Genomic DNA, 72,089 nt, shown 5'->3' on the forward strand with positions numbered 1-72,089 from the left:
AAGAATATTTTTCATAGTCTAGTTCCATTTATTAAGTGCTGAAATCCACAGCACCCCCTGCAATACCCTCAAATATTAAAGTTAAATATCATTGCAGTTATGCAAGATTTGCAAGTAATAGATGTCATCTTTCTACTTAATACTATGCTAATCTGAATCAGATAAGTTTGGAATTTCCCCAGAATACAGGAAATATTACAAGAATTGAGACGAACTCTTTAACCTTAACTTTAGTGGTAAGAAAAAGTACTTAAATGTTCAAATGTGTAAAAATGCCCCAAAATAACCTTTTATGTTCCTACTCTCTGCAGAAATATTTCCTAAAGCTTAGTAGAGCTAGGTAGAAATGGGCTCTGGATTAATTTTGACCTTCTGTGGCAATGCATTTTCAAGACCAAAAATTTATGTGTGCAGAATATTAAATGTCAAATGCAAATATGAAAATGGAGCTACACAGTTGCAGATAGTCTCTAATTGATATTGAGCAGACTATTCCCTTTAAATGTTAATGAAACTGTTGTAATTACTAAATGACCAAAACAGCTCAGAAGCCAGGGTTCACAGCTGTAAACCATTACTTGTAAATTACTGGCACAGGCTGGAATTAGCAGATGGCTCAGTCCATGGAAGAAAACTTCCTGAAGATGCTTTTCTTCCAGGCCTGGACTTGGGAGCAAATTACATGAGCATATTAGAGAGGGCCAGAGTGCCTGTTTGGACATGTCGCTGGAGATAAGCACCTCCTTTGATCTTCTTATTTTTTTCATTACATTATTTGCAGAAAGTGCTGAATATCACAGAACACAAAGAAAAGGGAAGGGAAAACTGACAGAGCTTATAAATGTTGCAGAGGGTTCAGATATGCACATTTCTGCTGGCCTTTTAAGGAGCACTGTTGTTTGCCACATCCTGAGGCAGATGGACATGTTGGCATGGAGGTAAATACTAAAAGGGACAAGGGGAGTGTGTGTGTGTGTGTGTGTGTGTGTGTGTGTGTGAGAGAGAGAGAGAGAGAGAGAGAGAAAGAGAAAGATGGTGATACCTGCTAACAAGTCAGTGGCAGAAAAGCAATTAGAAGAAAAATAGGACATTTGAATGGCTTAGTACCCTGAAGACAAAGAACCTCTATAAAGCTGTGTAAGCAAATCTATGCAGTAGAAACAAGCAATGTCTTTATTAGAGAAGGCCTGTGGCTCTTCACAGCTTTGTTCTGTAAATTCCATACCGGCTTTGCAAATTCTCTGAGGTTATTAACTTTAGTGAACACTTTTAAAAGAGTTGAGTGCAGACTAGCCATTTGTTAGTATGAATGCAAGATTTAATTAAGACATCTACCAAGAACCAGAAGAAGGAGTTTGCCCTGTGATGTGCACTACAATCTATCCTAAGAGTGAAACAATGGAGTTTTCCTCCCTATAAACTACCGTGTAGAAAAGATGTTTATAATCAAATCAGAGAGCACTAGTGATTCCCAACTTCTGAACAGTTTGAGTCCCAAGGTGATAGAAAGAATAGTTGCTAGGATTTTAAAATGTTTCTTCACAGAAAAATAACACTGTAGCTGTTTCGAGGATTAGGGGAAATATCAAACCAATTTAAATTATCTGGCTTTATATTAGCAGGAGGGGAAAAGGACAGAGAGATGGGCTATGAATTAGCATGTGGGTCAGACTTGCAATTTAACAATCAGATCGAAGAACCTGAGATATAAGAGAATTAGTTCAGAGAGAGAGAGAATTTTATTTGGATAATGCCTAACACTGAACTTTCTAGGATATTTATGCTTTATGGCTAAAATCTGTAACACCAGAATAATCAAAGCTAGAATTGATCCATAAAATCCAGAATGAATATTAATGTACTGGTAGAATGTATTGTGTCTGGATCCTGGGATTACCAGGTGCTACAATGTAAGAGGACAAAGCAAGGTGAAGAGACTTGACTTCTTCCTGAATCCTGAACCTATTTGAGACACTGTTTTAAGGTATCTGACAGTGGCCTTCAAATTTGAAACCATCCATTTTGGTGCTTTCTTCTGCTTGATGCTAACGATCTTCCACCCATGGTGGCTAAACATAACCATATATTCTTCCATCTTTAAGGTTTTGTAATTCTCATCGTAAAGATCTTTGACATCCTTGGTTAAGTTTATTCCAAGGTATTTGATTGCTTTTATAGCTATTGTGAATGGGATTGATCTTAGAAGTTCTTTCTCAGTTGTGCCATTGTCTGTGTATACAAAGGCTGTTGTTTTGTTGTTGTTGAATTTCTTGAGATATTTATATATTCTAGTTATTAACCTTTTATCAGTAATATAGATTGCAAATATTTTCTCCCATTCTGTTGGTTGCCTCTTTACTGAGTTGTTTCTTTTGCAGTACAAAAGCTTCTGCAGTCCCATTCGTCAATTTTTTTTTTGTTAATTTTTTTTCTTTATTTATTTGACAGGTAAAATTACAGACAGTGAGAGAGAGAGACAAAGGTCTTCCTTCCATTGGTTCACTCCCCAAATGGCTGCCACAGACAGCGCTGCGCCGATCTGAAGCCAGGAGCCAGGTGCCTCCTCCCAGTCTCCCATGCGGATGCAAGGGCCCAAGCACCCGGGCCATCCTCCACTGCCCTTCCGGGCCCCAGCAGAGAGCTGGACTGGAAGAGGAGCAACCGGGACTAGATCCTGGCACCCATATGGGATGACGGTGCTGCAGGCAGAGGATTAACCAAGTGAGCCATGGCAACAGCCCCGTTTTTGTTCTTTTTATATCTATCTATCTGCTTGAAAGAGAGAGAGAGAGAGAGAGAGAGAGAGAGAGAGAGAGATCTTCCATCCTCTGGTTCACTCTTAGAATAGCTGCAAAAGCTAGGGCTGGGCCAGGCTGAAGCCAGGAGCCAAGACCCCCATCCTGGTCTCCAGCACAAGTGCTCGGGCTACTGCCTTCCTAGGTGCATTAAAAGGGAGCTGGATTGGAAGCTGAGCAGCCAGCACTCTGATACGAGAACCAGCGTCGCACGCAGCAGCTTGACCTGCTGGGCTTAATGAAGGAAAGTGTTCTCTGTATGCTGTCAATTAGTTGACCAGTATTCTGAGTATTTCCTGGGTAATTTCCAAGAAGTCTTTGCCTATGCCAATATCTTACAAGGTTTCCCCAATGTTACCTAATGATTTGATGGTATTGGGTCACAGATTTAGGTCTTTGATCAATTTTGAGTGGATTTTTGTATAAGGTTTAAGGGAAGGGATTAGTTTCACACTTCTGCATCAGGAGATCCAATTTCCACAGCACAATTTGTTAAAAAGACTGTATGATTTTAGCACCTTTGTCAAAGGTAAGTTGGTTATAGATGCATGAGTTCATTTCTGGAGTTTTTATTCTTTTTCATAGGACTGAAAATCTGTTTTTGTGACAGTACCAGGCTGTTTTGATTATAATTTCCCTGTAGTATGGTCTTGAAATCAGGAATTGCTATGCTTCCAGCTTTGCTTTTGTTGTATAAGATCACTTTAGCTATTCAGGATCTTTTGTGTTTCCATATGAATTTTAATACCATTTTTCTAGATCTGCAAAGAATGTTGTTGCTATTTTGATTGGGATCACATTGAATATGTAAAGTGCATTTCAAGAATAGACTTTTTGATAAGATTGATTCTTCCAATCCAAAAACATGGAAGATTTTTCCACTTTTTAAAATCTTCTTCTATTTCTTTCTTTAGTGTTTTGTAATTTTCGTTGTAGAAATCTTGGACATCCTTGGTTAAATTTATTCAAATCTTTTGATTCTTTTTGGAGCTATTATGAATGTGACTGTCTGAAATGTTCTTTCTCAGTCATGACATTGTATGCTTATGCAAGCCTATTGATTTTTCCATGTTGATTTTATATCCTGCCACTTTACCAACTCTTCTATGAGATCCAATATTCTCTTAGTGTGGAGTCTTTGGGATCACCTCCATAGGGGATCATGTCATCTGCAAATAGGGATACTTTGGATTCCTCCTTCCCAATTTATATACATTTGATGTTGTTTTCTTGCCTAATGACTCTGGCTAAAACTTCCAGGACTATATTAAATAGCAGTTGTGAGAGTGAGCATCCTTGTCTAGTTCTGGATCTTAGAAGGAATGTTTCCAGCTTTTCCCCATTCAATAGGATTCTGGCTGTTGGTTTGTCATAAATTGCTTTGATTATGTTGAGGAATGTTCCTTCTATAAATGATTTGCTTAAGGTTTTCATCATGAAAGGATGTTGTACTTTATTAAATGTTTCTCTGCATCTATTGAGATAAACATATAGTTTTTGTTCTTCAGTTTGTTAATGTGATGTATCACATTTATTGATTTGCGCATGTTGAACCATCCCTGCATATCAGGGATGAATCCTACTTGGTCCAGGTGAATTATCTTCCTGATGTGTTGGATTCGATTAGCTAATATTTTGTTCAGGATTTTTGCCTCTATGTTCATCAGGGATGTTGATCTATAGTTGTCTTTCTCTGTTGCATGTTTTTCTGGCTTAGGAATTAAGGTGATGCAGGCTTCACAGAAGGAGTTTGGGAGGATTCCCTCCTTTTCAATTGTCTTCAATAGCTTGAGAAGAATTCAGATTAGTTATTTAAATGTCTAGTAGAATTCAGCAGTGATGCAATCTGGCCTTGGCTTTTTCTCTATTGGGAGAGTCTTTATTACTGATTCAATTTCCATCTTGCTTATTGTTCTGTTTAGGTGTTCTATGTCTTCATGAATCAGTTTTGGTAGATTGTATGTGTCTAGCAATGTATCCATTTCTTCTACGTTTCCTGATTTGTTAGCATACATCTCTGCAGTAATTTCTGATGTTTTTTTTTTTTTTTTATTTCTGCGGTATCTGTTGTTACATTTCCTTTTTCATCTCTAATTTTATTGATTTGGTTCATCTTGTTCTTTTTTTCTTTCTTTTTTTTTTTTGGTTAGTAGCAACAGTGGTATATTAATTTTGCTTTTTTTTCAAAAAATAAGCACTCATTTCACTTTCTGTATTTTTTGTTTCAATTTTGTTTATTCCTCCTCTAATTTTAATTATTTCTTTCCTCCCACTATGTTGGGGTTTGGTTTGCTGTTGTTTTTCTAAGTCTTTGAGAAGCACTGATAGCTCATCTATTTGGTGACTTTCAAATTATTTGATGTAGACATCTATCACTATAAAATTCCCTCTTAACAATGCTTTTACTATATCCCGTGTGTTTTCATATGATGTACTGTCATCATCATTTGTTTCCAGAAATTTTTGATTTCTCTTTTGATTTCATCTATGAACCACTGTTCAATGAGGACCATATTTTTCATTTTCCATATGTTTGCATATGGTCTAGAGATCCTTACGTTGTTGAATTCTAGCTTTTTTCAATTGTGGTCAGAGAAGATTCATGATGATTTTGAGTTTTTGAATTTGCTGAGACTTGCTTTGTGGCCTACGTCTATTGTAACAAAAGGTCTATCCTAGAGAAAGTTCCATGCACTGATGAGAACAACATGTATTCTGCCACAGTGAAGTGAAAAGTTCTGTGGCTATCTATTAGGCCCATTTGGTATATACTGTTGATTAACTCTGTTGTTTCCTTGCTGATTTTCTGCCTGGTTCATTTGTACATTGTTGAAAGTGGGGTATTGAAGTTTCCCCATTACTATTGTATTCAATTCTGTATCTCTCCTTTGATATATCAACATTTCTTTTAAGTAGCCAGGTTCCCTGTAATTGGGTGCATATACATTTATTATAATCATATATTCTTATTAAATTGATCCCTTAATCATTATATAGGGCCCTTCATCTTTTTTTTAAACAGTTTTTAGGTTAAAGTCTATTTTGTCTGATATTAAGATATCAACACCAGCTTGTTTTTGATTTCTGATAGCATGGACTATCTTTTTCCATACTTTTACTTTTAGTCTGCTTATATCTTTTCTGGTGAAATGCATTTCTTGTAGGCAGCAAATAGATTGGTCTTTTTTTTTTTTTCTATTCTTCTAGTCTGTGTATTTTAACTGGAGGGTTGAGGTCATTTACATTCAAAGTGCCTATTAATAAGTAATAACTTGGCCCTGCCATTTTCCATAAATATTCCTATTGTTTACTTTGAATTTCTTTTCTACTTTTACTGGGAGATTTTCTGCCTCCACATTCTTTCATAATCATGGCTATCTTTCTTTGTTTCTGTGTGCAGCACATCCTTAAGCATCTTTTGTAAGGTTGGATGAGTGGTAACAGTTTCTGTTATGTAATGTCTTTAATAAATGAGAGTTTTGCAGGTTGCAGTATTCTGAGTTGACATTTTTTCTACTACAGCTGTAGTCTAATTGGAGACCCTCTTAAGTAATCTGGCATTTCTCTCGTGTACATTTTAGAATCTTTTATTTATGCTTTACTATGGAACGTTTGACTACATATATCATTGAAGATCTTTTCTGGTTATGTCTGATAGGAGTTCTATGTGCTTCCTCTTCCTGGATGTCCCTTACTTTCTCCAAACTGGGGAAGTTTTTTGTAATAATTTCACTAAATAGGCCTTCTCATCCATTCTGTCTTTCCATACCTTCAGGAAGGAACTCCTAAAACCTAGATGGTCAGTTTTTGATAGTATCCCATAAATCTCCCATACTGTTTTTAAGGTTTCTGTTTTCTTTCTTTCTTTCTTTCTTTTGTCTGACTGTAAGATTTCCAAAGATTTGTCTTCTAGTATGTGGATTTACTTCTGTTTGCAATCTTATGATGAATTTTTGAATTTCATTTCTGGCATTTCCTCAACCTCTTAATCTTTGTGTTCTAATATTGAAATGTTATGTGTTCTTTTGCGTTTTTTTTTTTTTTCGGGGGGGGGGGGTCATGGTATCTTCCTTATTCTTTTTTCTTGAATTTCTGATTTTGTTTCAGGCATTTTTTGAGTTCATTTTTATTTTTTCCCTCTGATGGCTTTTATCTTTGAGCTAGGTCTCTGAGGTTTACTGGAATGTCTGCACTTTCGGTGAATACCAAGAGGCATGTTGTGGGTGTGGCCTGGGAGCTCTGGTCAGTGCTCGTGGGTGGGTTGAGTATCCAGACTAACACCCAAGTTGTGCTTGGTAGATCTCAGTAGCCAGCTACACTCTGCACCCTTTCATGTAACTGCTGAGTCCCCACAATCTTAGCACACAAAGCTTCCAGTTGCTGAGTCCAGAGGTTTCTTTCTGCCCTGCCAGCCTGTCCAGTCAACAGAAAGGCAGCTCCACCTAGGCATATTGATCTGGGGAGGCTGTTGGCACCTCACCATCCTATATGGTTGCCCAGCCACCTCCCAGCCAGCCTCAAAGTCACTGGGGACTTAGGATTGTTCCCTCCAGTACAATCTCTGGATCACATGTGCATACAAGAGCCATTAGGCAAATATTGCTCCCTGCCCTCCTCTGCCACCAGTACTGCTGAGACAGTGTCCTGTCTCAGCCAGTTGCTGTGTGGATGCACAAAGGCTTCTGCAGATGCTGCCAAAACCCAAAATGGCACCCCCCTTTCTCAGCTGAGCAGCTATTACTATTGTGGGGAAGTTGGGGTGAGATAAATGCACCCCCTCTGCATCCACTTGGTCCGTGGGCAACCATGTATAACTGCTAGTCCCTTGGCTCCAGTCCAGACTCACACCAGGCACTCCTCTGGCTGTATCACCACAGATCGCTGCAGTCCAGTCTCACCTCTGGGTCCAAGCTGCCTTCCACTCCAGCTCTTGGCTGCTGCAGTTGTGCTTGTGATTGTGTTTGAGCTGCACATCTTCGATTTCCACACAGGCCCCTGGCGTACCTCTTCCTCTTGTAGGATTTCAGTTCTTTTTTTTTTAAATTTATTTATTTGACAGATAGAGTTAGACAGTGAGGGAGAGAGACAGAGAGAAAGGTCTTCCTTCCGTTGGTTCACCCTCCAAATGGCTGCTACAGCCGGAGCTATGCTGATCTGGAGCTAGGAGCCAGGTTCTCTTCCTGGTTTCTCACACTGGTGCAGGTGCCCAAGTACCTGGGCCATCCTCCACTGCCTCCCTGGGCCACAGCAGAGAGCTGGACTGGAGGAGGAGGAGCAACTGGGACTAGAACCCAGAGCCCATATGGGATGCCGGTGCCGCAGGCAGAGGATTAACCAACTGAGCCAAGGTGCCGGCTCCTTTGTAGGATTTCCAGTGCAGTTTTCTCTGCAATTCTCCCCTGAAAGTACACTTCCTATACTTTTTTTTTCTTTTATACTTAACCTAACACAGTATGTCATTCCCTAATCTGCCAACTTGGAATCATCTTGGAATCATTTTTTTTTTTATAAGTAACTTTTCCAGATATACTACTCAAGATTTTCCAAAGGCAGAAAAACAGTAGATAGATGGGATATAGAGATAGAGAGAGAGAGAGAGAGAGAGAGAGAGAGAGATAGTAAAAAGTAAATGTATTAAGTGAATTGTTTTATGCAATTATGGAGTCTTAGAAGCCTCTCAGAATTCCATCACCTGTCTAGAGACCCACAGTGCTAATTGGCTCAATTCAAGTCTAAAAGCTTAAGGACCTTGGGGGCCACTGCTGTAATTCTCAGAGTACAAAGGCTAGAGAGCATGAATTTATAATGTTATGGGGGAAAGTAGTATGTCCCAGATCCAATAGAGAGAATTCTTTTTTTTTTTTTTTAAGATTATTTATTTTAGTCCACAAACTCTAACAGTATTTAGACAGGGACATAAGCAAAGTGGAAGTTCTCTCCTCCCTTCAGAGAAAGGTAGATCCTTCTTTGATGGCCTCTTCATTCCACTGGGGTCTCACAGAGATCCTTCATGTGAACTCCAAAGGATTCCATAGGCTTGACAGCTCATGTCAAGAGCATTGGGTGATCACTGATGTCATAAATAAGAGTGTCAATCATTAAATCGACAATAGGAGTGCACTTAATCCCCATGTAGGCCTCTGTCCTTAATGAGTTATACTATGAGAATTAACTGTAAAACTTGTTTTCATTAAGTAAGGATTTCAACAGTTTGCTCCCACACAGAAACATAAAGTGAAAAATAATAGATGATTTTTTTTAAATGATGATGAAATCAGATCAGACCTATTGTCATGTTTAATTACTTAATGTATACTAAGCTGATCTTCTGTATATTAAGATAATCGAAAATGAATCTTGATGTGAATGGAAGGGGAGAGGGAGTGTGAAAGGGGAGGGTAGTGGGTGGGAGGGATGGTATGGGGGGGAAAGCCATTGTAATCCATAAATCGTACTTTGGAAATTTATATTCATTAAATAAAAGTTAAAAAAAACATATTTCCCTCCCTCAAAAAAAAAAAAAAAACTTGTTTTCAAACAATATTTTATACTTTGTATGTGTGGGTGAGTGCAAATTGTGGGAATCTTTACTCAGTATAGAGTTGGTCTTCTGTATATAAAGTTAATTAAAAACAAATTTTAATAAAGAATGGGATGGGAGAGGGAGTTGGAGGTAGGGTGGGAATGGGGTGGGAGGGCAAGTATGAGGGGGTAGAACCACTATATTCCTAAAGCTGTACTGATGAAATTTGTATACATTAAATAAAAGCTTTCTTAAAAAGAAGATTAATTGAAAGGTAGAATTGTAGAGAGAGATTGAGGGAGAAAGAGAGAGAACCATTCATCAGCTAGTTCACTCCCCAAATTGCCACAACAGTCAGGGCTGTTCCTATCCAAGCCAGGAACTTTTTCTGTATCTCCCAATTGAATGGTTACCATCCACTTTGAGAAGGTTTTCTCGCTCAGCCCTGGGACTCACATGCCAATCTCTTTCAGCGACATCCTCATAGATAACCAGAAAGAATGTTTTATAAATTTTCTAGGTATCCCTTAATCCAATCAAATTCCACCAAAATCAAAATTGTTTCCCAAAATGCAGTGACTTAAAGTTTTGCTTTGGGACTCTGTAATAAAAAAATCTGTACTTTACTTCCATACTGAAGAGAATCATTTAAATCACTTGCTCTCATAAAATGACTTTCCTGGGTCATGGACAAAGCTTCATTAGGAATTGCCGGCATAGATTCTTATGACATCGCAGGCCAGTATAGAAGGTAGTAAAGCATTTTGACATGTTGAATGTCTTTCTTCAAAAAATCATCCAAAACAAATGTGTTGGCAAGCACAACAGGTGCTTCACCTGTGCACAGAACATCAAGATTTGACTCCTAATAGAAGCTTTCTCTGGTAAATAAACTTTTCACCATTTTAAAGACATTCACATACTTCCAGGTTACAAAGTGGGCTCATAATGCACAAATTCTTCTTAAATGGTTACAGTGTGCACATAAGAAGTGCAACATAAGAACTGGTTTCACTAAGGATATCTATATTTTGTCCACTTGTATTCAAAATGCAAATGATTGAACAGCCAACTGTTTCAAGAATTGCTTTAAAATAGTGGAAAGCATCAGGAATTGGAATGAATGAACTTTTTTGACAAAGATAATTTTCTTTGAAAGCTTTGTTTGGAAACTAAAAACAAGATATGAAACAGATAAAATTGATGCTACCAGAGTCTCTCCAACATTTTAGGTTACTTTTTATAAATGAAATATGCAAATTTATGTGGAACTCTATGATTTTTTTTCATTGGGGAGACTGAGGTTCTGTAAAATGCAACATTTATAGGTCCCTAATTCACTCCTACTCAGCTGGAAGAGGCCAGAACTATCATCGTTCTAACCCCTGACAATAGCCAAGGTTTCCATAAGCAGAGGAGCCTGGGACAAGAAGGAGGCTAGACTAACTCCATCCCACTGCTCATCACCAGCATGTACACAGTAAATGAAACAGGAGCTTTTTTTCTCTGTGGCAACCTGGTGTACATCAGTCTTCTCCCTACCTGGACAGGAACTTGTACTCTTGCTTTCCTATTTCCTTCTCTGTATTTAACTCTAGACCAACTGCTATTTTCCATCCCTATAACCCACCAAGTCAAGAGGGATTTTGGACTCACTCCCTTGCTAATATCTTCAGCAAAGATTTTGAAGACTTAATTTCAATCCACTCTATAATCACAGGTTTAATTCACCACTAACAATTTTGACAAATAAAAAGTAGGCAGACTTCAGTTCCACAGTAGTATAAACAAGGGGTAAAAACAATAATCATATCGGAACTCATAGAAGAGTTTGGCAAAGTAGCAGGATATAAAGTCAATGCACAAAAATCAACAGCCTTTGTATACACAGGCAATGCCACAGCTGAGAAAGAACTGCTAAGATCAATCCCATTCACAATAGCCTCAAAAACAATCAAATACCTTAGAATAAACTTAACCAAGGATGTTAAATAACTCAACAATGAGAATTACAAAATCTTAAAGAAAGAAATAGAAGAGGATACCAAAAAATGGAAAAATCTTCCATACTCATGGATTGGAAGAATCAATATCATCAAAATGTCCATTTTCCCAAAAAGCAATTTATAGATTCAATACGATACCAATCAAAATACCAAAGACATTCTTCTCAGATCTGGAAAAAATGATGCTGAAATTCATATGGAGACACAGGAGAGCTTGAATAGCTAAAATCTATCTATTGCTATACAATCTACAAACTAAGGAGACATCACAGTACCAGATTTCAGGACATACTACAGGGCAGTTGTAATCAAAACAGCATGGTACTGGTACAGAAACAGATGGATAGACCAATGGGACAGAATAGAAACACCAGAAATCAATCCAAACATCTACAGCCAACTTATATTTGATCTAGAATCTAAAACCAATTCCTATAAATTACTTTGTAGGCCACATGAACTACCACATATCAGAAAAAAGTATGGTATTTGTCTTTTGGGAATGGCATATTTCACTAAGCAAAATGAATGTTTTGGAGCATGAGATGAGTTTTTCTGAATGAAGTTGGTTAGTCTGGAGTGACAGAACTATTAGAGAATTTGCTCTAATTATGGAAATGAATAGCTATTTGGGAGTTGGAAGGCCATGTAATACTCTTTCTAGCAAAATGTGGCAGGATTGTTAGACGGTGTTGAGTGAGTATTGAGGTTGACAAAAGCTCTCTTTCTGTCCAGCTGGTCGATGATAGAAGATGTCAAAGGCTTCAGCTTTGCCGGATATTCCCCAGTTAGGGAAGGAATAGCAATGGGGACATTAAAGCATTAAGGCACAGAGAAAGAGGTTGAGGGTCAGCAGAATGAAGGTCTTAAGCATGCTTGAAGAAATTCTGTGAGGGATACTTGAGAAAATTAAGGAAAAGAAACAACCACCCATCCAACTAAGAGTTATTAAGACCAATATCATGTCAGATAAACATTTAGGTGCTCCAGAAATCACACTGCAGAGGAAACAAAAAGAGGAAGGAGAAGGAAGAGGAAAAGGAGGAGGAGGAAGAGAAGGAGAAGAAGAAAACCCACTGCCCAAAGAATTTACATACTAGTGAGAAAAGACAAGCAATAAATAACAGAACTAAAGGGTGGGTGTTGTGACACTGCAGGTTAAGTCGTCACTTGGAGCACCTGCATCCCATGCTGGCACGCTGATTGGAGCCATGGCTGCTCTGCTTCTGATCCAGCTACCTGTTAATGTATCCTAGGAGGGAGGGGGTGATGACTCATATGCTTGTGCCACTGCCACCTGTGTGAGAGGCCAGTATGGGTTTCCTGGCTCCCGTCTTTAGCTTGGCTCAGTCTAGCTATTGGAGGCATTTGGGGAGGCATTTTGGAACCAATAGAAGGCAAATCTCTCTTTCTCTGTGTTTCTTTGTCTGTGTGTGGATACTCTAAGGGGCCTCCCAAAAATTCTTGTTTTTCAAAAATACTTTATTATAATCTAGTGTAGTTAAAATCACAAGCTATGGAGTTAGAATGCCTGAGCCTATAGTCTTGCCCCAAAGTAGAGATTTATTGTATTGGGCAGGATACTTAACAGAGATAATCTCTTTTCTATATATAAAACAAGGTCTGTATCATAGACTAATTGTATGCATGCAATGAGAATCCAGATAAATCACATAGAATAACGTCTGGTTTACACTAATGGATCAATGCCTGTGGTTTTGTTTTTCTTTGTTTTGTTAATTTGCTATGGTTGTTGGCATTATTGTTGCTGGCCTAAGCACCCACTGTGGGTGGATCACTAACCTAATTCAGGTAGTCTCTCTGCCAAGAAAAGATTCATGGCTGATCAATCAGATCTAGAAACTATTTCTGTGTCCCTTTAGGATGACATATTCTTCCTCTGCCATTATTTTTTGTACTTATCACTCTTTTGTGAGGACTAAAGATTCATGCTGGAAGAGACTATGCCTTATTTCTTCTTTACACTGCTGCCACACAGCAGGCATCACAGCTAACAAGGACTTAATACATTTAGAATGAACACCTGTGAATAGAATTTGAATTCAGGATGAGACCATTTCATGGTATGTGCTACCGATTGTTAAGGAACAGAGATTTCACTCATTTTACTTCATATTAAGCATTATTGCACTGTATCATTTGACTGCTTTCAACCTCTGAGGTTGTTTCTTGTTTGTTTTTGACTTGGTTTTGCTCGATCTTGCTTTGTTTTCTAGGCCTGTGAGATAGATTTGTTCTAAGCCTGGGCTGGCACTATGGTCCATCTCAGTATTAACATGCTAGCCTATACCAGCCACCACTTATTTATATTTTCCTATGAGGGCCTACTGCTGTGCAACATCTTAATTTATTCTCTCAATCTTTCCTACAAGGAGCACTTGGACATCTGAGCCCAAATTGTTTTGCTATCAGCATTTGCCTTCCTGTGCAGTCCCTGCCAAAAAAAGCAGCTCAACAATAGTTTTCCAACTCTGCTCCTTTTGGCTTAGGAATTCTCAGAGCTATGTGTCAGAGGTTATCATCAGGAGAAACCAACCACTATTATGTACATGTAAAAGACGTTTTTTGAAGAAGAACCAAAGGAATATTTTTAAATCATTACTTAATATCATTGTCAATGCCAACTAATAGGTACTTGAACTTTCAAGATGTTAATTAATATCTAAAACCATGTTATTAAAACTCAGTTAACATATCTTATCTTTCATCTTTACTGTTCCGTAAAGTCACAGTATTCCCAAATAATGGCATTAACAATTTTAATAATTAAAAATATCATTTTGAGAATGTTTAATAAGATATTTTTTAAATTTTATTTGGAGGCAGAAGTTTAGCAGCAATTAAATTGCTGGTTAGGATGTTCAAGTCCCAAATAAGGGTACCAATATTTGACACCCAACTCCAGGTCCTGATTCCAGCTTTATGCCACTGCAGACCTTAGGAGATAGTGTTGATGGCTCCATTTTCTAGGTTCTTGCTACTCATTAGAGATACGTGATTGAGTTTCCAGATATCAACTTTGGCCCAACCAAGGCATCTGAGGAGTAATCCTGCAAATATGAGCTATCTCTCTGACTTGCTCTCTCTCTCTCTCTCTTTGACTTTTGCCTCTCAAATAAGCAAAAATAAAATTAAATAAAATTTTGTCACTTCAATTTAAAAATAAATTTCCATAAGAAAGTACATATATATGTATACATATATCTAAAAAGTATATTTGCAAATACATTTTACATATATTCTGAAAACACAACAGACCTACTATCTTACTGAAAATGTATTTAATAGGGAGATTATAAGCATGGAAGTTAAATAGAATTAGAAGTGTTTTCATTGTTTTTTTATATTTTTGATAGACATAACACATGAAACATTTCTGAGAAATATAGCTCTAGATGTTAATTTAAAGTTTTTATTAAAGCTAATTTGAGATCTCAGAAATTAAATTATATAGAAAACTTTAGCATATTGAATTTTAAATCAAATTGAGATATCATAAATCAAGACAATTTATGGCTCAAGATATAATCATAATTCCCTTCCTGTATGACATTCTGGCATCTAAGTGGTATGATGAATTCATAAAATGACTGTTTTAGATGATGGTAAATGGCTCCTGTCTTATTTAACTACTCTGAAGTTTGCAATGTGTATGGCCCTTCCTTCCCTCTTGAGACTTTCTCCCCTCTTTATATCTTTCTTATTCTCTCCCCAAATTTTCCTTCTACTTCTCTAGTCATTTATATTGCTTATTTTTCATGCTTTTTATGTATCCATTAAATGCTAAAGTGTAATCTACTATTGTATATTTTCAGAGTTAATAAATATATTAGTATATTTCAAATCTAGTCATCTATATGTCATTCCTACTTGCCTGTTTCCCGAGAAACTTGTTCAATAAATCCTTTTGCTTTTGGTACTTGTAATCTAGCTAGACTAATTTTCCCAATGTCCTCAACATAAGATATGACTGTTTAATAAATTTCTCATCAATGGAATGTGTGTTGATGTGATACATGACTCTGACCTGCCCCTAAGAACATCTTACATACACCCTCTCACTCTTTAAACATCCTAACTACTTTCATGCTCTTTCTTCTCCACCTGTTCCATGGAAAACATTTCAATGATCTGGAGAACAGCAGAGATACAGGCTAAAAGAGGCATTGGCATTTAAGTGACTGCTTTGAGTATAGATTCTAGACAGATACCCAGCACTATATTGTGATATTAGTGAAATAGAACTTTTATTGTATTAAGCAACTGCAATATGTACCTATTATAGTAGTTGGCCTACCCTAATAAAAATCTCCGCTCAATATGTCTGATGTTGAGCTTTCAGCCTAATCTTTGTAACTTGCTCCTCTTCCTATTTTTCTTTTAGTTAGATTTCTCTTTTTTAAAGATATTTAAAACTTTTTAAAGTTTTAATTTTATTTGAAAATAGAGATAGAGACAGAACAACTATGGAGAGAGATCTTCCACTTGCTGAGTCACTGCCTAAATACCCTCAACATCCAGGGCTGGATCAGGCAGCCAGAAATTCAGTCCAGATCTACCACATGGGTGGCAGAGACTCAAGTACTCAAGTCATCATCTGCTGTCTCCCATGGTTTGCCAGACCAGGAAGCTGGATCAAAACCAGGGTAGCTGAGACTCCAACTAGATACTCCTATATGGGAAGCAGGTATCTTAAGCACTGAATTAACCCACTGCACCAAACACCTATCCTATTTATTCAGACTGTTAAGTATAACATAAAGATATAGTGTGCCCACCTGAGTCTTCAACTGTAAGCTTTTTTTAAAAAAATATTTTATTTATTTATTTATTTGAGAGGCAGAGTTACAGACAGAGGGAGGGAAAGACAAAGAGAAAGATTTTTCCATCCTCTGGTTCACTTCCAAAATGGCTGAAATGGCTGGAGCTGGGCCAACCCAGAGCCAGGAGCTTCTTCTGGGTCTCTCATGTGGGTGCATGGGCTCAAGCACTTGGGCCATCTCCCACTGCTTTCCCAGGTCATTAAGCAGAGAGCTGGATCTGAAGAGGGGCATTTAGGATGCTAGTGTAGTAGGCGGAGGCTTAGCCTACTCCACCACAGTGCCAGCCCCAATCTTCACTGTTCTTTATTAGTCTCCTATCCCACCCCATCTTATCACTTAGTTTTCAGGGTTTTTCACTGAGTTCTATGACCTCTCAGAGCCCTGTGCCCTACTTATACAAAATGACTCTGATACCAGTAATGTCTACACTCCAACAAGCCTGGCTAAGTGCCTTCTCAACATCAAGATTTGATTCACAAATCATTGCCTGATTGTATGTTATATACCTCTTCTCTGATACTAAATATCCTGTGTTTATTTCCATTACATAAATTATCATGTGTATATGTATTTATATATATTTCTTTGTTTTTATCTTAGGCTGAATTATTTTAACATGAACAAAGCATCACAGCGTAACTCCTAAATGTGCAGAATTTTTAAGTGTCAATTTTTATAATAAAAAATTTCAAAAGCTATCTTTGAGAATATATTTTATCTTTGTATAGTTATCAATAAACAAATGCCTGACCCATAAAAGATCAAATAAACATATGAAAAGACAATAGATGACACCATGAAGTCTGCAACACAGACATGTTAATCTGGTTTAACAAACGTGTTGGCTGAATACACAGTACTAGGTACTTTAAATGCTAAAATGGATATTATGTACCTTGACCCACAATTTAAATTTAATAGCCTAAAATAGTAAAAAATGTATATCTAAGAAACTAAATTTTAATTATATTTCTGTTTAAAGGTTAGAAGTTGTACCTGTAGAGTGATGTACTTTTAAAGGCACTGGCTCTTGTGTTTAATAAGAACAATGAATTTCCCCATTATAAATAAGTTTGGCCATTGTCTTACTGACTCTAAATTTAAAATCATTTATACCCAACCCATTTTCACCATTCACTGCCATTGCTATTGTTAATATTATCTTCATTTGTCATTTGAATTGCTTCTCCATATCTTAAAGAGTACGTCTCCTTAGTATATGATCACACTGATTTATCATCTGAACATCTGCACCTCAGTTCTTCACCTGTACCAAAAGTATAACATGGCTTCAAACTCATCATTTTCCCTTACTTCGTTCCATAAATATGCTCTTTTATATAAATTCCCAATTTTGGTAAATATCATCAATTACTACCAATCTCCCCTGTCAAAAACATAGAAATCTTTGTCAGGCTGCCCACTAAATGGTTCTGAAGTCTGTTTCCTGTTGCCAATTTTCTCTTTCACTATCTGAACTTATCTGTTGCTTTGACTGCTACAACAGTTCAAGCAGTTACAGAATTCACTTCCCTGAACTAAAATACCATAAGTACTTTCTAACACTGATCTTTTAAATATAGTCATGCACCACATAATGACATTTTGATTAATGATGGACTGCATATACATTATGATCTTACCCCATAAGATCATCATGATGCTGAGCCATTAAATTCACCAAGTGAGGTAGGTCATTGGCATCATAACAGCGCATGTGACATATCATGTAACTCATGTGTTTGTCTTGATGCTTGTTTAAACAAACCTACTGTGCTTCTGTAGAAATGACTTCTGTATAACTGCACAACAAATGCAGTTACACTGTGTGATTCTTGATAACTGCCACAAATACCTGTTACTGGTTAGTGTATTTATTGTACTTCATTTTTATCATTATTTTGGTATAATCTTTCCACTTGGGCAAAAAGTTAATGCTGAAACACATTCACCATAGATTCTTTTTTTTAAAGATTTATTTCTTTGAAAGTCAGAGTTTACACAGAGAGAGGAGAAGCAGAGAGAGAGAGGTCTTCCATCCGATGGTTCACTCCCCAGATGGCTGCAATGGCTGGAGCTGCGCCGATCCGAAGCCAGGAGCCAGGAGCTTCCTTCGGGTCTCCCACGTGAGTGCAGGGGCCCAAGGACTTAGGCCATCTTCTACTGCTTTCCCAGGCCACACCAGAGAGCCAGATTGGAAGTGGAGCAACCGGGTCTCGAACTGGCACCCATATGGGATGCTGGCGCTTCATTCCAGGGTGTTAACTCACTGAGCCACAGCGCCGGCCCCCATAGATTCTTTAATTTATCTTTAGTGTTCAAGTTATATACAGTATTCAGTATAGCAAAAAATTATTGTGCAAGTTTGTAGCCTAGAAGAATTAAGACATATCACGTAAGTTAGGTGTGATATAGGCTACCACGTAGGTTTTGTAAAACACTGTTATATTGTATGACAAAATCACCTAAAGATGTATTTATCAGAATGCATTGCCCCTGTTAAGCAATACCCGATGATATTCAAATCTGACTGTACTTTGCCAGCATTGATTCTTTTCCTAGTGAGTAAAGCCTTGATTCCTTAGTTCAGCAGCATCTAGATCTCTAGTGTCTCATCCTGATATTCTCTCAGATTTCTGTGTATTCTCACTGCATCAGTGGTATGTAGCAACCTGAATACTCTTGTGCTTGTACAGTCTCTTTGATTGTAGTCCCTTCTTCTTTCCTAATCTTAATTTGCCCATCCAAAATCATAAAGTATTGGCAATCCAAAATATGACACCAAGTAACATGTGTCCTTTAACTTGAAGTATTTTAATAAGTACTAGAAGAGAAAACTACTTAAGCAAACCACCTAACCACCTTTGGTTTCACTGATAGGCAAAAGTTAAACTCTTAGTGTATAGTAACAGTGATTATAATTACTAGTAATTTATTAAGATTTACTAAGAAACTATGGTATGAATCTAGAATTCAGTTTCTAAACATTTAGCTGAGATTAACTATAATCAGTGAGCAGGGAAATTGATATTCAGTGGCACAAAGGTAACATAAACTAACAAGATAGATAATATATGTCTCTCTGTGTGTGTGTGTGTGTGTCTGTGTGTTTGTAAACAAATCCTGCATTTCTATCAGCCTGGATAGATATAAGTAAAATGAAATTGCCAATGACAACAGACCCTATTGAAAGTTACAGAAAGAGATTTGTTCTGGGGCATAGAAGAGATAAGATGAATAAGAGAAAATAACTTAATAAATAATCACCAGTAGAATGAAGTGATTAGATTCCTTCAATTATCTCAAGAACTTATACACATTCATATAGGTTATATACACATAATCTTTAATAGAGTAACATATATGGGTTGTGTGTGTTTGTGCGTGTGGTTATGAATCAGTACTTCAACAACCATATTTTGCCTGCCAGCAAGATAAAAATGTGTAAAATATCAAGACAGAGTATAAGTTCATCACCAAAATACATTACATAGCTTTAAGAATGATGTCATTATATTCTGCTTAGAGTATCTGGATGAACTGGTAGAGACATATTTATTCCCCATAGATGGGAGATAAGGCAGATCTCTTGCCTATGCAAAGAAAAGAATGGAGTAAAATGTATATTGAATATATCACATAACTTTATAATCAAAGTATTTTATGTTTGTATTTTATTCTTAATATATGTGCTTTGATTTGCTTGCTATTTATTCCAGTGCATTCCTTTTCCTTTGCATGCTATAATATTATGAGTCAAGATATGCAATGACTATATTCCTGTGCAAACAAAGTCCAAATCAAAATACATTTTATGTAGACTTACACTATAACATTAATGATGCTGTGTTCAGTCTGTTGCAGGCATTTACAGTATAATAGCACACACTAGGTAATTTATAATGAGAGATATATTTTTTCATAATGGAGAATAGGAGTTCCAAGATCAAGGGACCATATAAGATGAGGACTTTCTTGTTGCATCAGAACAGGGCATGATGTGGTGAGAGAGTGAGAGATTGAACTTACAGGTTCAACCCCTTCTGTAGCTATTGTTAATCCACTCATGAAGGTGGACCCCTCATGACCTAAACACTTCCCAATAGATCCTGCCACCCAAATTTTCATTTAGAATTAAGTTTCCAACACTCACTTTCTGAAGATGCATTCAAATCACAAATGGTTCTTTTTTTGTTTGTTTGATTTTTAAATTTTTTCCTAAAAACATTTTATTTAAAGAAGACAAATTTCATGCTTCTCGTAAATATAACTTTAGTAATACAGTGATTCTTCCAACACCCTCTACCTCTTCCATCTCCTATTCCCATTTTAACTTTTTACTAAGATCTAACTTTAATTAACTTTATATACTTATTATTATACTAATTAAGAGTTCAAAAAATGTATCAAAAAAAAACTGTTCCTCAACAGTTGCGACAAGTGCTGTTCAAAGTCAGTCATTCTCAAATTATTAATTTCACTTCTAGAGATTACCATTTATGTGCTCAATTACTTATCACAGATCATGCAAAATATATGGTATTTGTCCTTTTGGTATTAGCTTATTTCAATAAGTATCATGTTTTCCAGTTTCATCTATTTTGCTGCAAATGACAGGATTTCATATTTTACCACTGTGTAGTATTGCATGGTTTATATATCCCATAATTTCTTTATCCAGTCTTCAGTTGATGGGCATTTGGGTTGATATCATATCTTAACTATTGTGAATTGAGCTTCAATAAACATGGGGGTATAGGTAACTCTTTCATATGCTGATTTCATTTCCCTTGAGTAAATTCCCAGGAGTGGGATGGCTGGGTCATATGTTAGGTCTATATTCAGATTTCTGAGGAATCCTTATCCTGTCTTCCACAGTGGCTGCACCAGTTTACATTCCCACCAACAGTGAACTAGGGTACTTTTACCCCACATCCTCTACAGCATTTGTCATTTGTTGATTTCCAGATGGAATCCCTTTTTAATGGGGTGAGGTGAAACCTCATTAGAGTTTTGACTTGCATTTCCCTGATGGCTAGTGATCCTCAGCATTTTTTCATATATCTGTTCGCGTTTTGGAGTTCCTCTTTTGAAAAATGCCTGTTTAGGACATTTGACCATATCTTTACTGGATTGTTTGCTTTGTTGTTTTTGAGTTTCTTGTTCTCTTTGTATATTTTGGTTATTAATCTTCTATAAGTTGCACAGTTCACAAATAACTTCTCCCATTCTGTCAGTTGCCTCTTCACTTTGGTGAATGTATCTTTTGCAGTGCAGAAGCTTCTCAATTTGGTATAATCACATTTGTCAATTTTGGCTTTGATTGCCTGTACCTCTGGGGTCTTTTCTAAGAAATCTTTGCTTATGGCAATGTCTTTCAGGGTTTCCCCAATGTTCTATAGTAATTTGATGATATCAAGTCATAGATTTAGGTTTTTAATCGATTTTAAGTGGCTTTTTGTATAAGGTGTAAATTAGGAGTCTTGCTTCATGCTTCTGCATGTGGAGATCCAGTTTTCCCAGCACATTTCTTGAGAAGCCTTGTCCTTACTCCAGGGATTTATTTTAGCCCCTGTATCAAAGATAAGTTGGTTGTAGATGCATGAGTTGATGTTGCCATTTCTATTCTGTTCCATTAGTCTATACATCTGTTTTCTGTACCAGTACCAGGCTGTTTTGGTTGTAGTATGTCTTGAAATCTGGGATGGTGATGCATCCAGCTTAGTTTTTGTTGTATAAGATTTTTTAGCTATTCAGCTTCTCCTGTATTTACATATGAATTTCAACATCATTTTTCCTATATCTGAGAAGAATGTCCTTGATATTTAGATTGGCATCACATTGAATCTGTAAATTGCTTTTTGTAGAACAGATATTTTGATGATACTGATTCTTTTAATCCATGAACATGGAAGATGTTTCCATTTTTTAATGTCCTTTTTTAGTTTTCTCTTTAGTGTTTTCCAATTTTCAGTGTAAAGGTTTTTCACATCCTTGGTTAAGTTTATTCCAAGGTATTTTATTTTTTGGTAACTACTATAAATAAGAATCATCTTAGAAGTTCTTTCTCCACCATGAAATTATCTGTGTATACAAAGGTTTTGATTTTTGTGCATTGATTTTATATCCTGCCTCTTTATCAAACTTTTCTGAGTTCCAATGGACTCTTATTGGAGTCTTTTTGATCCCCTATATATAGAATCACATCATCTGCAAATAGTGATAGTTTGCCTTCCTCCTTCCCAATTTGTATCCCTTCAACTTTTTTTCTTGCCTAATGGCTCTGGCTAAAACTTTCAGTACTATACTGAATAGCAATGTTGAGAGTGTCTCGTTCTGGATCTCAGGGAGAATAATTCCAACTTTTTCCTATTCAGTGGGATGCTAGCCATGGGTTTGTCATATATTGTCTTAAGTGTGTTTAAAAATGTTTCTAATATACTCAATTTACTTAAAGTTTTCATCATTTGTATTTGTATGTGTTTGTATCTTATCAAATGCTTTGTCTGCATCTATTGAGATACTCATATGTTTTTTTCTCTTCAGTTTGTTAATGCAAGACCTTCCATAACAAACAGAAATTAAAATAATTTGTCACCACCTGTCCAACCTTAAGGATGATTAAGGATGGGCTACACACAGAAGCACAGAAATATGGTCATCACTATGAAAGAAAGTTAAGGCTGAAAAATCTCTCAATAAAGGTACAAAGGCAATTCAAAGTGTAAACAGTAGGAATATTTATGGAAAAATGGAAAGGCCAAGTCATTAGTTATCAATAGTCACCTTGAATGTAAATGGTCTCAACTCTCTAGTTAAAATATATAGGCTGGCTGAATGGAGCAAAAAACCAAAATCCATCTATTTTCTGCCTACAAGAAACATCTCACCAGCAAAAATACACACAGAATGAAAGTGAAAGGATGGAAAAAGAAAGTCCATGCTAACAGAAACCAAATATGAGCTGATTTAGCCATCCAAATATCAGACAAAATAGGCTTTAATACAAAAACTGCTGAAAGAAACAAAGAAGGGCACAATGTAATGATTAAGAATTCAAGTCAACAGGAATATGTGACTATTATAAATGTATATGTGCCTAATTACAGGGCAACTGGCTATTTAAAAGAAATGTTAAGGGATCAAAAGGGAGACATAGGCTACAATACAATAGTATTGGGAGACTTCAATACTCCACTTTCAGCAATGGACAGATAAATCAGACAGAAAATTGGCAAGGAAACAAAAGAGTTAATTAATAGTATTGACCAAATGGACCTAATGGATATCTACAGAACATTTCATCCTATAGATAAAGAACACACATTTTTTCACCAGTTCATGGAACTTTCTATAGGATTGAACACATGCTAGGCTACAAAGCAAGTCACAGCAAATTCAAAAAAAATGAAATCATACAATACATCTTCTCTGACTACAATAGAATGAATCTGGAAATCAAAAACTCAACAATCTCTAAAACATATCTAAACACATGGAAACTGAACAACATGCTTCTGAATGAACAGTGGGTCACTGAAGAAGTTAAAAGAGAAATAAATTTCCGGAAATGAATGAAGACAACAATACAAAATATCAAAACTTATGGGATACAGCAAAAGCAGCGTTAAGAGGAAAATTTATAGCAATTGGTGCCTACATCAAGAAATTGGAAAGGCACCAGATAAATGAGCTATCAGTGCATCTCAAGGACCTAGAAGAAAACAGCAAACTAAATCCAAAGCCAGTAGGAGAAAAAAATAATTCAAATTAGATAAGAAATCAACAAAATTAAAACAAAAAATGCAAAAAACAGAGAAATGAAAAACTGTTTTTTGAAAAAATAAACAAATTTGACACACCATTGGCACAACTAACCAACAATAGAGGCATAAGACTCAATTCAGTAAAATTAGAGATGAAAAAGGAAATGTAGCAACAGACACCAGAGAAATAAAAAGAATCATCAGAAATTACTGCAAAGAGCTGTATGCCAACAAATTGGGAAACCTAGAAAAAACTGATAGATTCCTGGTCACATAGAAACTGCCTAAATTGAGTCATGAACATCGAAAAACTAAACAGACCAATAATCAAGACAGAAATTGAATCAGTAATAAAGACCATCCCCTAACTTAGATAAGCCCAAGACCAGATGGCGTCACTGTTGAATTCTACCAGATATTTAATAACTAACTCCAATTTTTCTCAAGCTATTTGAAACAGCTGAAAGGGAGGGAATCTTCCCAAAATTCTTCTATGAAGCCAGCATCACCTTAATTCCTAAACCTGAAAAGATATAACAGAGGAAGTACTATAGACCAATTTCCCTAATGAACGCAGACATGATCATCCTGAACAAAATACTAGCCAATCGAATTCAACAATATATTCAGAAAATCATTCAACCTGAAAAAGTTGGATTTCTTCATTATATACAGGGTTGGTTCAACATTCACAAGACAATCCATGTGATACTTCAAAAATGATTCTTAATTGTGTTTTTGATAACTTTTAGTTTGAAGTGGCTCCTTACAGACCACCTCTGATTCCCTATCAACATCTAGCTATGACTTTTATTGCTGTTGCAAAAAATAAATTGTTTGTTGCTATCATTTTAATTACAAATAATAATTGGTAGTATCTTCAGTACATTAATCAATGTCAAAGAATGAGATAACTTTCTATATAGGAGACTGTATTTTCTCTACTTTGTAAAATTGTCAATAAGGCATCTTTAAATTACTTTTGTTTATTTTTAAAAAAATAAATATAAATTTCAAAATTACAGCATTTGGATTATAGCAGCTTTTCCCCTCATAACCTTCCTCCCACCCACAACCATCCCACTTCCCATGTTGTATCATGCTCTCCTTATTAATTCTATCAGTTTGTATAGGCAGACACTAGTCTTGTTTATGTGATCCCTTGACACTTAATCCTATCATTATGATCAATTATGAACTGAAACTGATCAAGCAAATTGGTCTGTAATTCTTTTTTTTTTTTTTTTTTTTTGACAGGCAGAGTAGACAGTGAGAGAGAGAGAGAGACAGAGAGAAAGGTCTTCCTTTGCCGTTAGTTCACCCCCCAGTGGCTGTTGTGGCCGGTGCGCTGCAGCCGGTGCACCGTGCTGATCCGAAGCCAGGAGCCAGGTGCTTCCTAATGGACTCCCATGCGAATGCAGGGCCCAAGGACCTGGGCCATCCTCCACTGCACTCCCGGGCCACAACAGAGACCTGGACTGGAAGAGGAGCAACTGGGACAGAATCCAGCGCCCCTACCGGGACTAGAACCTGGTGTGCCAGCGCCACAGGCAGAGGATTAGCCTAGTGAGCCATGGCACGGGGCAGTAATTCTCTTTATCTGCTGCATCTTTTTAAGGTTTAGGAATTAAGGTGATGCAGGCTTCATAGGAAGAATTTGGGAGGATTCCCTCTCTTTCAATTGTTTTGAATAGATTGAGAAGAATTGGAGTTAGCTCTTCTTTAAATGTCTAGTAGAATTGAGCAGTGGATCCATCGAGGCCTGGGCTTTTCTTTGTTGGGAGGGCCTTTATTACTGATTCAATTTCTGTCTCAGTTATGGGTCTGTTTAAGTTTTCTATGTCTTCATCCATTCTTTGTCTTCTATCCATTTCTGATAGATTTCCCTGTTTGCTGGCATACAACTCTTTGTAGTAATTTCTGATGACTCTTTTTGTTTCTGTGGTGTTTGTTGTAACATTATCTTTTTCATCTCTGATTTTATTGATTTGGGTCTTTTCTCTTCTTTTTTTTAGTTAGTTGGGCCAATGTGGTGTCAATTTTTTTTTTTTTTCAAAAAACCAGCTCTTCATTTTGATGATATTTTGTAATTTTTTTATTCAATCCTGTTGATTTCTTCTCTGATTTTAATAATTTCTCTTCACTTACTAGCTTGGGGTTTGGTTTGCAGTAGTTTTTCTAGATCCTTGAGATGCACTGATAGCTCATTTATCTGGTGACTTTCCACTTTCTTGATGTAAGCACCTATTGTTATAAACATTCCTCTTAACACTGCTTTTGCTGCATCCCATAAGTTTTGGTATGTTGTGTTGTTATCCTCGTTTGCTTCCATAAAGTTTTTGATTTCTCTTTTGATTTCTTCTATGACCCAGTGTTCATTCAGAATCATGTTGTTTAGTCTCTATGTGTTTGCATATGCTCTTGGGATTCCTGAGTTGCTAATTTCCACCTTTATTCCATTGTGGTCTGAGAAGATGCATGGTATGATTTCAATTCTTTTGAATTTGTTGAGACTTGCTTTATGGCCTAGTATGTGGTCAATCCTAGAGAAAGTTCTGTGTACTGCTGAGAAGAATGTGTATTCTTTAAGTGTAGGATGAAAAGTTCTGTAGATATCTGTTAGATCCATTTGGGCTATAGCGTCGATTAAATCTGCTGGTTCCTTGTTGATTTTCTGTCCGGTTGATATATCCATTGCTGAAAGTTGAGTATTGAAGTCCCCTAATACTATTGTATTGGAGTCTAAGTCTCCCTTTAAGTCCCTTATCATGTCTTTTAAATAGCCTGGTGCCCTGTAATTAGGTGCATTTATGTTTATAATAGTTACATCTTCCTGTTGAATTGATCCCTTAATCATTATATAGTGCCCCTCTTTGTCTCTCTTAACAGTTTTTGTGTTAAAGTTCATTTTGTATGATATTAAGATGGCTATGCCAGCTATTTTTTGGTTTCTGTTGGCATGGAATATCTTTTTCCAACCTTTCACTTTCAATCTGCATGCTTCTTTGTTGGAAAAATGTGTTTCTTGTAAGCAGCAAATAGATGGGTTTTGTTCCTTAATCCATTCAGCCATTCTGTGTCTTTTAACTGGACAGTTCAGGCCATTTACATTCAGTGTGACTATTGATAAGTAGTGACTTTGCCTTACCATTTTCCTAAAGATATTTCTAATATATCCTTTGAACTTCCTGTGATCTTTTATCAAGAGATTTTCTTCCTTTACCTTCTTTCGTATTGATGACGGTGTTTCTGTCTTTCTGTGTGTAACACATCTTTAAGCATCGTTTGCAGGGCTGGGCAAGTGGTGATAAATTCTTTCAATTTATGTTTGCTATGAAAGGTCTTTATTTCACCTTCATTCACAAATGGGAGCTTTGCAGGATATAATATTCTGTGCTGGAAGTTTTTTTCTCTTAGTACTTGGGCTATATCTCGCTATTCCGTAGGGTTTCCGATAAGAAGTTGCTGTGAGTCTAACTGGAATTCCTCTTAGAGTAATCTTGGCATTTCTCTCTTGCACATTTTAGAGCCTTTTCTTTATGTTTCCCTGTGGTGATTTGGTTACAATGTGTCATGGCAAGATTCTCTTCTGTCATGTTTATTGGGAGTTCTCTGCGCTTCCTATATTTGGATGTCTCTTTCTCCAAACCCTGGAAGTTTTCTGTTAGTATCTCACTAAAAAGGCCTTCTAATCCTTTCTCTCTCTCTCTCGCCTTCAGGAACTCCTAGAACCTGAATGTTGAGTTTTATAATAGTATCCTGTAGATTCTCTACAATATTTTTTAGATTTCTAATTTCCTCTTCTTTGGTTTGACTGTATACTTTCCTATGCTCTGTCTTCTAAGTCTGATATTGCCTTTCTGCCTCACTGATTCTGGTTTTAAGGCTCTCAACCGTGTTTTTTATTTGTTCTATTTAATTCTTCATTTCATTTTGATTTCTCTTCAATATGTCAATTTCATGTCCTATTAAATTCTTTATTTTGATTCCTCCTTAAGATTTCATTTTCATGAGAGAGATTGTCTCTCATGTCCTGCATGGATTTCAGTAGTTTATGCATATGTTTTTGATTATTTATAAATATTCTTCTCATAAATTTTTGAGTTCCATTGCTTGCATTTCTTCTATCTCGTTGACTTCATAACTTTGTATTGAAGTGTCATGGTCTTTTTGGAGCATGATGTTGTCTTCCTTGTTCTTGTTTCCTCAGTCATTGCATTTGTTGTTTGGCATTTGTGGATATACTTGCTGGTTTCTTCTTTCTTTCTTTTTTTTTCCTGCTGTGGTGGCTTTTCTTCTTGTACTATGACTTTGTAGATAAGTGGACTGTCTGCTTTCAGTGACTCTCTAGAGGCTTGTGGTGGGTGTGGCCAAATAGCTCTGTTCAGTTCTTCAGGGTTAATAGTATGCCTAATGTAACACACCCAGGTTTGGCGTGATAAATCTTCTCTCTCTCTCTCTCTCTCTCTCTCTCTCTCTCTCTCTTTATTCAGAATGGAAGTAATTCCGCTCATCTGAGGTCTTCTCCTTGATGGTGATCAGTGCCTGAGCACTATCCCTAGTGGGTATAATATTCATCTGCTTTGTCCCAAGGACCACACAAATGATCTGTGTAGTCCAAGTGTAAGCTCAGATTCTGCAATGTCTCTCACCAGGTAGCCAGTGCCACCTGAGGTTGTGGCATCTCCCACCAAGGTTACTCACTTCTCAGCCACACCATGAGTTCTCCCACACACCCTTGTTTTTTTTTTTTTGTTTTGTTTTTTTGTTTGTTTTTTTTTTTTTTCCCTACAGCCCCAGTTTATAAGCTCCACAGATTCACTAGGTCTCAGTCTCCTGTTATTACTCCCCACCAGAGTCAGGTTTTTGTGCTCTGCTGATTGCCGAGTTCAGCCCTGAGCTGGTGCAACTATTACGTATGTCCAAAATGGCACCTGCTCTGTTGGCTCGTATGCCTTTGTAAGATGCTTGGAGAGAGAGAATTGTGTCCATACCTTCCCTTTTATTTTTTCTTTCCTCTAGTTATGCTGGTGTACTTTCTGCCATGGGCCTTCAAGCCTTGTTCCCTCCGGGCTCTTCTTGCCACTTTTCTGCCTGTGTCTTGGGCTACTGCAGTTTCATCTCACCTCTCTTTCCAGTGCTGGTGCGGAGACTCTCAGCAGTTGTGGTCCCAAGCCATGGGTGCTCGTCCCCTCCACGTAGATTCACCATGCACCTCTAATTATGGAAGAGTTTCCTCTGCCGGTTTTTCCCTAACTCTTCCCTGAGACTACACTATCTCCACTTTTATGAAACTGTCAGTAAGCTCCTTCCCTGTTCTGCCATCTTGGAACCCTTTCTTGCTTTATTTTTTTCTCTTCTGGTTAGTTTGTATCCTAAGCCCCACCTAGATAAACACTTTACCATAAAGTGAAGTTTCCATTGATATAACAAGTTTAACTTGAGATACCATCTAGTTTGCTTGTTCAATATATTTAAGTCATAATTCCTACATCATTGTGAATTTTCAACTACCCCAAATCCATGTAATAACCTTCTGCTTGTACAGTTTCCTACAGAAGCAAGCTGAAAGTTATTTTTCTGCTTCTACTAATCTCCTGTACTGGATAAGTTGGAAAAGTTAATGTTCAATGTCAAATAAAATAAATTTCCTTTTCTGCTCTCTCTTTTGGCACAATGGATAACTCCAGAGAAAATTCTGCCAAGAAAGTCACAGTGTTCCTAGAATTGGAAGTGCCTCATTCTCCAAGCAGAGTATAAAGCCTATATATATTCGTACACTGCCATGCCTACAGAATCTTGTTCCATCATGAGTGGTTGCAAGTGACCAAAATCTGTTTGATTAGGGTGCTCTACCCTCTTGGCTTTTTCCTAGTTTGTAGGCAGATGTAGAAAACCAAAGAAAAGATGTTCCTTCTTTTTCTTATGTCAAGAGTGTGTGGTAAACTGTCATGTGTGGCCAACTAATTTCTGAGTTTTATCACAAGGACCTTTCCAAGGACACTGGAGCTGATTTAGAGAAGAAGCAGTCACAACAATGTAGTTTATATCTCTTCCTTTTCCATTACAGAGCAATAGGAATGCCATTTTGTTTTCTTCCAGTCAATGATATGACACATATTTCTCGAATAACTGCAATATTGAGTAAACATGGGCTCTGGGGGTAAAACAGTGGAGATTAACACCCTGCCCTCATACATCTAACAGTCTCCAAAAAAGGGAAGGAACAAATCAGCTTCTTTAACTTTCTTACCCACAGCACAGTGATCTCATGCCTTCTAAGATCATTTTTGGTCAAGGAAACCAAAGGTAGTGGTAGGACATACATGTGCTTTCAAGTAACTATGGTGATTTACTCTGTGGGCATGTTTCCTACAACAGAACACTTGTGTAGACACCTCTAAAATAATCCCCAAACCACTTCCTTTTTCTGTGACTATGCAAATCGTACTGAAATATCAGGTCGTGATCTGACTTCTCTACTTGAATTCACTCCTGTCAGTGAGAAGGTTTTGTAAAACAGATGAAAATATATACAGTGACACAAAAAATACAAAGTTGAGTATCTGCAAAAGATAAATGCAAATTAACTTAACCAATGTATTATTTTCCTAGCAGGAGATCCTAGCTAATATGAAATTTTATGAGGCATCACAGTACCCATAAAATACAGAAAATAAATAAGAGGATTCCTGAACAAAGTGATATAAATTTGATGTTACCTTTAAATATGAAAAAGGAGTCTGTGATATATACCCATTAGGATTTCAGATTTGTTTAACTGGTTATCACTAATGTCCCATTGAAATGCAATTGAAAATTAATATATCTGACAGTAAAATATATGGTCATTAAAGAAGGTTCATGCATGGAAATTTTTATAGAGTTGCCAAGTCTCTTGAATTCAGAATGTGGGATCGTCACATGTGAATTGTTCTCATTCACTAATGTTTTCTGCCGCATCACTGACTCCTGATCTTCAGATGACTTCAACCCCAATGAAAAATTCCAATTGTTTCACAAAAGTAAAGTATTTTATTACATTTTGACAGAAAATTACCAAAATTCCATATCCCTAAAATAGGTCAAAGATTCATTAAATTCCTAGGCACTTCACTGACAAATTTAGAGTTTATATGTAAGAGTGGAAATGACTTTGCTGAGAGTACCATGCACTCAAATCCTTATTCTTACACTAAATCTCTTTTCCATTTATTCATTTATTCAAATTCATATTCAATGAACTTTCTAATTTATTTATTTATTCAATTATTCCTTTTCTCATAACTCTAGGTATATTAGTTTGTTTGGGCTGCTATAACAAAATATGATAGACTGAGTGGCTTTAACAGCAAAACTGTATTTTCTCACAGTGGTAGAGAAAATTGAAATGCTGACATATTTGGCTTGCAGAAAGCCACCCTACTGATGTGTCCTCATACAGCAGGAAAAGGATGTACTCTGGTGTCTCACACTGTTCTTATAGGATAGCAGTTCTAACAGGTTTGAGACTTATATATGACTTCACAACATTTATTACCTCATTGTTCCTATCTTCCTAGCCACACAGAGAGTTAGCATTTCAACATATAAATTTTTGGGGGCACAATTGAGTCCAGAACACAAAATAAAGTGAAAATTATTCGGACATTTCATGATAGGATATAATCTCTTCTATTCCTTTCATTACCCAAAATAAGTAAATGATAGTGTATCTGCTGCATGGAAAAGAAGTGTTTTTCCTGAATTGGAATAATTTTGAATATCAACATCAAAGTTTATAAATACTTCTTATGTAAGTTTCAAAGCAAAGTAGTCAGTAGTGTGAGCAAAAGGATATGGTTTTCCATGTGCCCTTTAGAAATCAAACTATTCTTTATTATTCTTAAATTTAGGTGGTGATCACACTGGGACCTTCATACCTGGCACCAGCAACCTTCAGATATCCCATGACAAGCATAAGTCTTATGAAAATGATAGTAATTAAGACAATTATTTATAAGGACTGCATTGGTTAAATACCAATAATCTATTGCTCTTGATCACACCTGACTGGAAGAGGGCTGCATTTTCATCTAAGAACAACTGGACTATGGGTTGGTAATATGATTTGGAAGTCAAAGAACATAGCTATAACCATTGCAGTAATAAACTAGACTAATTCATTTTTAACATAATATTTTATTTATTAGTTTTCAGATAACATATTTTAATTTATATTATGCTCAAGGACTTAATGCTCCACTAAACAAAGGGTTCAACAAATAGAAATTTCTGTTCAGCAGGAATATAGATAAGGACTGTGACAATAATCAGATGAAAAGATATTCAACCTCATATAAAATAGTCACACATCATTAAAATTAAAGTAATATAAATTACAGTAATAAATAATTCTTTTTATTTTATTAATATAAAGAGAACAGATTTCAGTTCTTCTATCTGTACAAGTCTAAGAAGATAACAATAGTTCCCTCCCTCCTACTCTCCTTCCCCAATCTCCCTTCTTTCCCTCTATTTTTTCTTTATATTGATTTTTGCAGACATAATTTTAATCTACTCTATAATCACAGGTTTAATTCACCACCACCTACAATATTCAACAAGTAAAAGTAGGAAGACCAAAGTTCCACAGGAGTATAACACTTTGTCTGATAAGATTTAAAGCAGTTTGAAAAACACTAGGTTTGTATCAAAAACTGTTTTTGTTTTTGATTCTTTCTTTAAATTAGAAGTGTAGTTCATAAACAAATTTGTCAGTCTGTAGGCACACCAAAATTCAAAGACAGGAGCAGAGACATTAAATGCCTATATAGACGGTTGGAGGGAAGGGACACAGCACAGCTCTACCAAAGCAGAGCCCAGAGGCAGGATGTTAGAATTTTCTTATAGAGGTGTGAGATAAATGATTCAGTCTTGCACTTCCTTAAGTCTGGTTTTTACCCTTAGCTCCATAACATAATCTATAATCCCTTGGATGTCCTGCCTCATAAAAGTGTGTTTCTTTACCTGGGTGCCTTGGGTCTAACAATGTTAGATAGCTGATATAAACTTGACTTCTTGAGTAGTTGGGGACTAAGGGTAGTCACATGATCTGTCAACCATGTCTACATGATGGAACCTCAGTAAAAACTCTAGGTTACAGAAACTTCTTTGATTCACCACATCCAACATTCATTGTTACACATGCAATGAAGAACTTATGCTGTCCAAGACTCCTCAAATAGAACACGTCTGTAAGACCCACATTTGGAACTTTCCTGGACCTTTCTTATCCTTACACTCTTAAGGAAAACAGAAACATAACTCTTTGAATAATAGCTTTTTTTTTTCCTTTTTTAACTTTTATCTAATAAATACAAATTTCCGAAGTACAGCTTATGGATTACAATGGAATTTCCACCCCATAACTTCCCTCCCACCCACAGCCCTCCCATTACCCACTCCCTCTCCCATTCCATTCTCATCAAGATTCATTTTCAATTCTCTTTATATACAGAAGATAAATTTAGTATATACTAAGTAACGATTTCAACAGTTTGACCCACAAGAAACACAAAGTGTAAATATGTTTGAGTTCTAGTTATAGCATTAATTCACATTGAACAACACATTAAGGACACAGATCCTACATTAGGAGTAAGTGCACAGTGACTCCTGTTGTTGACTTAACAAATTGACTCTCTTGTTTATGGCATCAGTAATCACCCTAGGCTCTTGTCATGAGTTGCCAAGGCTATGGAAGCCTTTTGAGTTCACTGACTCCAGTCTTATCTAGACAAGGTCATAGTCAAAGTGGAAGTTCTCTCCTCCCTTCAGAGAAAGGTACCTCCTTCTTTGATGGCCCATTTTTTGACTGGGATCTCACTTGCAGAGATCTTTCATTTAGGTCCCCATTTTTTTTCCAGAGTGCCTTGGCTTTCCATGATTAAAATACTCTCATGGGCTCTTCAGCCAGATCCAAATGCCTTAAGGGCTGATTCTGTGGCCAGAGTGCTGTTTAGGACATCTGCCATTCTGAGTCTGCTGTGTATCGCACTTCCCATGTTGGATCGTTCTCTCCCTTTTTTATTCTATCATTTAGTATTAGCAGACACTAGTCTTGTTTATGTGATCTCTTTGACTCTTAGACCTATCAGTATGATCAATTGCGAACTAAAATTGTTCACTTGGACTAGTGAAATGGCATTGGTACATACAGCCTTAAGGGGATTGTATTGGAATTCCCTGGCACATTTCTAACTCTACCATTTGGGGCAAGTCAGCTTGAGCATGTCCCAAATTGTACATTTCCTCCCTCTCTAATTCCCACTCATATTTAACAGAGATCACTTTTCAGTTAAATTTAAACACCTAAGAATGATTGTGTGTTAATTACAGAGTTCAACCAATAGTATTAAGTGGAACAAAAAATACTAAAAGAGATAAAGTATTAAGTTGTACATAAACAGTCAGGACAAGGGCTGATCAAGTCCCTGTTTCTCATAGTGTCCATTTCACTTCAACAGGTTTACTTTTTAGTGTCCGGTTAGTTCTCACCAATCGGGGAGAACATATGATATTTGTCCCTTTGGGACTGGCTTATTTCACATAGCATGATATTTTCCAGATTCCTCCATTATGTTGCAAATGACTGGATTTCATTGTTTTTTTTTTTCCTGCTGTATAGTATTCAATAGAGTACATATTCCATAATTTCTTTATCCAGTCTTCTGTTGATGGGCATTTAGGTTGATTCCATGTTTTAGTTATTGTGAATTGAGCTGCAATAAACATTGAGGCGCAGACAGCTCTTTTATTTGCCAATATAATTTCCTTTGGGTAAATTCCAAGGAGTGGGATGGCTGGACCATGTGGTAGGGCCATATTCAGGTTTCTGAGGAATCTCCAAACTGACTTCCATAGTGGCTTGACCAGTTTGAATTCCCATCAACAGTGGGTTAGTGTCCCTTTTTCCCCACATCCTCCTCAGCATCTGTTGTTGGTAGATTTCTGAATGTGAGCCATTCTAACTGGGCTCATTGTGTTTTTGATTTGCATTTCCCTGATTGCTATTGATCCTGAACATTTTTTTCATGTGTCTTTTGGCCATTTGAATTTCCTCCTTGAAAAATGTCTATTGAGGTCCTGGCCCATCTCATAAGTGGGCTGTTTGTTTTGTGGCTGTGGAGTTTCTTGATCGCTTTGTAGATTCTATTTATTAATCCTTTATCAGTTGCATAGTTTGCAAATATTTTTCCCATTCTTTCAGTTGCCTCTTCACTATCCTGACTGTTCTTTTGTAGTACAGAAACTTCTCAATTTGATGAAATCCTAATTGTTAATTTTGGCTTTGACTGCCTGTGTCTCTGGAGTCTTTTCCAAGAAGTCTTTGCCTGTGCCTATATCTTGCAGGGTTTCTCCAATGTTCTCTAATAATTTGATGGTGTCGGGTCATAGAGTTAGGTCTTTAATCCATGCTGAGTGGATTTTTGTGTAAGGTGTAAGGTAGGGGTCTTGCTTCATGCTTCTGCACGTGGAAATCCAGTTTTCCCAGCACCATTTATTGATTAAACTGTCCTTACTCCAGGTATTGGTTTAAGATCATTGATCAAATATAAGTTGGCTGTGGATGTTTGGATTGATTTCTGGTGTTTGTATTCTGTTCCATTGGTCTATCCATCTGTTTCTGTACCAGTACCATGCTGTTTTGATTACAACTGCCCTGTAGTATGTCCTGAAATCTGGTATTGTGATGTCTCCAGCTATGCTTTTGTTGTACAAGATTGTACAATAGATAGATTTTAGTATTCGAGGTCTCCTGTGTCTCCATATGAATTTCAGCATCATTTTTTCCAGATCTGAGAAGAATGTCTTTGGTATTTTGATTGGTATCGTATTGAATCTATAAATTGCTTTTTGGGAAAATGGACATTTTGATGATATTGATTCTTCCAATCCATGAGTATGGAAGATTTTTCCATTTTTTGGTATCCTCTTCTATTTCTTTCTTTAAGATTTTGTAATTCTCATTGTTGAGTTATTTAACATCCTTGGTTAAGTTTATTCTAAGGTATTTGATTGTTTTTGAGGCTATTGTGAATGGGATTGATCTTAGCAGTTCTTTCTCAGCTGTGGCATTGCCTGTGTATACAAAGGCTGTTGATTTTTGTGCATCAATTTTATATCCTGCTACTTTGCCTAACTCTTCTATAAGTTCCAGTAGGCTGTTAGTAGAGTTCTTTGGATCCCCTAAGTAAAGAATCATATCATCTGCAAGGAGGGATAGTTTGAGTTCTTCCTTCCCAATTTGTTTCCTTTCAATTTCTATTTCTTGCCTAATGGCTCTGGCTAAAACTTCCAGAACAATATTGAATAGCAGTGGTGAGAGTGGGCATCCCTGTTTGGTACGAGATTTCAGTGAAAATGCTTCCATTTTTTCCCTATTCAATAGGATGCTGGCCATGGGTTTTTCATAAATTGCTTTGATTATGTTGTATTCTAAACCCAGTTTGCTTAGAGTTTTCATCATGAAAGGGTGTTGTATTTTATCGAGTGTTTATCTGCATCTGTTGAGATAATCATATGGTTTTTCTTCTGCAGTTTGTTAATTTATTGTATCACATTGATTGATTTGTAAATATTGAACTATTCTGCATACCAGGGATAAACCTTACTTGGTCTTGGTGGATGAAATCTGATGTGCTGTCGCATTTTATTGGCCAGATTTTTACTGAGGATTTTTCTGTCTATGTTCATCAGGGATATTGGTCTGTAATTTTCTTTCAATGCTGCATCTTCTTCAGGCTTGGGGATTAAGGTGATGCTGGCTTCATATAAAGAATTTGGGAGGATTTCCTCTTTTTCGATTGTTCTGAATAGTTTTAGAAGAATTGGAGTCAGTTCTTCTTTAAATGTCTGGTAGAAATCAGCAGTGAATCCATCCAGTCCTGGGCTTTTCTTTGTTGGGAGGGACTTTATTACTGATTGAATTTCTGTCTCAGTTATGGGTCTATTTAAGTATTCCATGTCTTCCTGGTTCAATTTAGATAGGTTGCATGTGTCCAGGAATCTATCCATTTATAATAGATTTCCCTGTTTGCTGGCATACAAGTCTTTGTAGTAATTTCTAATGATTCTTTTTATTTCTGTGGTGTCTGTTGTTATGTTTCCTTTTTCATCTCTGATTTTATTGATTTGGGTCTTTTCTCTTCTTTTTTTTAGTTAGTTGGGCCAATGGGGTGTCAATTTTTTTTTCAAAAAACCAGTTCTTCATTTGCCTGATTTTTTATAATTTTTGGGGGGGTTCAATCCTGTTGATTTCTCCTCTGATTTTAATAATTTCTCTTCTCCTACTAGATTTGGGTCTGGTTTGCTGCAGTTTTTCTAGATCATTGAGATGCATTGAAAGCTCATTTATTTGGTGCCTTTCCAATTTCTTGATGTAGGCACCTATTGCTATAAACTTTCCTCTTAACACTGCTTTTGCTGTATCCCGTAAGTTTTGGTATATTGTGTTGTTATCCTCATTTACTTCCAGAAAGCTTTTCATTTCTCTTTTGATTTCTTCTATGACCCAGTGTTCATTCAGGAGCATGTTTTTCAATCTCCATGTGTTTGCATATGCTCTAGGGATTCCTGAGTTGCTAATTTCCACCTTCATTCCACTGTGGTCTGAGAAGCTGCATGATATGATTCCAGTTCTTTTGAAATTCTGAGACTTGCTTTATGGCCTATTATGTGTTCAATCCTAGAGTATCTCCACTTTTATTAAACTGTCTTTTCCCGGACTATCGGTGTGCTCCCTCCCTATTATGCCATCTTGCCAGTCTCCTCCAATATAGATTTTAGTGAGTTCTTGGAGTCCTTCTGGTGCATTATGAAAACTAAGATGGTCTTAGAGATCCCCAAGATACAATTCCTATTGAAAGTGCGGGGGCTGGTGCTGTGGTATAGCAGGTAATCTCAGCCTGCAGTGCTAACATCCCATATGGGCACTGGTTAGAGTCCTGGCTGCTCCACTTCTGATCCAGCTCTCTGCTATGGCCTGGGAAAGCAGTAGAAGATGGCCCAAGTGCTTGGGTCCCTGCACCTGCATGGGAGACCTGGAAGAAGTTCCTGGCTCTTGGCTTCAGGTTGGCATAGCTCCAGCTGTTGTGGCCATTTGGGGAGTGAACCAGCGATGGAAGGCCTCTCTCATTCTCTCTCTCTCTCTCTCTCTTTTCTACCCCTCCCACTCTCTCTCATTCTATCTGCCTCTGCCTTTCAAGTAAATAAAAAAATCTTAAAAAAAAAGAAAGAAAGAAAGTGAGGATGGTGTGTGGGATGTTCCCTCACATTAAAGGAGAGGAACTGAAAATAACCTGTTTTGACAGAAATGCCATGCCAGACATCCCAAACAAGACCTTGCTCCCCATGTTTTTAGTTCTTCACATGAAGTCAGGTTGCCTACATTTTCCCACTTCCTTTAAGGCCCAGGAACATGCATATCTGATTGTCTTGTTTCTGTAGATATCCCTATAGTTAACTCTTCCACTTGAAAAAAAGCTGAAGGAATAAGAGAACATCATAATGAACCCACCAGTACAGGTGGGGAAGTAGTTTCCAACTGTTTCTTTATTTCACATTTTGTGCATATTCTTACAAAATCCCATTATCTGTAGCTGATATCTGTTACACTCTGAATTGGAAAAGAAATATTAGACAAGGACAAGAAAACCAACGTAAACAGCTATCAAAAAGAACACTACAAAAATGTTGATTTTTGGGTTTAGAAGGCAGTTTTTGTATGATAGCTGATGAGTTGTATGAGATGAGAAATGGTTCTTCAGGTAATGGTTATCTGCCCTGCTGTAACTGTAATGCCTCTTCATGCATGTAAAATGATATTTTGTTTTGAATGACTCTTCTCTCCAAAAAATACCACATTATGATTTATTTTCCTTGGAATCATATTTACTTTTTCCTAATGAAATTGACTGTTAATATGGTGAATTTATGCCAGTAGAGTTATTTGGTTGTGTTGGATTAACATGAAGCACTAAACAAATTATATTTTCATTGGGTATTTTGTAATGTGCATCCACAAGAAAAAAATTAATGAGGGTACATCAAAAAGTCTGTGGGCTGGCACCTCAGCTCAATAGGCTAATCCTCCGCCTATGGCATTGGCACACCAGGTTCTAGTCCCAGTAGGGGTACCGGATTCTGTCCCAGTTGCTCCTCTTCCAGTCCAGCTCTCTGCTGTGGCCTGGGAATGCAGTGGAGGATGGCCCAAGTGCTTGGGCCCTGCACCTGCATGGGAGACCAGGAGGAAGCACCTGGCTCCTGGCTCAGATCAGTGTGGTGCGTCTGTCGAAGAGGCCATTGGGGGGTGAACCAATGGCAAAGGAAGACCTTTCTCTCTGTCTCTCTCTCTCTCTCTCTCTCACTGTCCACTCTGCCTGTCGAAAAAAAAGTCTGTGGAAAAATTGAATAAAAAATAAATTCATTTTGATGCAAAAACACTTTGAGATCCTTGCATAGTTTTTCCATAGTGCACATTTTTCATGAACTTTTTGAAGACACCTCAAGTCTCTAATGGTAAGTTCCTGAAAAATAATAGTGGGTCTTATTTGGAGAAAGCCCTAGGAGATCTGAGTTTATTTTGTCACTAGTGAACTATGAGGCTGCAAACAAAGGATTTAATCCTTTCTATATTCTCATCTAATTCCACATTGCTATACACAGAGAGATCCTGCCCATGGCTAATAGCATTTTTTCTATGTGGGGTGATCATTTATCCCAGCATGACTTGGACAGCGACAATTTACTCCCCATTTTAGCAAAATTGTTAATTAATTAATTATTAATAGGAGTGCCCACTTCATACTCAAAATTGTTCCAGTTTGATATCCAAACAGACTTTATTTCAAGTTCCCAGTTGGCAGGAAACTCTTTCCTTATTCTTGTCCTGATAAGCCCACGGTGCCAAGCATAAGTAAAACTACTGGTACAAGAAACTGTAGATAAACTTCCCCCAATTAAGCTAAAGACTCCAGTGCTGATTTAGGCAATAACCTTTTTTATGTTTTTTAACTTTTATTTACTAAATATAAATTTCAAAAGTACAGCTTTTGGATTACAGTGGTTCCCCCCACAACCTCCCTCCCACTGCAACCCTCCCATCTCCTGCTCCCTCTCCCATTCCATTCACATCAAGATTCATTTTCAATCTTCTTTATATACAGAAGATCAACGTAGTATATACTAAGTAAAGATTTCAACAGTTTGCACCCACACAGAAACACAAAGTATTAAGTACTGTTTGAGTACTAGTTATATCAATAATTCACATAGTACAACACATTAAGGACAGAGATCCTACATGGGGAGTAAGTGCACAATGACTCCTGTTGTTGCTTTAACAATTGACACTCTGATTTATGATGCCAGTAATCACCCGAGTCTCTTGTCATGAGCTGCCAAGACTGTGGAAGCCTCTTGAGTTCACAAACTCCAAACTTTTTTAGACAGGGCCATAACTGAAGTGGAAGTTCTTTCCTCCATTCAGAGAAAAGTACCTCCTTCTTTGATGGCCCTTTCTTTCCACCGGGATCTCACTCACAGAGATCTTTCATTTAGGTCATTGTTTGCCACAGTGTCTTGGCTTTCCATGCCTGAAATACTCTCAAGGGCTTTTTAGGCAGATCCAAAAGCTTTAAGGGCTGATTCTGAGGCCAGAGTGCTGTTTAGAGCATTTGTCATTCTATGAGTCTGCTGTGTATCCTGCATCCCATGTTGGACCATTCTCTCCTTTTTAATTCTATCAATTATTATCAGCAGACACTGGTCTTATTTATGTGATCCCTTCAACACTTACACCTATCTTTATGATCAGTTACTGTGTGCCGAACTGAATATCTCCTCCCTCTCTATTCCCACTCTTATTTTTAATGGTGGTCAATTTTCAGTTCTGACATTCATTCTTTTCTAATCCCCAGGCTTCACCTCTGCAATACCAGAAATCAAAAGAGAGATTAAGTCATAGAACTCTAATTACATTGGCTCACATTGTGCTGAATTCATTGAAATCCCCTTTTCTAAAAAATCTCCATTCAGGGGACACCAGTGAGCATATTCACATCTCAAAAAAATCTGTCTTTGTTAATCATCAAAAGGTATTTTCTTTAATAAGTGACTCTTCATAGCCCTTGCAGAAGTGCTGTTTATTTTATTGCAAGTGCAATGACAATTAATTTTTAAAATATTGTAATTAGATTAGTATTTTTGTTATTGATGCATATGTAGGAAAATAAGTATGTGTTTCTCTGAATGAATGAACAGCCACATTTGTTTTTATTAAATCTGAACTTGTCCTCTGAGATAGCTGAATTTAATTTTATGTTCTAATACAACATGCAATATTGCAACATTTTTCAGATAAAGCCAGAGCCCCCCTCACCTCCTACAAAAAAAGAAGTTGCACTAAATTGAATCTTCTGAGTCCAATTTTATGAACTACATTAAAGTCTCTCTAGGGTGCTGGATTATGTTTGTGCTGAAGAATGACTACATTAAGATGTGTATTTGCATACGTAAACAAATATATGTGGATAGTTATCTATGGCCTGTCATTGACACAGAGAGTATCATAGAACATAATAATATTATACCTTTGTTATGATTCTGCAGGTTGTTACTATAGAATTTTGGAAGTGCTGTTTATAAATCAAGAAGATTAATTTCCAAAATAGTCTTTTTAAAGTTTTAAAGATCAGTTTTTCAACATTGCATCCATAAAATTTCATCCTTTTAACTGTGTAGACAGCAATTAAATAGTCACCTATTGACCAATCATTTTTCCTTTTTTTTTTTTTCATAGCCAAAAAGGAAAATATTTTCCTTTCTCCATGTATGCCTATCCCTAGTTGATGAGAGCATTTGGTGTTGGAACTGTATTGTTAACAAAGAAAAACTACTCTAGTTCTCTCGTGTGTAACAACAAAAGTATAGACTTAGGGGGTTAAAATGATAATTTATTATCAGCTTTCATAGTTTACTGGGCTCAACTGAGTGCTTCTTTCTTGGTATCCCTCAATCAATACCAGTCAAATGGTGACTAGGACTAGAGATGTTTGAGGACTCAACTGGGAGAGATATCCAAGTTAGCATTTTATTACATTTGACTATGTTTTCAATTGAAATGGTTCAAATAGCAGCAAACTATTCTCTTTCAATCTCTCTCTCTCTCTGTGGTCTTACTCATAATAGGGCAGGCTCAGAATGAGTGGACTCCCTATACAGCAACCAATTGACTTCCCTCAAGAGCAAGTACTCGTGCTTTCTAACAGATAAATGCAAAATTGCATGGCTTCTTAAAACCCAACCTCAGAAGTCCGTGAGCATCACTTCCTCCTCTTTCTCTTTGTTACTTAGATTCATATGAGATTCTGTCAAGGAGGAAAATGCTCAAGGACATGAGTATCAGGAGGCATGGTTCACTGAGATGTAGTGGTGGTGAGGCTGTGGGACAATCTACAAAAATAAAAAAAAAGCACAAATTTAAAATATTCTGAAATTTAGTTATAATAAACTAATTAGTGCCATCACTCCTCAAACCCATAAATTTGCCTAAAAGATTTTCCAGCATCTTGGAGTCTGCATTTATTTCCTCAAATAACTGTAACCACACTTGTAACTTAGTTTGTTTAAAATGATTTCTCTATTGGCTCTTGTAATTGCTTTCTGATTTATTCCTTTATGAAATGCAGTTTTATTGCCATAACATTATGAGTACATAAGGGTGGAAAATAGAGTGATACCTTTCTTGGCCATCATAAATGGTCATGGCCAACATTTACTTAACAAAAGACAGAGTAACTAAAGAAAGCATGATAAAAATATTAACATGCATGTTTCTATGTTACCATGCAAAGTATGACATTTAAAGAAGGGACTAGATAGGCGAAGCTTAAACACCCTCTTCACAGGGGACAGGGACAGTGTGCAGAGGTGCAGGCAATTATAGAAAGGTGGCAAATGATTTTTAGAGAAAACGAATAAACCCAGAGAACACAAAATGGCTCAGGACAAAGTTCCTCTGGGTTCTAGGTGTGGTATATGATTCTCCATCTTTTTCTGTCAATGTATTTAATCTTCCTTAGTCAATGCCATTTTAGCAGGAAGGCTTGAAAACAATTATGTTCCTCTTTTGTGGATCCAGACTTTAGTCAAATAACAGAATTTCAGAGAATGTCTCTCCCTGTGCTTGAGAAGAGAAAGAACACCATGGAAAATGGGGGAATCTTGCTTTTGAGATTTTTTCTCTCTATACTGTCAAAGCACAACAGTACAAGTACCATTTTTGAGTCCACACACGTTAAACAGATATTTGTTGGTTAGTCTAATGCTATTACACAGTTCCTGATATAATTTATTAACTTTTGGGACATAATTCATTTAAGTCATGATGAATTCTCATAGTCAACCACTCAAGTACCTACAAAGAAAATAATTTTCAGAAAATATGTTTTACGATCATGCGAAAGTCTAAGGAGGAACATATCATTTTCTCAGTAATAGGAATGAGTTCCAATATTTTCCCTTAATTTTTTACCCAAGTCATTAATAGCCATGAAAACAGAAGTTAGGTAATTTTTCAAACCTTATTTTAATTATCAGAGCATTCAGTGTATATCTAACAGGTAATTCTTTAATCTCCACCTCTGTTAATGTTTAAAACCATGAAACCTAAGGAAATATTTTTGTTTAATTTCCTAAGAATACACTAACATTCTCACTTGTTGAAAATAAAAAAAAATAGATTCTACTAAATAAAGACATGATTTTTCAGAACAAAAGAAGAAAGTGTTAAGAGCTAGCTACAGTTTTCAGCAAAAGCTTTTTTTTGTTTTTTTTTTTTTCTCTTCTGAAAGATGTTCTTACCATTTAAATCAATATATTTAAATTGCATCTAATCCCATTTGATTGTAACTTCCTCCCAAAATAGTTTCAGTCATAAAACTTAAAGGTTTCTGTTTAAATAAAAGGTTGAAGAAAAATCAAATAGTGTAAAAGCAACACAAAATGTGTTTTTCTACAATTAAAGTGGTTCCAAAACTCTTCTGCTTGAGATTCATTGTTTCGAAACAGATGTAATACCCAAGAGAACATTCAGTTAAGGTATTCTGTTGAATTTAGGTAAAGAAAATTTATTATAAACATTTAGATTTGGAAACAAATTTAAAAATAGACTATTTAGTAAAGTACCAGAAGCAAGGGAGATAAGAGTCAGGGAGGTATATACAAGAAATAAGTACATTTAAATATTAAAAAAGAGGGGCAGGCTTTGTGGCATAGTTGGTTAAGCCACCACTTGAAATCCCCTCATTTGGTATTGAAATGGCTGGGATTGAGTTTCATCTTTGCTTCAGATCCAGCCTCCTGCTAACGTCCCTAGAAAGCAATAGGTGATGGTCCAAGCGCATGGGTTCTTCCACTTCTGTGGGAGACTCAGATGGAATTTCTGGCTCCTGGCTTCAGTCAGACCCACCTGAACTGACACAGGGTCTGGGGGATTTGGGGACCGAAGCAGTAGATGGAAGATCTCTGTCTCTCTCTCCCTCTTTCTCTGTCACTTTGCTTTCGAAAATAAATAAACAAATAAAATTTTAAATGAACACATTAAACAATAAAAGCAAAAAGGAAATGGCCAGAAAAACAATTCTGGGTGAAAGGCAGCCATAGAGAAGAGTTTTAATGAATTATATGTGGTAGAAATATTTTCTTTTCAATAATAAAAAATATTTTTAGGAAGTTCTGATTAGAAAAAAGAGAAGAAAAATTATTTCAAGCCACTGTAACATACAGAAAAAAATGCTTCAGATAAATGGAATCACAATTCCTAAGTCAGATTTTTACCTTCAAAGGAATCCCATTATTCTAGATGAAATCTATAATTCAAGATTGGAAATTATTCCTCTGTTTTATATTCTACTCTACTACAACTGTATGACAGTATCTGATTTCCTTATCTTGAGTACTGATTTCTAGTTATTCATGGCCTCAGTGATTTTTTTCCCCTCTGAAATAAAACCCCAACCTATTTGTGGATAGATGTATGGGAGAGCAATTCCTTTTAGTAAACATTTTGTCTCTTTATTCTCCACATCTAGCTAAATTTGTGTAAGATATTCCCGAAACCCTCTCTACAATGAATAGCATTATATCCTTTTATCTTCTGACACAGTTCTTATAATTTCTTATCAGAATGGTTTAGTAATTTAGTTTGAATAAAAGGAAGAGTATTTTCAGTGATGCATTGCAGTTTGGAAATGACAGTGCATGAGTTCATTCAGTTTCAAACGGAGAGGCTTATGTGAGATGCTCTATTTTGCAAGTAACAAATACCTGAGAGGGTGCCTTTTATCCAGGCCTACACTTGTTTTGTGTTGAACCTGATTTATTTTTTACTTACTCCACTCTTTTGTTAAATTGACTGACCTGAGGACTTGCTGCTGTTTCCTTAGCTCACTGTCTGAAGCTGTGCCTAGGGCATTCTTGAAATGTGTCTTTCTCCAATAGTTCCACTAGGACTCATGACACAAAAGCTCCTGGTGTTATTCATTCTCCTCAAACCTCTTCTCTGTAGGATGTGTTACTACCAGCACAATTGACTTAAGTAGGAGATTTGTCATTTTCAGCCTGGTGGGCTATGATCTTGTCCTGCTCAGGGATTCTTCTGAATGAACTACTCAAGAACTCCATTATGTCCATTCTGATATTGCACTTATCTTCCCCAAACTATTGTGCTGGAGCTTTGAAAACAATACCCCATAGGAGGCACTTCAGTGTGCTGTGCTGAGTACTTTGAACTGAAGCACATTATGGGTAGACTCAGAAGCATAGCCTGTAGTTCTAATCTTCTCCTGTTCCCTCTTCTCCCTCAAGGAAGACCATAGAAACAAGAATTCCTAATTTACTAAGGCAGGTCATAGACACTAGAAACCCTTTTTAACAAAGCCAGTTGTAAAACCTAAGAATATTACTCTAACTCTCATCCACAATTCTTGGAAAGTGTACCCCATAAAGAAATTCACTGATCTATCTTGTATGATAGTAGGCCATGAGACTCATTTCTTCTGCTACCACGGGGGAAGCAATGCCCCAAAGGGAGGCCCAAAAGAATTTAAACAGGCCTGGCTAGGTCTCTTCCCTCCCCTAGTTCATTACACTAGATTTTTTCTTTTTTTAATTTTTTTAACTGTTATTTAATGAATATAAATTTCCAAAGTACAGCTTATGGATTACAATGGCTTCCCCCCCCCATAACTTCCCTCCCACTTGCAACCCTCCCCTTTCCCGCACCTTCTCCCCTTCCATTCACATCAAAATTCATTTTCAATTATCTTTATACAGAAGATCAGTTTAGCATATATTAAGTAAAGATTTCAACAGTTTGCACCCACATAGAAACACAAAGTGAAAAATACTGTTTGAATACTAGTTATAGCATTAAATCACAATGTATACAGCACATTAAGGACAAAGATCCTACATGGGAAGTAAGTGCACAGTGACTCCTGTTGTTGACTTAACAAATTGACACTCTTGTTTATGGCATCAGTAATCACCCTAGGCTCTTGTCATGAGTTGCCACGGCTATGGAAGCCTTTTGAGTTCACCAACTCTGATAATATTTAGAAGATCTTTTCTTTTTTTAAGATTTTATTTATTTATTTGAGAGGTAGAGTTACATACAGTGAGAGGGAGAGACAGAGGGAACAGTCTTCCTTCCATTGGTACACTCCCCAAATGGCACAACAGCCACAGCTGTGCTGAGCCAAAGCCAGGAGCCAGGTGTTTGTCTTTGATCTCTCACGTGGGTTCAGAGGCGCCAGGATTTCGGCCATCCTCTGCTGCCTTCCCAGGCCACCACAAAGAGCTGGATTGGAAGTGGAGCAGTCAGGAGAACTGGTGCCCATATGGGATGCCAACGCCGCAGGCAGAGGATTAACCCACTGCGCCATGGCACTGGCCCAATCTTTCCTTTTTTGTACAATAATATTTCTTCACTTATACCCTTGCTTAACTGAACCTAAGTATAACAAAGGATAGCTCACCATGGGTCTTTGAATTTTCACTTTGTTTTCTTTAGAGATTTATAGAATTTTTGAAGGTCAGAGTTACAGAGCAAAAGAGAGGGAGAGAGAGTGGGAGAGGGAGAGGGAGTGGGAGACGGAGAAGGAGAGGGAGAGAGGGAGAAAGGGAGAAAGCGAGAAATAGAGAGAGGAAGAGAGGAAGAGAGAGAGAGAGATAGAGATCAATCTTCCACCTTTTGGATCACTCTCCAGCTGTCTGCAACAGCTGAGGCTAGGTCAGGTAGAATCAGTAGCTAGGAGCAGAAGTTTCTTCCAGGTGTCTCAAGTGGGTAGCAGGCGTCCAAGTACTTGGGCTGTCCTTGACTGTTTTTCCCATGCCATGAGCAGGGAGCTGGATTGGAAGTGAAGCAGCCAGGGCATGAATTGACACCCATATGGGATGCTGGCAGTGCAGGCAGCAGCTAAGCCTGCTATGCTACAACACTTCATGTTTGAAAGTTCCCATGTCAAAACAAAATTTAATTAAATAAATATGTTATCTGTAAATAAAATTTAATTCATTGAGATATACACTGGTAAATAAATTAGAACAGATTAAGAATGAGAAGAATTTGTAGTAATTCCAACATCCTCAGCACTGATAGTAACATACTTTGGAGTACTTGATGATGAATTTTATGTTATACACCAAGAAATCATTTTAATTGGATGGTTAATGTTGTTGACCTGTACACTGAAGAAGTACAAAAGGACTGTCTTCAATATGGTCAGAATAGTGGGAGAACAGAATTATCATATCTGTTATGGACTTGCTCTGAGTTATCCAAAGAAAAATAGCAAGATGAAGACCAGATGCAGAGAGTATAAGAAGGCACAATACCACAAACTAATACTTTACTTTGCAAACAAATCCTTGCAGAAAATAACCCATTTTTTTTGTTATAGGATTGCTGGTAATGATATTTATGATGGGCAAGGAATGATCTAATACATTTCTGATCCTACAGCTGCTTTCAATTTGGCTGTAGCAAATGATATTGTGATAAAAATCCCTAAAATCATCTTTTACTGTTGTTCTGATTATTTGTTTAGGAAAGATTCCTAAAAGGAAAATTAGTTGATTGGTCCATCTTGAAAATTTTGTCACATACTGTGTCAGAGTCTTCCAGAAGACTGTATAGAGTTACACTAACACCAATTGCTATATATGAAAACGCCTATTCAGAGAATCTCAGCCCTGCTGGAATCCATAGACATTAATCTCCATCAGGGGCAGGGTTATGTTTGTTTATTCTCTACTGTACAAAAAAGCCAACTCAAGTAGACATCCATACTCACTCAAGAATTATTTAGAGAGAAAATAAATTTTGAGCCTGTTCATTATTTTGGAAAAGTACATACTGATGCCTGATATAACAAACAGAAATGAAATAACAAACAGAAGTGAAAATGTGTGGTTGCTACTGTTATGGTGCTAAGAAGCCGAAGCTGAATTTACTATAGTTCTAGTTCAAATTTTTATGTTACCATTAAGACTGTGGGGTTTTTTGTATTGATTTTTTTATGTGTTATTTTTTCTATGAATTATTTTGTCATGGATTTCATCAGTTTTCTATTAGTATTATTTAGCACCTTTTTAGACATCAAATGAGGACACTTTATTGTTAACAGTTTATCATATTTGTTGAATGTAGAGTTGTACTATAGTTAAGTATTTAGATTGATATGTCAGGTAGCCTTGTAAATATATTAATATAGGCATTAATTACTCTAGATCTCAATTAAGATTAAAATAAAAATATTGTTATGATAAATGCAATAATTCATGTAAAACTTTAAACAAAGTATCTTAAATAATAAGCACCCAATATACAAATATTAGTTTTACTGTTAATGTTTTTCTATTGCCTAGGCTTTCTCTTATAAAAATAAGCTTAGTGGCCGGCGCCGCAGCTCACTAGGCTAATCCTCCGCCTTGCGGCTCCGGACACCGGGTTCTAGTCCCGGTCGGGGCGCCAGATTCTGTCCCGGTTGCCCCTCTTCCAGGCCAGCTCTCTGCTGTGACCAGGGAGTGCAGTGGAGGATTGCCCAGGTACTTGGGCCCTACACCCCATGGGAGATCAGGATAAGTACCTGGCTCCTGCCTTCGGATCAGCGCGGTGTGCCTGCCGCGGCGGCCATTGGAGGGTGAACCAACGGCAAAGGAAGACCTTCTCTCTGTCTTTCTCTCTCACTGCCCACTCTGCCTGTAAAAAAAAAAAAAATAAGCTTAGCATGATTATATATTTTTCTGTATATAAGATCCATAAATTTTCTCAGTTCACGGTTCCCTCAATTTTTCAGTGATTTTTTTCCACAGTGCCCCTAAACACCTTCTACTAATTTTTATTAATTAATTAGTTCCAAACTATTTAATATGCATTTAGTAAGTTGATTGAAAAAAATACACATAAATTGACAACATTTTTTATTCCATTCTTCCACAGTTATTAACAAGATGAGTGTTCCATACTGGCTACTGCACAACTTCTCAAATATTGTAATTATATGAACACTGCAACTCTCATTTCCTGACACAAATTGAATTTTGCTGTTTGCTGCTATCACAACAATTACTGTGATAAAAAGATATGATGTCAAAAAACCCAATACAGCTTAATATTATGAGAAAACTGAACCTACAGTTGGTAGTTATGCATGTCCACATATGTCAAGTACTAATTTATTTCCCCTGGAAGTCTAAAATATTCCATACTACTCACTATGCCTTGATTCCTATTTCTGGGTCATCATCATACAGAATTTGAGAACCATGAAGTTGTATATTTTTACATTAGATTTTGCTATCCTTTTTTATGGATATCAAAGGCTTGTGTAAAATGAAGTTCAAAGATTAGAACAAAAATATTTTTGAAATCCATGATTAGGATTTTGCAGCATGCATTTTCTATAAATTTTGGAAGAATCCCTCCTATGCATGGATTTCAAGTGAATGCTAGTCCACAAACCTGGCAGCAGTTCACTAGGAGAAAACAGATCATTGGGAAAGAGTGGCTTTCCAAGTGAACAAAGAGCACACACTGTGCTTTCCATGGCCTGCATGTGGGCCACATGGGAGGGAACCAGTCCAGGTTCATTTTAAAAGGGTCCATCAACAAGAGATTCCTGAGGAAGGTGACAACCTGATAGCGAAGTGAATGGGATGACTAAACTGATAGTAGAATGTAAGTAGTAGTGTGCTACGAAAGGCTGAATAGTATTCAGATCTCTGAAGGAAAAGTAAGTGTGCTATATAAATGTATAAAGTTAGTATGTATTCTGTCGATAAAAAGGATGTATAGGAGACAGTTTACAAATAATGAAATTTGCAATATTATATTAAAAAATCCACATCCCCAAAGCATTCCCTGGTACCCTTTCCTTTACTGATTTTTACTTGAATCTTGAATATCTAAATACCTATTATAGCTCATCATTTACCCTTACCCTTGACTTTATAAACAGTTGCCACTTACTCCTAAATGTAAATGAGAAGTATCTGATTTAAAAATGCATATATGAGTAGAATATTGAAATGTAAATTTAGTATCTTTGTGTAAGGAGTGAAATATTTGTGAAAGATTTAATATTTTAATTTTGAATACTCTTAAACCATCAGAGCCTTAGTTTTTCTACTCTCAGAGCTTGAAATACCTTTTCCAGATGACGTTGGTAGCTATATTTGTGCTCAGTAAGTGAAAAATGTACTTATTCTTCAGTTTTCAGTGTAACCATGTGGTAAGGAATAGGTGGTAATGATGTTGCTTAGGAAAATAGCCATCATTTATGCACAGACAAAAGCCTTCCTAGTAAACTGGGAGACTGTTCTGGGTAAGCAGGTATACTGGGCATTTTCCACACTCACTTTCAGAATTAGTGAAATCTCTTGTTTCCTTAAGTTGGAAAGAATTCTGATTTTCTTGGGTTGGGTTACATGGTCCCTGGTAGTGGCCTCGGTTTCAGATCTTCACTGAACACCAGTTTTAGAAGCTAGTGAATTCAGAAATTTGGTAAATGGAACTATTCTTTTTAAAAAAAAAAAAAAGCTGCAAAGGTTGTAACTTCTAAGTTATGCAGAAGTTATTCACTGCATTCCTTCCAAGAATGACCGGGTCAGAACACAGGAATCTAAAATCACTCTCAAACTGTGTAGATTAACTTCATGATTTATGGTTAAGTATGAATTTCCACCAAATATTGAAAATAACTATTGACTTAAGATCCCAGAGTTTTCTTCCCATATATGATAGTTGTACAGATTCAGATGAAGGCAATAAAATCATCTGAACCATAAGTTTTAGAACTGAGGGGTAATTTCTGCAGCTAATTACTAACAGAGCATTGTTAGTATAAGCTTTTTTTAATGCTTTTTTATTTATTTTTATTTTTTTAACTTTTATTTAATGAATATAAATTTCCAAAGTACAGCTTATGGATTACAATGGCTTCCCCCCATAATGTCCCTCCCACCTGCAACCCTCCCCTTTCTCACTCTCTCTCCCTTTCCATTCACATCAAGATTCATTTTCGATTCTCTTTATATACAGAAGATCAGTTTAGCATACATTAAGTAAAGATTTCAACAGTTTGCTCCCACACAGAAACATAAAGTGAAAAATACTGTTTGAGTACTAGTTATAGCATTAAATCTCAATGTACAGCACACTAAGGACAAAGATCCTTCATGAAGAGTAAGTGCACAGTGACTCCTGTTGTTAACTTAACAAATGAACACTCTTGTTTATGGCATCAGGAATCACCCTAGGCTCTTGTCATGAGCTGCCAAGGCTATGGAAGTCCCCTGAGTTCACCGACTCTGATCATATTTAGACAAGTCCATGGTCAAAGTGGAAGTTCTTTCCTCCCTTCAGAGAAAGGTACCTCCTTCTTTGATGACCCATTCTTTCCACTGGGATCTCACTCGTGGAGATCTTTCATGTAGGTTTTTGTTTTTGTTTTTGTTTTTTTTCCCCAGAGTGTATTGGCTTTCCATGCCTGAAATACTCTCATGGGCTTTTCAGCCGGATCTGAATGCCTTAAGGGCTGATTCTGAGGCCAGAGTGCTGTTTAGGACATCTGCCATTCTATAGGTCTGCTGTGTATCTCACTTCCCATGTTGGATCGTTCTCTCCCTTTTTGATTCTATCAGCTAGTATTTGCAGACACTAGTCTTGTTTGTGTGCTCCCTTTGACTCTTAGTCCTATCATTATGATCAATTGTGAATAGAAATTGATCACTGGGACTAGTGAGATGGCATTGGTACATGCCACCTTGATGGGATTGAATTGGAATCCCCTGGTATGTTTCTAAGTCTACCATTTGAGGTAAGTCAGCTTGAGCATGTCCCGATTTACACATCTCTTCCCTCTCTTATTCCCACTCTTATATTTAACAGCGATCACTTTTCAGCTAAGTTTCAGCACTTATGAAGAATTGTGTATTGATTACAGTATTCAACCAAAAGTATTAAGTAGAACAAACAAAAACAATACTAAGAGGGATAACATATTAAGTTGTTCATCAACAGTCAGTTAGTATAAGCTTTGTAAACAAAGGTCACACACATCATGACCCATAAGTGCATATCTAGGTAGGAAACAAATGACTGGACATACTTTACTTTTAGTCCTCAATAAAACAAAGCTTTATTAATTTGTAACTTGTAATTCTTCAAAGCAGAACTGTATATAGTCATTCTGAGAGTTGATAGTATAAATGAGATGATAGATGGTGTACATTCAGATATACCAATGCAACAACTGCTGTTCACATAACATTCAGCTCTGTACATGGAGTCATTCTGCCTGCTTCTGGATAACCAATGTAGTCTTTTTATTTTTTTATTTTACAGGTAGAGTCATACATAGTGAGAGAAAGAGACAGAGAGAAAGTTCTTCCTTCCGTTGGTTCACTCCCCAAATGGCCGCTACAGCCGGCACTGCACCTATCTGAAGCCAGGAGCCAGGTGCTACCTCTTGGTCTCCCATGCGGGTGCAGGGACCCAAGCACTTGGGCCATCCTCCACTGCCTTCCCGGGCCACAGCAGAAAGCTGGACTGAAGAGGACCAACCAGGACAAGAACCCAGCACCCTTATGGGATGATGGTGCTGCAGGAAGAGGAGGATTAACCAAGTGAGCCACGGCGCCAGCCCCACCAATGTAGTCTTGATTATCTAAATTTGTAGGTTTAGAGTACATATGTTATTGATTGATTTACAAATCAATGGCTTACTCAATGTTAAAAAAACTACTAATGAAATGAATAAATCAGTGTAGATTTTTTTATTAATTTTTTATTTAATAAATGTGAATTTACAAAGTGCAACTTTTGTATTGTTGTGGCTTCCCACCCCCCAACCTCCCTCCCTCCTGCGGCGCTTCCCTCTCCCACTCCTTCTCCCATCCCACCCTTCATTGAGTTTCATTTTCAATTACCTTCATATACTGAAGATCAACTTAGTATATACTAAGCAAGGATTTCAACAGGCTGCCCTCACACAACCGCACCAGGTATAGGGTATTGTTCGACTAGCAGTGTTGTTTTTAAGTTTCATAGTAAAACACATTAAGGACAGAGATCCTACGTGGGGAGCATGTACCTAGTGACTCCCGTTGTTGATTTAACAATTGGCATTATTATTTATGATGTCAGCGATCACCCGAGGCTCTTGCCATGAGCTGTCTAGGCTATGGAAGCCCCTTGAGTTCACAAACTCTGAACTTGTTTAGTCAAGGCCGTATCACAGCAGAGGTTCCTTCCTCCCTTGGGAGAAAGGCGTCTCCCTCCTTGAATGCCTGTTCCTTCTGCTGTTGTCTTGTTCACCAGGATCTTTCATTTAGGTTGTTTTTGCCACCATGTCATGGCTTTCCATGCTTGTGAGACTCTCATGGGCCTTTTAGCCAGATCCGAATGCCCCAAGGGTTGATTCAATCAGTATAGATTTGATATAAATGTTATTTGATAGTTTTGTCCGTACTGATGAGTAAGATGAAAATACAACAGCAAAGACATGTGTTAGAAATTCATTCCTACTTAATGACATGAATGACTTCTTTGCTGACTATACAATAGGTTCCAAATACTAGAAGTTGAGTGTCTTATTTTTTCATGCTATTTACAGTGTAATAACAATGTAATTAACATTAGTATATTCAACCTAACTTTCCTAGTCTATGCAATCAACCAAAACAATAAATAAAGACTTCATCCAGCATTTGTCATTTTCTGTGCCATATATGCTTGTACCATGAACAATTCAAAATTACCAATACGACATCACTAACAACAGAGTTGAGGATAATTTTACATTTCTCATTAGTTCATAATAATGCAATCTTCATTATTCATAGATTCAATATCTGTGAATTAGCCTACTCATTACATTTATCTGTACCCTCCAAATCAATATTATGGATCTTCTATGATCATTCAGACATGAATAGAATGTTAAAAATTTGAGTGTTCTTGTTTCCAGGTTGAACAATACAGTGTTCTGTCTTCTTATTCCAGTTTTTAGGCTATACATAAACATTCTTTTTGTGGTCTATTTACTGCCACATTTTCCTCATTTTTGGGCTTTTTGTTGCTAATTTTGTTGGTTGAAATGGTCCCCAAATGTACTGCTAAGTGCTGTCTGGTGTTTCTAAACACAAGTAGGCTGTACTGTACATTATGGAAAAATTTGCGTTAGGTAAGCCTTTTTCGAGCATGAATCATTGTGCTATTGGTCATGAGTTCAACATTCATGAATTAACAATATGTGTTAAATAAGTGCATTTAAACAGAAACACACATAAAATGAGGTTATATACTGACCAATTCATAAAAATGTCTTGATTAAAGGCTCCCAGAAACTTTACTCTAAATTTCTCTTAGAAGAAATAGTACAGTGTTCATCAGTTCCTTGTTTCATTGTGATGTTATAGGATATAATTTTTATAAGTAATGAAATTCTATATGGTATTTATTACACAGATAGAATAGATATTAATAACTTCAGATTATTAAAATAGTAAAACACAGTAAAATTCTTACAAATGATTGTCTTAATACTTACCTCTCTTTAAAATAATTGACAGGCCGGCGCCGTGGCTCACTAGGCAAATCCTCCGCCTTGCGGCGCCGGCACACCGGGTTCTAGTCCCGGTCAGGGTGCCGGATTCTGTCCCGGTTGCCCCTCTTCCAGGCCAGCTCTCTGCTGTGGCCCGGGAGTGCAGTGGAGGATGGTCCAAGTGCTTGGGCCCTGCACCCCATGGGAGACCAGGAGAAGCACTTGGCTCCTGCCATCGGATCAGTGCGGTGCGCCGGCCGCGCCGGCCATTGGAGGGTGAACCAACGGCAAAAAGGAAGACCTTTCTCTCTGTCTCTCTCTCTCACTGTCCACTCTGCCTGTCAAAGAAAAAAAAATTGACAAAAATTTATAATATTTATATTTTTAAAATGGTTGTGCTGATTCATAAAATATCTACAAATTTATTTTGTCTCTTCTGAGCCTTTAGGTACCAAGCCACAACATAGACCCTAAGGAAAAATAATCTTTCTATCTAATCTATCAATATACATATTTTCCCATCTATGTAGAAATCATCTCACTAATATTAACTAAAAGTAGTGCTAAGAAGAAAAAATGAATATGGAAGCATTTATATAATATTAGAAAGTAGCAAAAGTGTTTTCCAATAATGACCAGAGAATGCTTCATTGAAAGATGGCGTATGAATTTGACTGCAGGAAGTGGGAGAACTATTCCATGCAGGGTTAGAGTAAGAATTCTCCATACAGTAGTAGTATTGAGTGCAAAGTCTCTCATATGAGAACATTAGTGTGTGAGAGGAGGTCAGAATAGAGTGGGCAACAAGTTCAATAGAAGATGAAGGCAGAGTGTTAAATGAAGCAGGATAATATAAGGCTCATATCTCACTGTAAGAATTTTCCTTTTACTCTGAGTGAGATGGTAAACTGTTGGAGGGTTGTGAGTAGGGGATGATACAATCTTACTTTTTACCATGATCACACTATCTGCTGTATTGGGAATAAGCTCTAGCCAGACAAATATTGAATTTGGCACATCAGTTAAGTTGCTATATATGTACATAATACGGATCTATTATACAAAAAGCAGAATTGCAGAGAGAGGGGGAGAGACAGATTGGGAGGAGAGAGAGATTTTCCACCTTCTGGTACACTCCCCAAATGACCACAAGATCCAGGGCTGGGTCAGGCCAAAGCCATGGGGCAGGAGATTCTTCTGAGTCTCCCATGTGGTTGCAGTGGCCCAGCACTTAGGCCATCCTCTGCTGCCCTCCCAGGTGCACCAGGAAGGAGCTGGATGGGAAACAGAGCTGTCATGACTAGAACTGGCACCCCAATGTGATGCCAGCATGGCAGGCCATGATTAAACCCACTATGCCACAGTACTAGCCTCAGTTACCATTTTCAAGGTAAGAAGTGATTCAGACTCATCAGAGAGTATCAGCGCAAATGGAAAGAAGTCCACAAAATACAGATATCAATTAAAGATAAGACATGTAGGCCGGCGCCGTGGCTCAATAGGCTAATCCTTCACCTGCAGTGCTGGCACACCGGGTTCTAGTCCAGTTGCCCCTCTTCCAGGCCAGCTCTCTGCTATGGCCCGGGTGTGCAGTGGAGGATGGCCCAAGTCCTTGGGCCCTACACCCACATGAGAAACCAGGAGAAGCACCTGGCTCCCAGCATAAGATCAGTGCCATGCGCCGGCTGCAGCATGCCGGCCACAGCAGCCATTTGAGGGTGAACCAACGGCAAAGGAAGACCTTTCTCCCTGTCTCTCTCTCTCACTGTCCACTCTGCCTGTCAAAAAAAGAAAAGGCATGTAGGATGAGATGTAGAATATGAGATAAGAAATAATCAAGAATAATTCCAAATGCTTCAGTCTAAAGGAAAGTGGAGAGGGGAAAATTTTAGAAATTCTAGGTAATATGATGGGGGGGTAACAAGAACGAAATTTTGAATATATTAAATTTGTAATTCCAAATAACATCCAAGTAGACAATTCAAATAGACATTGAGTATAGAAAACTTTTATTCAGAGTAACATTTTAAGTTTAGAATTCATTAGCGGGCTGGCGCTGCTGCTCACTAGGCTAATCCTCCGCCTGCAGCGCCGGCACACCGGGTTCTAGTCCCGGTCAGGGCGCCGGATTCTGTCCCGGTTGCCCCTCTTTCAGGCCAGCTCTCTGCTGTGGCCAGGGAGTGCAGCGGAGGATGGCCCAAGTGCTTGGGCTTATCCTGGGAGACCAAGATAAGCACCTGGCTCCTGGCTTCGGATCAGTGCGGTGCACCGGCCACAGAGCGCCGGCCGCGCCGGCCATTGGAGGGTGAACCAACGGCAAAGGAAGACATTTCTCTCTCTCTCTCTCTCTCTCACTGACCACTCTGCCTATAAAAAAAAAAAAAAAAAAGAAAGAATTCATTAGCACATAGTCTGGTGGAAGTAACAATGTAAAATGTAGATAAAATTGTATCTATTAAATACATTGAATCTGCTCTGTTTGTATTGATATCATATTGATATGAGAATTGCATTGTAGTAATTATGCATTTTCTGTGACCTTGAGAATCTAATATATTAATAAATTCCTTCAAAGTAAAATTAAATTTACCACTACAAAAAGAAAAGAGATTCAGCGTACTCCAACATTTAGAGATTATAAAGATGAAAATAAACCAGCAGAGTTAAATCCAAGAGGGCTGAATAGTGAGGTATTGAATTGACCTCAGTCACATAAAGATACCAGAAAAATAAAGGATCACATTTCCAGGGCAATGACTGACTGACAGAGATTTTCAGTGATAAAGTTACAGAACAGAACAGACTTCATGGGACAGAGAGGAAAGAGGGCAGGCACGTTGCTGTAGTCATGCCATCTTCCTAAGTCAAGGTATGGAGAAGTTGCAGTGTGTGGAACCAATGGCAGCTTTAACATAGGGAGAATTCCTCAGTCTCCCCACTGTCCTTCCCTATGGTCTGGGGAGCTAACAGGGCCTAAGTGACTACTTTGTTCCAAAAAGGAACCCACATTGTCTCCATATCTTTCCCCACTTCCCAAAGCACCATACTGAATTGGCAATGTGGAGTCATGCAGCTGCTGTCTATTCTGCAACTACTGGAAGCCACCCCACCAGAGCCACAAGAAGGGCAATTTACGTGGCAGAGAACAGACCCCTGTGTCTCTCAACTGTGTGTGTTCTGGGCATAAGCCCCAAAGCTGTGTTCACTCATTCTATGTGATCCAGGGGGATTTCCCTCAATTTCTTGGGCCTGTGACCAGCAGCAGCCCATAACACATCTGCACTTGACCTGAGGAAGTTCCTCTACTCTTCCTAGTTCATGGTGCTGGGATTCCTGGAGACTAACCTCAGCAAAAGCCTTGTATGCCTTTTGAGAACAAGAGGCAGTTTCATCTGTGTCTTGTGGACCCTGGACTGTTGATGTATTTACACTCACTCATAGTATCTGGGTATCTGGAGTATTCTATCTTCATTGCTCTACTTCAGATATGTGGCTACCACTAATCAAGACACCTTGGGGCTGGCACTGTGGCATAGCAGGTAAAGTGACCACTTGCACTGCCGGTACCCCATATGGGCACTGGTTCGAGTTCCAGCTGCTCTACTTCTGATCTAGCTCTCTGCTATGGCCTGGGAAAGCAGTAGAAGACGGCTCAAGTTCTTGGATCCCTGCACCTGTATGGGAGACCTGGAAGAAGCTCCTGGCTCCTGGCTTCTGATTGGCACAGCTGCGGCCATTGCTGCCAATTGGGGAGTGAACCAGCACATGAAAGATCTCTCTCTCTCTCTCTCTCTCTTTGCCTCTCCTCTCTGTGTAACTCTGACTTTCAAATAAATAAATAAATCTTTAAAACAAAAACAAAACAAAACCAACCAACCAACCAACAAACAAACAAAAAACACCTAGCTCCCTCCCTGGGAGATCTAGTTAATGACCACAATGGATCCTGCAACACCAAGACTGTAATAATTGTTTCTAATTTCTTCAAACCCACTGGAATATATCTAGTACAACCTAGGGAAGAACCTTCCTGCATTCTCCTTCACTGGAACTATCCCTGCACGTGCAAACTCTCCTGTATACCTTATAGTAACCTTGTAGGACTGGAGCGGTGTTCAGTTCACATTTCTCCAGTGCTGTGACTAGAGTTGTTGATTTTATAAGCCCCAGCACCAGCCGAACTCTCCTAGCAGAACATCGGGAAGGTCCAATCCACCTCATACAGACCTAGAGCCAAGATCATTGTTTCCACAAATCCTAGCATCATTCAGACTTGCCAGTGCGACAAAAGAACAGCCAACTTTTTGGCCCTCAGTACCAAGAAGGAGGCATTGGCTATCACAATTTCTAGTGTAATTGATACCAAGCTCCCTGAGGACTGAAGATACACATATTAGGAAGCACACTCACCCCAAAGTCACACTTCTATCCCTACACAGTGCTACAGATGAGACCGCCATGTCAATTATACACAGCACTGATTAGGGCAAGGAAATCACTCAGAGTTTACACTTCTGGGCTCACCTACAACCAAAGCCAAGCAAGAAGCCAGTATACCATGTATTCCATCTAAACCACAAGCTGTTTTTCCAATAAGACCAATAAAAAGAATGGACTATTATACTAGATGTGCAGATGTCAATGCAGGGAAAGAGAAAACATTAAGAAGCATTGTAGCTGGCTGGCGCCGCAGCTCACTAGGCTATTATTCCTCTGCCTGTGGCGCTGGCACACCAGGTTCTAGTCCTGTTCGGGGCGCCGGATATTGTCCCGGTTGCCCCTCTTCCAGGCCAGCTCTCTGTGGTGGCCCGGAAGTACAGTGGAGGATGGCCCAAGTCCTTGGGCTCTGCACCCCATGGGAAACCAGGAGAAGCACCTGGCTCCTGCCTTTGGCTCAGCGCGGTGCGCCGGCTGCAGCGCGCCGGCCGCGCCGGCCGCGCCGGCCATTGGAGGGTGAACCAACGGCAAAGGAAGACCTTTCTCTCTGTCTTTCTCTCTCACTGTCCACTCTGCCTGTCAAAAAAAAAAAAAAAAAAAAAAAGAAGAAGAAGAAGAAGCATTGTAGCATGACACATCCGAAATGACACATCCGAAAGAACAAAATAGTTCTCCAGAGTTAAATACTTATCTTAATGAATTCCATCAAGAAATGCCATGATTAGAATTCAAAGCAATGGCTATAAGGAAACTTTATGAGATGCAAGAGAATACAGATATAAAGCTTAAAGAAATGAGGAACTGAATAGCTGATGTGAACAAAAAATTCACTAAGGAGATAGAAATCATTAAGAACAACCAAATACAAACTTTGGAGATCAAAACTTTAATCAATAAAATTGTGTGTGTGTGTGTGTGTGTGTGCTATTAGGAGCTACCACAGCACAACAGACCAGGTGGAGGAAAAACTTTCTGATCTGAAGAACAAGAGTTTTGAAATCACCCAATCAGACAGAGATGAAAATAAAATAATTTTTAAAAATGAAGAAAGTATATATGAAATATGGGATACCATAAAATAGCAAAATATTCATATAATAGGTATTCTTGAAGTATAAGAGAATAAAAAAGGCATTGGGAACTTGCAAAATAAAATAACAATTCAAAATTTCACAAGTCTTAAAAGAGACATGGACATGCAGACACACGAAGCTGAAAGACCCCAAGCAGACTCAACCAAAAAAAATAAATAAATAAAAGATCCTTTCCAAGGCAAATTGTAGCTAAATTGTCAAAAGTTAAGGATAAGGAGAGAATTGTAAAAGCAGTAACTGAAAACATCAAGTTATATATAAAGGCAACCCAGTTAGACTAACAGAGAAATTTTCAGCAGAAACCCAACAGGCCAGAAGAGAGTGGGATGCTATAGTGAAGGTCTTAATAAAAGAGAAAACTGGCTGGCGCCGTGGCTCAATAGGCTAATCCTCCACCTTGCGGCGCCGGCACACCGGGTTCTAGTCCCGGTTGGGGCGCCGGATTCTGTCCCAGTTGCCCCTCTTCCAGGCCAGCTTTCTGCTATGGCCAGGGAGTGCAGTGGAGGATGGCCCAGGTGCTTGGGCCCAGCACCCCATGGGAGACCAGGGAAAGCACCTGGATCCTGGCTCCTGCCATCGGATCAGCGCGGTGCGCTGGCTGCAGCGGCGGCCATTGGAGGGTGAACCAACGGCAAAAGGAAGACCTTTCTCTCTCTGTCTCTCTCTCTCACTGTCCACTCTGCCTGTCAAAAAAAAAAAAAATAAATAAATAAATAAAAGAGAAAACTTCCAACAAACAATATTATGCTCAGCAAAGATATCACTTAGAAGTGAAGAAGAAATAAGGTATTTTCCAGATAAGCAAAACTGAGAGAATTCTCCATACCAGACAAGCTTTCCAGGAGATTCTGATGGGAGGCCTGCATTAGAAGTAAACATCATGACAACACTCGACATCTCCAAATTCATAACAGAGCAGGTATAACCAATAATCAGTCAACAAAATGTGTTAGTTCTTATCTAGCAAAACTAAACTTAAATGTAAATGGATTAAATTCACCAGTCAAAAAAACCCTAAGAACTCAAATATGCTGCCAACAAGAAATTCACTTCACAAATAAAGATACATATAGATCGACAGTGAAGGGCTGGAAAAAGAATTACCAGGATAATGGAAACCAAAAATGAGCAGGAGTATCCATATTCACAATCAGGTAAAATACTTTAAATCAAATACTATAAAAAGAAACAAAAGGATATTATATATTGATAAAAAGATCAATTCAGCAGGAAGATACAACAGATGCAACAGTCAAAAATACATATGCACCAAACACAAGAACATCCAGATGTATACAGCAAATACTATTGGACCTAAAGGGAGAGATAGACTCTCATTTAATAAAATTGGGAGACTTCAACACCACGATATCATCAATGGGCAGATAATCCAAACAGAAATTCACAAAAGTGGCCTAAGTGCTTGGGTTTTTGCATCCACTTGGGAAACCCAGTTGAAGTTCCTGGCTCCTAGCTTCAGCCTGGCCTACCCAGCCTTGGCCATTGGGGAGTTAAGTAGAGGATGAAAAATCTCTCCCTCTCAACCTCTCTCCATCTCCCTCTCCCTCTCCCTCTCCCTCTCCCTCTCCCTCTCCTTCTCCCTCTCTCTCTCCCTCTCCCTCTCTCTCTCCCTCTTCCTCTCCCTCTCTCTTCCTCTCTCTCTCTTCCTTTCTCTCTTACTCTCTCTCTCTCTCTCTCTCTCTCTCTTTGTGTGTTTGTGTGTGTGTGTGTGTGTGTAAAATTCTGCCTTAAAAATAAGTAAACTTTTAAAAACAACAAGATATTTCAATGACATTCTTCACAGAAGTAGAGGTCCCGAATAGCCAAAGCAATCCTGAGGGAAAAAATATCAAGCTGGAGGTATCACTTCAAAGCATATAACAAAGATTACAATTAAAACAGCATAGAACTGGCATAAAAAACAACATATAGATTAACGGAACGTAATTGAGAGTCCAGAAATTAATCCATAAATACAGCCAACTAATGTTTGACAAAAGCGTCCAGACCATACTTTGGAGAAATCATAATCTTTGCAATAAACGGTGATGGTACAACTGGGTGCATATATGTAGAAGAATGAAATTAGATCTCTACCTCTCACAATACATGAAAATCAATTCAAGATTAATTAAAGACCCAAATTTAAGACCTGGACTTTGAAGTTACTAGAAGAAAATGTAGGAGAATACTTCAAGGCATTGAGAAATTACAATTGGGTCAGAAAAGTGAAATTTCATTGTTAACAGTATTTTATTTGACATGCTGAGGTGGGTGAAAACATTTTGAGAGGTGTTTAAGAATGGGAGCAGAGGCATTGGAGACATAATATATGGAAGATTATTTCCAAGGGGTTTGCTCTAAGAAGACTGACAAGAGGGAACTATTTGGTAGGGGAAAAGTGAAATGGGGAACTCAGTTATTTTATGTTCTATGTTTAAATAATCTAAGGTAGGTATGACATATAGGGTGAAAAGTGATGATGCTGGTGATTAACAGGAGAATTGCACTAAGCAGTGTCTGTGTGTAGATGAGGGGCGTGAGATCTAGGCACTCAGGTTGAGCCCTTTGCCTTATTTTGAGTGAAATGTCCAAGTCCTAACCAACAGGAGAAAGGGTAATGAAGAAGGTAGGAAGGTAGAAATTTTGGGAGATGATTCCCTATATTTTCTTCAATATTCTCCACTGAGAGAAATTATAAGATCATGAACATTTTGTAAGTGGGTGGTATATCTTTAAATAAAATATTAATCACGTTAAGTTGATTTTAACATGACATCATATAACTCTGATTAAATTTTATTTGTAGAACTCAGAGTCTGAAAAATGCCTGATTACTTGAATTTTTCTGTCATATTCAATTGTGATATAACTAAGTCCTTTAATTTTTGAAAGCTATGTCTTTAAAATTTGGTGTCCTGGGAGATGGTCAGAAATTGATTTCAACTTGACTAACCTTGGACCTTATTGCTAATCTACACTTTACTAATTTTAAACTTGCATTGTCCTCTCTCTTCCTTGGATAACAGCTTTATTAAGGTATAATCTTAAACAGCACTCTGGCTTCAGAATCAGCCCTTAAGGCATGCGGATCCGGCTGAAAAGCCCATGAGAGTATTTCAGGCATGAAAGCCAAGACACTCTGGGGAAAAACAAACAAACAAACAAACAAACAAAAACAAACAAACAAAAAAAAACACACACACAAAAAAACACCTAAATGAAAGATCTCTGCGAGTGAGATCCCAGTGGAAGGAATGGGTCATCAAAGAAGGAGGTACCTTTCTCTGAAGGGAGGAGAGAACTTCCACTTTGACCATGGCCTTGTCTAAATATGATCAGAGTCGGTGAACTCAGGGGGCTTCCATAGCCTTGGCAGCTCATGACAAGAGCCTAGGGTGATTCTTGATGCCATAAACAAGAGTGTCCATTTGTGAAGTCAACAACAGGAGTCACTGTGCACTCACTCCTCATGTAGGATCTCTGTCCTTAATGTGCTATACATTGTGATTTAATGCTATAACTAGTACTCAAACAGTATTTTTCACTTTATGTTTCTGTGTGGGAGCAAACTGTTGAAATCTTTACTTAATGTATGCTAAACTGATCTTCTGTATATAAAGAGAATCGAAAATGAATCTTGATGTGAATGGAAGGGGAGAGAGAGTGGGAAAGGGGAGGGTTGTGGGTGGGAGGGACGTTATTGGGGGGAGCCATTGTAATCCATAAGCTGTACTTTGGAAATTTATATTCATTAAATAAAAGTTATAAAAAATAAAATAGTATAATAAATATATAATAAACTACCATGTTTGAAGTATCCAATTTGTTAAGTTTGAATAAGTAGAACTATGTGAATCTATCATCAGAATCAGAAAATAAACATACTCACTTCCCTTCAAAATTTCCTCAGCTACTTCGACTCCTTCCCTGCCTATCTCTCCAGGCAACCACTGATTTACCGGCTGTCATGCTAGATTACTTTGTATTTGCTGGGACTTTACAGAATATTAGCCAATCTTTATCCCATTTAATTTTATTTTGTGCCTAAAAATAGCATTGCTTTCTCTGATTTTTGTTATTTTATTGTTTACAACTATTTGATAGGTCATTGTTGCAGTTTAAATTTATTTGTACAAATTTGATTATTTTTTTCTCTTTTTTTAAGATTGATTTTATTTATTTGAAAGTCAGAGTTACAGAGAGAGAGAGAGGTCTCCCACCCACTGGCTCACTCCCCAAAAGGCTGCAACAACCCAGACTGTGCCAAGCAAAAACCAGGAGCCCGACTCTTCTTCTAGGTCTCCCACACAAATGGAGGGGCCCAAGCACTTGAGCAACCCTCCCTTGCTTTCCAAGGAGCATTACCAGGGAGCTGGATCAGAAGTGGAGCAGCCAAGTCCTGAACCGGCAGTCATATAGGATGCTGGCACCATAGGCAGAGGCTTAACCTACTATGAAGCATCAGCCCCAATTGAGTATCTTTTCTAAGAAGGATATACTTGGATTTCAATTTGTTAAAAAGAACACCTCTGTTATCATTTTCTTAAATATATTTAAATTTGAAAAATTATTTGTAAGGAGGAGAGACAGAGAAGACAGAGAATTCTTCCATCTGCTGATTCACTCCCCAAATATCCTCAGTAGTTGAGGCTGGACCAGACAAACACCAAGAGCCAAGAATTCAATCTATTTCTCCCATATGAGTGGTGGGAACACAAGAAGTTAAGTCAGCCTGCTGCCTAGGAAAGTGCACATTAGCACGAAACCAGAATCAGAATTAAAGCAGAAACTCAACTCCAGGAACTCCAGTACAGGAGGCAGGCATCCCATCTTATCTACTGTGCCAATGTCAATCCCTCTTTATTTTTTAATAAGGGAGTAAAATTGGTCACATTTATCATAATATCATGCTTTATTTCTATTATTTTATAGTCTGTTAGTAATTTCATAGCTTAATAGAACATGTTCATTCGCATATATGTTATAATTTATTTGAATAATATATAGCTTTGTCTTATAGTACTGGTGTTTATATTTAAGTTTTTCGAAAAAATTCTTCAGACTAATTTTGTAAATCAAGTAAGCAAGAATAAAACTGAGGCTTGTGATACCCTTCTATATAAGGAAAAATAATTGTACTTCCATTGCTTCCTTATTCACAAAAAATCTTTTGAAATAAATCTATAATTTTAGAAATAATTATGAAAATATTATTTCACATTGTATCATTTGATCTTTCAAACCTATCACTTAACTTTATTATCAAAGCAGAGGTGTGTATTTTTCTTTGTCTTAATACTGAAATTGTACTTCTTAATATGACAATATTCTCATTCGTTGCTTTCTAATTATGAATCATCTTGATTCAACTGAAAAGCATTTTTGATTGATTTAGGAAGGGTAACATAGCACATTTATATTTTGAAGTCCTCACCCTCCATGCAGTGATGTAAAGATGTGGGATATTCTGAAGGCAATTAGGTTTAGATACAGTTATGAGGGTGAGGCCTTTATGGCAAGAAATGTTACCTTAGAAGATGAAAAGGAAAGATCACAATTCTCTCCACTGTGTGAAGGCACAGCATGAGGCAGCAATAAGCAAACCAGGAAAGGGGCCGTCACCATGAATTTAATCATCAAGTGGTTATATCTTGAACTTACCAGCCCCAAGAACAGTGACAAATCAATTTTTGTTGTTTAATAAATCCAGGCAATCTGGCGCCGTGGCTCAACAGGCTAGTCCTCCGCCTTGCGGCGCCAGCACACTGGGTTCTAGTCCCAGTCGGGGTGGCGGATTCTGTCCCAGTTGCCCCTCTTCCAGACCAGCTCTCTGCTGTGGCCAGGGTGTGCAGTGGAGGATGGCCCAAGTACTTGGGCCCTGCACCCCATGGGAGACCAGGAGAAGTACCTGGCTCCTGCCATCGGATCAGCACGGTGCTCCAGCCGCAGCGCGCAGACCGCAGCAGCCATTGGAGGGTGAACCAATGGCAAAGGAAGACCTTTCTCTCTGTCTCTCTCACTGTCCACTGTGCCTGTCAAAAAAATAAATAAATAAATAAATCCAGGCAATGATATTTGGTTATGGCAACCAAAGTACCTTAGGTTAGTAATGCTTAATGTAATATTATATATACAGGATTCCTTAAGATTCATTGAAAATATAATTAAAAGATTACTTTGGTGAAGATACAAAATTTCAAGCCATGCCACGGAGTTATTATTTTCAAAACCACATTGTTCCAGCATAAGAAATTCATCCATACATCTATAGTCAATTGGTCTTTGGCAAAGTTGCAAGAAACGTACTACAGAACGATCTTTCCAATAAATGATGCTGAGAAGACTAGATATAAACAAACAGAAGATTAAACTTGACACCTCCTACCTTCACCTAATCTAAAAAAATCACCTCAAAATGGATCAAAGATATAAATGTAAATACTAAAACTATGGAACTACTGAAAGAAAACAGGGGAAATATTTAAAGGCATGGCCATATGCAATAGTATTTTTAGGTAAGACTCTGAACGCATAAGCAGGAAAAACAAGAGTAGATAAATAGGATTATATCAAACTAAGCAGTTTCTGCACACCAAAGGAAACAACACAGTAAAGAGATAACTGACAACACGGGAAAAATTATTTTCAAATTACAGATCTGACAAAGGATTAATAACCAATCTATAGTACTAAAAACTCAACATCAAAAAAGAAGTCCAGTTAAGAAATGGGAAAAATATCTGAACAGACATTTATCAGAAAAATAAATGCAAATGGTTAATAAATACATGAAAATGCTCAATATAATTAGCCATCAGAGAAATGAAAATCAAAAACACTATCATCTCACATTCCCTTCAATGACTACTATAAAAGAGAAATAAACAAATGTTGGTGAAGATGCAGTTAAAAGGGAACACTTACACACTAGAGTAGCAATGCAAATCAGTTCAACCACTATGGAGAATAGTATGAACTTTCCTCAAAAAATTAAAATGTATCTATTATATGACCTAGTTATATGTATATGGATGTGTCTGAAGGACATGAAACCAACATATGGAGAAAATATCTGCACCCTAGTGCTTATTGCAGCACTATTCACAATAACTTATATATGGAACCAACCTGCATGTCTATGGATGAGTGAGGGGATGAAAAAAACAGTTTATGCACAACAGAATACTACTTAGCCATAAAAAGGAATGAAATTCTGACCTTTGATAGTAAAACGGATGAACTGGAGATCATCATATTAAGTGAAATAAGTCACACTTAGAAAGACCAGTACTGTAGGTTCCCATTCACATGTAGAAGCAAAAAATATAGTGTATCTAAAGAGTGTCAACTGTTAAATCAACAACAGGAGTCACTGTACACTTACTCCTCGTGTAGGATCTCAGCCCTTAATGTGTTATACTATGTGAATTAACGGTATAACTAGTACTCAAACAGTACTTTATACTTTGTGCTTCTGTGTGGGTGCAAACTGTTGAAATCTTTACTTAGTATATACTAAATTGATCTTCTGTATATAGAGATAATTGAAAATGAATCTTGATGTGAATGGGATGGGCGAGGGAGTGGGATGTGGGATGGTTGTGGGTGGGAGGGAATTTATGGGGGGGAAAAGCCACTGTAATCCAAAAGCTGTACTTTGGAAATTTATATTTATTAAATAAAAGTTTAAAAAAAAACAGAAAATAGGAAGAAAAAACAGGACAATAAATAGGTAGAATTGCAAAATGATGTTCCCCTTGAACCACCAAGGGGTGTTAACCAAAACAAAGGAACTGCACCACCAACCAAATGCCACTTCTTACAGGGTAATAGAATATCAGGAAAATGCAAATCTGGTGGATATTAATTAAGGTTGATTAAAATTAATTCTAGTTAGTTCTGCCTCAAAGGGAGATTTATATACAATTCGGCTGTACTACGAGATAGAATATTATTGTGAAAGGGAAGAATATGTGAAAAAAACAATTTGCATTTGCACTTTTTTCATCTCCACATTAACTACCCAAGAAGGCAAACATAATAAAACATTCAGTTACAAAAAAAATAGTGTATCTGAAGTTAGAATAGTGATTACTAGAGAATGGAAAGAGCTGGGGGAGAGGGGATAGAAGGAAGTTGGATAACAGGTACTAAAATACAGTTAGCAGAATAACAAGTTTTAGTTCCACAGCACACAGGATGACTTTAGCTCACTTTAATGAACAATAATGATACTTTTAGCTTTGTTGTATTTGTTTAAGATTTCTTTGTTTAAGTTTCTTTTATTATGCTTCTATATGAATTTTAGGGTTGTTTTTCTAGTTCTGTGATTAATATTGTTTGCATTTTGGTGAGAATTATGTTGAATACATAAACAGATTTGGTAATAAGAATATTTTAAAAATCTATTTATTTTTATTTAAAAGACAGAGTGACAGAAAAATTCTTGCATTCTTTACTTCACTCCCTAAATGACTGTAATGGTCAGGGATGTGCCAGACCAATGTCAGGATCCTGAAACTCTATCTAGGTCTCTCACTGGGCCATCTTCTGTGCTTTCATTTTTTATTAGCAGGAAATTTGATCAGAAGCAGAGTAACTGGGACTCAGAGAGTCACTCTGATTTTGGATATCAGTACTACAAGCAGCAGCCTAATGAGCCACAGTGTCAATCCCAGTAATAAGGATATTTTAAAAGTTAATTCTTCCAATCCATGAACATGGGAGGTCAGTCCCTGTCTTTATATGTCTTCAGTTTATTTCATAGTGTTTTGTACTTTTCATTGCAAAGGTCTCCCACGTCATTTGCTTGTCCTGGAAAGTATTCATTTTTTCTTAATTTAGGGAAGATAGCTTTGCTGGGTAAAGTATTCTTGGTTGGCAGTTATTTCCCTTCAACATTTTTTCAACAGTTATTGTTGTTGTTGTTGTTGTTGCTATTGTGAATGATATTGCCTCTTCAATTCCTTCCTCAGTGAGTTCATTATTGATGTATAAAAATGCTACTGATATTTACCTGTTAATTTTATATCCCGAAACTTCACTGAATTCATTATCAGTTCTAACAGTCTTGTATTGAATTCTTAAGGTTTCTCTGTCTATATATAGAATCATGACATGTAAACAAGAATAACTTGACTTACTCCTTTCCTATCCATATGCCTTTTACTTATTTCTCTTGGTTAATAGCTCTGGCTAAAACTTCCAGAACTGTATCGATTGGAAGCAGTGATAGTGACATCTTTGAGTCCAGATCTCAGAGGAACTGCTTTATATTTTTCCTAGCAAATATGTTGGTTGCGGGTATGTTATATGTAGCCTTTATTGTATCATGATGCTCCTTCTATACCTAATTTTTTCAAGGTTTTCATCATGAATGGAGGATGATGAATTTTTTCAGCTGCCTTTTTCTGTATCTATTGAGATGATCATATAATTTTTTTTTTTTGACAGGCAGAGTGGACAGTGAGAGAGAGACAGACCCTCCAACAGCCGCCGTGGCTGGCGCGCTGTGGCCAGCGCACCACGCTGATCCGATGGCAGTACTTGGGCCATCCTCCACTGCACACCCTGGCCACAGCAGAGAGCTGGCCTGGAAGAGGGGCAACCGAGACAGAATCTGGTGCCCCGACCGGGACTAGAACCCGGTGTGCCGGCGCCGCTAGGTGGAGGATTAGCCTAGTGAGCGGGTGAGCCAACCCATATAATTATTATCCTTCACTCTGTTGACATGCTGTATTACATTTATTGGTTCATTTATGTTGAACCTGTCCTGCATCCCTGGGATAAATACCACTTCATCATGATGAGTTATCTTTTTGATGTGTTGTTAGATTTGATTTGCTATATTTATTATGAATTGATACACCTATGTTCATCAGAAATATTGGTATATAGTTTTGTTGTTGCTGTGTCTGTGCCTGGTTTGAAAACCAGGTAATATTCATTTTAGAATAGTTTGAAAGGATACTCTCCCTTTCACTTTCTTAGAATAGTTTGAGAAGGGTACTAGAATTCAGCGGAGAAGCCATCCGATCCTGGACATATCTTTTTTGAGAGATTTTTTTATTACTGATTAATTTTACTACTTGTAATTGGTCTGTTCAGGTTGTCTATGTCTTCATGGTTCTATTTGGTAAATTATATGTATTTAAGAAATGTATCCATTTCTTCTAGGCTTTGCGACTTGTTAGCAGATACTTATTCATAATAATTCTTCATACACCTTTGTGATTCTGCAATATCTGCAATACCAGCTGCAATATTTCCTTTTTAACCTGTGATTTTATTAATTCGAATCTTCACTTTTTTCTTAATTAGTTTAGCTAGATGTTAATGATGTTGTTTATCTTTTCAAAACACCAAGTCTTCATTTCTTTGATCCTTTGCTTGTTCTTTAGTTTTTATCTCATTTATCTCTGTTCTCATCTTTACTTTTTTTTATTCTGCTAACTTTAGGGCTGATCTACTCTTATTTTTCTGAGGCCTTGAAATGTTTTAAGTTATTTGATATCTTTCATATATATTTATAAAAGATAGACCCACAAATATAGTATGTATTATTGCTATGAACTTCCCTCTCAGTAATGCTTTTGCTGTGTCCCATATGTTTTGGTATGTTGGGTTTCCAGTTTTGTTAGTATCAGGGAATTTTTAAATTTCCCCTTTGAGTTCTTCAATGACCTATTATTCATTCAGGAACATGGTGTTCAGTCTCCATATATTTGTATAATTTCTAGAGTTTATTTCATTGTTGATTTCTTTATTCCATTGTATCAGAGAAAAATACATGATACAATTTTGATTATTTTTAATTTGTTGAGATTTGTTTTGTGGCATAATATGTGCTCTATCAGAGAATGTTCCATATGGTGATTAACAGAATGGGTATTCTAAAGCTGTTGGAGGCAATGTTCTATAAATGTATTAGGTTATTTCGTATTTAGTGTAGATTAACTCTGATGTTTCTTTGTCAGCTTTTTGTCTACATGCTTTGTCCATTGATGAAACTAGAGTACTGATGTATCCCCACTATTATTATATCAGAATTTATCTCTTCCTTTAGATTTAATTAGTGCTTGCTTTGTTAAAATGGATGCACTATCATGAAAGTATATACTTGCACATTATAATGATCATGTCTTCTTATTAACATGATTCCTTGATTACTATATAGTGAGCTTCTTTGTATCTTTTTTTATAGTTTTTGTCTGAATGTCTATTTTATCTGATGTAGGTATAGCTATTTTTACTTGCTTTTGGTTTCTATTTGTAAAAAACAGCTTTTTTCATGTGTTCCCTGTCAGTTTGTGTTTATGATTCTTGTTATAGCATACTGTAGGTTCTTGTTTTCTAATCCATTCAACTATCTATCTTTTTTAATTAGGGGTATTTAGTCCATATACATTCAGAGTTATTAAGTAATGACTTTTTCCTAGCATCAACACTCTTCTGTTTATTTTGAATATAC

The 72,089-nt window shown here is 37.4% G+C and overlaps 1 long non-coding RNA gene across 1 annotated transcript; it reads left to right on the forward strand.

Annotated features, from left to right (window-relative positions):
* Positions 1–2,448: 2,448 nt before the first annotated feature.
* On the forward strand, positions 2,449–53,356 carry LOC138849738 (uncharacterized). Its single transcript, XR_011388869.2, has 2 exons — positions 2,449–2,721; positions 52,886–53,356. It is a non-coding gene; the product is annotated as an uncharacterized LOC138849738 (long non-coding RNA).
* The last annotated feature ends 18,733 nt before the right edge of the window (positions 53,357–72,089 follow it).

Source organism: Oryctolagus cuniculus, chromosome 5 (genome assembly GCF_051225735.1).
Source record: "Oryctolagus cuniculus isolate XC-2025 breed Fujian yellow rabbit chromosome 5, ASM5122573v1, whole genome shotgun sequence".
NCBI lineage: Eukaryota > Metazoa > Chordata > Mammalia > Lagomorpha > Leporidae > Oryctolagus > Oryctolagus cuniculus.